The 72,089-nt window shown below is 35.3% G+C and overlaps 1 protein-coding gene across 4 annotated transcripts; it reads left to right on the top strand.

Moving 5' to 3' along the window:
* The first annotated feature begins 46,306 nt into the window (after window positions 1-46,306).
* LOC149564208 (uncharacterized) lies at window positions 46,307-62,615 on the top strand. 4 transcript variants are annotated; one of them, XM_089827281.1, is made up of 6 exons: window positions 46,307-46,321; window positions 46,688-46,899; window positions 60,429-60,546; window positions 60,656-60,761; window positions 61,109-61,252; window positions 61,597-62,615. In XM_089827281.1, exons 2-6 carry the CDS (start codon window positions 46,728-46,730, stop codon window positions 62,017-62,019), a joined length of 963 nt encoding a protein of 320 aa, XP_089683407.1. In that variant the 5' UTR covers window positions 46,307-46,321; window positions 46,688-46,727; the 3' UTR covers window positions 62,020-62,615. The 4 variants fall into 4 exon arrangements, with proteins under 4 accessions (XP_089683407.1, XP_089683406.1, XP_089683408.1 ...); XM_089827280.1 differs by lacking the exon at window positions 46,307-46,321 and adding an exon at window positions 46,345-46,536; XM_089827282.1 differs by lacking the exon at window positions 46,307-46,321 and having other exon boundaries at window positions 46,365-46,899; window positions 61,597-62,042; window positions 62,157-62,615.
* Window positions 62,616-72,089: the final 9,474 nt, after the last annotated feature.

The raw sequence follows: 72,089 nt of genomic DNA, 5'->3' as shown, positions 1-72,089 counted from the left end.
AACAAAATGAATAGAAAGTGAACTTTATGTGAACATAAAGTTATTATTATGAGCATGCAAACTAAAAACTAATGTTGAAGAGCAACAGTTGAAAGGTTGACACCTTCGACTACAAGAAGAGTTGCTTGAGTCGTATTTGAATCTGGTTGTTGGAACCATTGTAGGAAATTATATTTTGTTTGTGGCCTTTTGTATAACTTGATTTGGTGACCATTGACTAACAATTTGGAAGGCACTTGATCAATTGTGGTTAGTTGCATAGCTCCGTTCTCAAAGACATGACTAATTTCATATGGTCCTAACCATCGTGTTTGCAGCTTCCCTGGCATATCCTTGAAGTGGGAGTCATATAATAACACCTAATCACCAACTTGAAATTTTTTACTAATAATATTAGAATCATGCCATTATTTCCTTTATTTTTGTACCAATTCAGTATTTTCCAAAGTGGCTTTACACATCTCATCCAAATAGTTAAGATGCAAAAGGCATTCTCTTTATGCTATAGGAAGGTAAATATCCAATGCCAAGGTTGTCCTTAGAGTTTTATGTTTAAATTCAATTGGAAGTATTGCCACCTTTCCATATAGGAGCTCAAATGGTGTGAATCCTGTAGTAATCTTCTAGGTTGTTCTATAAGCTCAAACAGCTTCTTGTAATTTGCTGGTCCAATCCTGATGATGCAAATGGATTATTTTTTTGTTATAATATTTTCCAACTCATGGTTTGTAACCTCTACTTGTCCATTAGCTTTTGAATGATAGGGACTAGATTTTTGGTGCCTGATGTTATACTATTTCATCAATTTTGAGATTAGGTTGGAAGTAAATTGTGCACCTTCTTCAATAACTAACTCTTTGGGAACACCATAGCGAGTAAAAATCTCTTCATACAAGAACTTAGAAAATTTTTCATCACAAGCATGCTTCATAGCCTTAACTTCAACCCATTTTGTTAGATAGTCAGTGCATACTAGAATATAGGACTTCCTATTGGATGGGGGATCAATTGGACCAATGAAGTCCATTCCCCATTTGTCAAATGGTGTGAATGTCATTTGAGGATTAAGAGGCATTTCATTTGTTCTTGTTGGTCAACCCATTCTTTGACATTGGTCACACTTTCTTGTATAGTTGATTGCATCGTTATGAAGTGTAGGCCAATAATAACCAGTTGTCTGGATTTTGAAAGCTGTCCTTTTGGCTACAAAATGTCCTCCAAATGGTTCATTATGACATGCATGTAGAATGTCATATGTCTCATCTTCTCTCACACATCTTCTTATAACTTGATCAGGTCTAGTATAGAACAAAAGATTGTCTATCCAAGAGAAATGGAAACTTTTCTCTACAAGTAGCTTTCTTTCCTTATAAGAAAAATGTCCTGGTATCTTATTGGCTATAATATAGTTAGCAATATTTGCATACCATGGAATTTGAATAGCAATATAAAACAAATTCTCATCCGAAAATGCAGCATCTACTAGAGTAGTGTCAGTATCATCATGATGGATTCTTGATAAATAATCAGCTACAACATTGGCTTTCCCAAGCTTATCAACTATGGTTATGTCAAATTCTTGTAACAATAGTAACCATCTTGCTAACCTACCTATTATAGCAGGTTTGTTCATGAGATATTTGATTATTGTATGATTAGTAAGAACATAGATGGAATAACCAGTTATGTAATGCCAAAATTTGTTTAGGGCATAAACTATTGCTAGCAATTCTTTTTCAGTCACGGTGTAGTTCAGCTCTGGGCCATGAAGACTCTTACTGATATAATAGATGGCATTTTCAAGATTTTGGGATTTTTGTACTAGGACTACACCTATGGCATAATTAGAGGCATTTGTATATATGAAAAGGTAAATTCCAATCAAGGTCTTGTAAAACTGGGGTTGTGGTCAAATTTTTCTTAAGCTGCAAGAAGGCTTCATCACATTCAAATGTCCAACTAAAGTCAACTTCTTTTGTAAGTAACTTATACAAAGGACTAGCTATTTTACTAAAATATTTTATAAAATGCATGTAATATCTAGCATGTCTTAGAAAGGATCTTACATTTTTTGATTTTGTAGGTATGGGCAATGTTTGAATTACCTCTATCTTAGTTGGGTACATTTGTGTTCCTACAATGGATATGAAATGACCAAGTACCACACCCTCCTGCATGAGCATGAAACACTTTTCACTATTCAATGCCAAATTATGTTCTTGACATCTCACCAAAACCTTTTCAAGATTCATCATTGCTTCTTCAAAAGTAACTCCAAATGTTGTGAAGTCATCCATGTAGATTTCCATACAATCATGTGATATATCAGAAAAGATACTGATAATTGCTCATTGAAATGTTGCAAGAGCATTACATAGACCAAATGGTAAAACAAAATATGCAAAAGTACCCTACGGACATGTAAATGTGGTTTTATCTTAATCTTTAGGAGCAATATTGATTTGATTATAACCACTATATGCATTTAGAAAGGAGAAATACTTTTGTCTAGCTATTGTATCCAAAACTTGGTCTATGAAGGGTAAAGGAAAATGATCCTTTTTAGTAGCCTTATTCAATTCTCTATAATCTACACAAATTCTCCATTTCCCTCCTTTCTTAGGCACTATAACCAAAGGTGATACCCATTTACTATCAGATATAGGATAAATGAAACCAGCATCAAGCAATTTCTACAATTCAATTTTGACCATTTCTCTAAGGCTTGGATTTATCCTTCTCTAGGGTTGACAGAGTGGTAGACAACCTTCATTAATGTATATTCTATGAGTACAATGTAGGGCTCAATCCTTTCATATCACCATAGTCCCATGCAAAAGCCTTCTCATGCCTCTGAAGCAATCCTTTTAACCGTTACATCTATGTGGATGTTAATTTGGGATTAACATGCAGTTTATGGCCTTTACTCAATTCAACAATAGTAATGGATTCTATCATAGCAACTTCAGAGATTGGACTTGCTTCTAATTCACAAGGGAGGAGTGAACAAAGAATTTTAGGTTCTTTGAGCAAAGTACAATTCTTATGACATTCCTCATATGTGATTAATTCTAACACAAAGCTTTCAGATGCATCTTTCTCTACCACACAAGTGTTAGTGAGGATACTTTGGAGTACTGAATCTTCTTCTTGCAATTTTAGAAAATATTGTTTATGCAACATCATGATTTGTACTATAGAATATAACTCTTCTTCTTCACCTCCTAAATCTAGCCAAATAGATGTACTCAAATCTGGTAATGGTTAGGCTAGAGGATATAAATTAAATTGCTTTGTTGCTTAGCCATTTGATATGGTCATGTTTCCTAATCTACAACTTATATTTGCATCAACTGTGGCTAACCATGGTCTACCTAAGATGACAAGATAACCAGATAGATTGACTTTAAGGGACAAAATCATAAAGTCTGCAGTATACTCTAGAGAATCTAAGGTCACAACAATATTCTCTATCATCCCATCAGGAGTGATAGTGGAACTATCTGCAAGTTGTAGAATGGTTGGTGTAGGCCTTAATCCTTCTATTTGCAACTTCTTCATAGTATCCTTGGTCATCACATTTATAGCAGCTCCAAGATCTATTAAAGCATTTCTAACAAACTGACCATTTATACTGACACTCACTATTGGACTTCTTGGATCAGAATATTTTGGTGTAATCACTTTCCCTAGCATGATATCAACCAATTTTCCCACAACATGGACTGTGGTGGGATCCTTTTTCTTCCTTCCAAGTTTCTTCAAGCAGGCTTCCCTGATAGCTTTTCCATAGACTAGAATGTCCTTAATAGCTTGAAATAGTGGTATTTGGACATGTATATTTTTCAACTAATCAACAATGTCAAAAGGTTGTTCCTCGGTTTGTTCAGGTTTCTTTTGTATCAGTTGTTCTAGAAAAGGAGGTTCTAATGCAAGTTGAACTTGCATTGTCAAGGTAATATTAGTTGAGTCAACAGGTTCAGCAATCGAAGGTTTTGATGCTACAGGAGAGTCTGGTATTTTAGTTATAAGTGGTGGTTTAGGCACTGGTAAAGTCACTTCAGATCTCAAATGTATATCTGCAACACCTAAAGCATAAGCAAGATACTGTTGGGTATCAACACTATACATGGGTTGCTCTAGTTGTTGGCTTTTCAGATTTGGCTAAGGTTGTGTAGGTAACTATATTTTCTTTTGAGGTCCAAGATTTGTAGGTGGTGGCATTAAAGCATTTTGTTGAACTGGAGGGGGTAATTGTGGAGCACCAATATTTTGGTTAGGCCATTGTTGAGATCTCTTCCATTGGTTTGTAGATTGTGAATTGCCTTGGGGTGGTTGCCATTGGTTCTATTGGTTTTGCCAATACTTTTGTTGGTTCTATTGGTTTTATGGCTGTTGGTTATTTTGTTGATTAGGCCAGGGTTGTTGGGAATTTTGGGGCCATTAGGATTGTTGTGGGTTATTTTGTCTAGCATTGTTCCAATTGGATTGATTTTGTTGAGGACCTTGGGTATTACTATTTTTCCATTGACTACCACATGAATTTGAACTTTGCAAGGGATCTTGAGGTATACCTTGATGTTGGGCCCATGGTCAGTGTTGAGCAACAAAGAATACTTGCTCATCATCTCCATCTATCTTAACGTATTCAGTTGGAAGATGTTGATTCTTCATGATTGCAACCAATTTACATTGGCAATCCTTCTTTTACTTCTAGCAATGAGGACAATACTCAGCTAGTTATAATTTGACTTCTGCTTGCTTCTTCTTTGCAGTCATTCTATCCAGCTATGTGGTGACATCATTAATAATGTCTTGTTTGAAATATGACAATAGATTGGATATCTCAAGCTTTGAAATGCCTTGATTAGTCCCTTTAGTGACTGTAGAACATGGTCCTCGGCCTTTCTTCATAGTTGACATTGAATAGTTCTAAAAAATCTTTTTGAGGTCATCCCAAGAAGCTTGATATACATCACCACTAGCCATCAAGTCCAATGCTTCCAAACAGTCATCATTCACACCTCTCAAAAAGACTAGCTTTTGTGAGTCTTAAGACAACATGTGCTGAGGATTCTTTTGCAATGTATATAGAAAACATGAAACATAGTCTTCCAATGTCTCCTCCTTCTGTGATATCCTGAAGATATCATCCCCTCTTGTACCAGATGCTTTGCAATATTCTTTATACTTCTCTAGGAATAGAGCTTGCATTTCATCCCAAGTTGTGGCTACATTAGCTCCCAAGCCCATGAACCATCATAGAGCTAATTCTTTCAATGTTGCTAGAAATAATTTAAGCTTATGGGCATCAGTGTTGTAGTCAAAACTACGACAAAGTATGTCAAACTCAAACAAGAAAGTATCAGGGTCTTCGGTTGCAAGGCCATAGAACTTTGGAAGAGCAGTGGGAGATATGTGCTTGAGATTGGCATTGATTACAAGACTTGGAAGTGGAAATGGAAAAGTAGGTTGTGCCATGACTGGTGGTGATGGAATTTGAGGTTGCTGCTGAAAAGGAACATTGGGCACTGGATGATTAAGAACTGGTGGATTCAAGGTAGTGTTATCAAGGAAACTGGCCAATAGTTCAGTAAAAGGTTGGAGACTAGATATATCTATGGGTTTAGCTCTTGATGATGATGTTGTGGGAAAAATAGGACTTGTGTCTTCAAAAGGTAACTCAACTTCTTCTTCTTCAACTTCTTCGTTCAAATTAACAAATCCTCACGGAAGAAATCTGCCATGTTCATCTCGTTGTCTTCCTCTTCGATGCATGCAATTAAGCTTTTCACATGAGTAAAAAGAACTCAAACTAAAAACTATGACTCAAAAATGCTCCTACCTTGACACCATCCCCGACAACGGTGCCAAAAATGAACTGCCTCACAATAAGTGTATCATAGTCATGCACTAGGCCTTGCTTAGGAATAATATATTCAAACTAAGGACTATTTTCCCCATCATGTGGTGCATTTAATCTTATCAACTTAGGGACGTATACTTGAAATGGTCAGCATACTATGTGCACCAGGTCTCTTAATAAGTCACTAAGCTTATGCTGTAGGAAAGTAAAAGTGCAAGGAAAAGAACTTACACTACTTCTGCAGGAAGCTAAAACACTTAACTCTATGAATACTAGAAATACAATGGAAAAGATTACAGATATTCCAACTTGGCTCATCCACTAAAATTGTTCTCACATATATTGCGGGAACATTCACAAAGTGCGATGCTATAGGAAGGAACTTACTGCTTCTACTTAAGATACTACTAGTGCTTGAAAATAAATCTATTCTATCCTAATCTAATCCACCTCCCAAGTGGGCCCCCTTGGTTGGCTTCTCTAAACTATTAACAAAGGATAGAAGCCAAAGAAAACTATTTCATTCCATTTAGATATTGATTACATAACACAAAACTATAAAATACAACTATAAAAGTTAACAATCTGCTCTCAGAACTTTTCTTCTTACTCATTAAAAAAACTTAACACACTGGGGTCAATTCCTACATATATAGTAGATCAACACTTTATTCCATAATAGAAAAGTAAATGTCCTAGCTTTAAATCTACAGGATAGAAACTAGGAAGAACAACTGAAGGCGAGAAGAAGAAATAATGGCTTAAGGTAGGAATAATAAAGTCTTAACATCCACTCACCACAGAGTAAATGTAGAGAAGGAAATGAATCTTCATAGCTCCTCCTTACTCGCTACTGTGTTTTTTGGAACCGTTACAACTTTCTCCACCATGGTTGTTCCTTAGCCCTCGCTTCTCCTTGAATGCAGTTGATGCCTAAGTTTTGAATCCCTCCAATCATCTTTTAGTCTTCATTAATAGGTTAGTTATGACACAAATCATGTTTGAAAATAAATATTTATCAAATTAAATTCAAACATAAGAACACACATTTTGATAACTATATGAAATGTTGCATACTAGATATAATATGAGCAAAAGATGACATAGTTTCTACCCCATAGGTTCATAAAAGGTTTGGTAAAAATAGGTCCATAATTTTTTTAACAAAGACAAACAGAGTATCAACAAAGTATCTTAAACATCACAAAATGAAGGCAAATTTTAGTCTCATCAAGTATCTCTACAATCTTTAAAATTGTGTAGAAGTTCATTGAAATGATTTACATAAGTGTTTGTGCAATTACAAACTCATATGTCAAAAATGGTTTACTTAGCACTTGAATGTTCTAATGCTCATTCATAAAAAAGATTCATGTTGTCACTCAGCTTCTATATACTTGACATATACTGATTCACTCGGCATTAATTAACTTTCTACATGCTTGGTCTCTTCTATTTTACTTAGCTTGTATGTTGGCTTGGTCTCAAGAGGGATGCTTGACAACCTCTGACTTTCTTGGCATGTGAATAAATATAAACAAGTCCTCTATGGCTCAACCTTCTCTAGATGTCTTAGTTGTAGTGGTGATCATCCAATGTTTCCTTGGAAATGACAAAGTGTTAGACACTAATAGGGAACTTGGACTTAGAGATCAACAATTTATTGTGGATGCCTTGAGAATATGAGATAACTTGAGAATGAGATATAAAAATGAAGCCCCCAAGCCTCTTTTTCTGCTTGTTTTTAGGCAGGAAAATAACTCAAGCCAATGGGAGAGTTAATTAAACTAATTGGAAAACTCGAAGACTTTCGGTCCCAAAACCCACAATCACTAGGGACTAGCTTGACTTGGATTGAATTGGTCTAGACCAGGTCAACTTGGTCCCAAAGGATAGCAGAGAAAGGCCATAGAAAGCTCCAAAAGGATGTACAAGTGAGATTGAAAGATAATGAGTTCATCAGAAGATATGACCAAAAAGGTGACAAAATGACAGCTAAAATACCATGTCAAAAAGTGAGAGATGATGAAGAAGCATGAAATGGAAGGGGAGAAGAGAAAAAGAGACCAAAACTATGCTAAGGAGGGCTTAAAGATATCAAGATGAACTGTGTCCATTTTAAGATGGTACAAATAGTAGTTGAGTGTGGGCTTAGAAAATGAGAAGGTTTCTTGGTGGCTTGTGAGAACAAGTTTAGATCTTGTTTTGTGTTTCTACTAGATTGTTGTGTTGTTACAAATTTGGGATAGTTAGGATTTTTTTGGTTCTTGAGAGATCTCGCAAAACTACTATTGTAATTGCTTTTGTATTTGGCTATAACAAGGAAGGTCTTACAACTTAGCACATTGCATGTAATTAGTTGTTTAACAAATAAAATAGTTGGATTTTCTATTAAGTCTTGTACCATGTGTTGTGTTTCTATGATGTGTTTTTTTATTAGGGGCCTAGTAACCCCCATTGAGGGTTTTTTCAGCCTTTCCCTACATCAAGTAGTATTAAAGAGAAATTTTAATCTGGTGGGTGATTTTTTGCTTTGGGTTTTTGAAGATCTTGAAGAATTCGTCTAAGAAGATTGGACTGTAGGGTGATTGTAGATCTCTATGATTTGAGAGAACAATAGATCAGATTTTAGATCTGAGATGGAGTTGATGAAGAATGACATGGTCATTGAGATCATGAGAGCTATAGCTAGTGTACCAAGGAACGTGGGTATGGAAGATGGTTATGGAGAAGCTGCTAAAGACTTTGAGGTTGTTGAATCTAGTGGTGAAGATAAGACTGATCAAATGGAGAGATCTTTGGAAGACAAAACTAGTTGATTGGATAGATCTGACTCTCAATGGAAACTAAGAATACGATGGATATTTCTAATTTCTCGGGTACTTTGAATCCTGAAGACCCAATTGATTAGATTGGTGAATTGGAATACTACTTTGACCTATAAGGTATTCATGATCTACTCAGAGTGAGGTTGGTATAGAGTAAGTTGAAAGGACATGCTACTTTATGGTGGAAATAATTGCAATGAGATAGAGAGGAGGAAGGTGAATTGAAAATCACTAGGTGAAGATTGATGGTGAAAAAATTGAAGACTAAGTTCATTCCTATTGATTATGAACTAGAGTTGTTTAAGAGGTTGCAAAATCTAAAACAAAAGGATATGTCTGTGAAGGATTATACCGAGGAGTTTTACAAGTTAACAATTTTGTTCAAACATTAAGAAATTTCTAAGAAAGAAAGGTAGCTAGGTATATTAATGGTTTGATTAGATTCAATATTCAAGATGAGATTGGAATTTTGAAGATTGATTCAGTTGAGGATGCTTATTAGTACGCTCTGAGACCAGAAGATAAGTTGAAGCAAATACATTAAGGTAATTCCTAAGGCAGGGAGAAGCATGCTCACTTGGTGAAGAATAAAATGATTGATGAGGATGAATCAAAACTTGTTGAACATAGGTGAAGAATAGTTAGTGGTGGATTTATGATGCAGGAGCATCAAGCTTGGATTTTGAGGGCTTTATGGCTTGCACATTTGGGGATGTGTTTGAGGCATATTGGTGGACCTTGTCTTATGTACGCATAATGATTGGATTACTTTTTTAGTGGTTGTATATAGTGTATTCATATTTTATTGACAGACTTTAATTATTGTATTTGTAAGCTTCAAGCTAAGGGAGTTGGCATGTGCGCTCTTGGATTTGGATATTTGGATGGCACGTAGACCTATGTCTAAGTGCACTTATTATTATGTTTTCTTTTGAGTTAGTTATACATTGTAAACTTGGGGCTTATCCTAAGTATTTAATTATTTCATGTATTTAATGTTTGTAGCCAAGTTGACTTGTGGATTGAAGGTGTATGTAATGTGAGGGTTCATTTAATGTCTATTATGCTAGGCTGACTTGTGGCTTGGTTTAATATAACTAGAGGGTCTTGTGGAGTATAGAGTCATTATTCATCCAACATGGACGAAGCAAGGAGTAGCTAATAGAGAGAAAAGTTTGTGAGTAGAGCTAGTAGTTGTGGCTTGGGAAACAAGGAGGTTGCTTGGTGGCTTGTGAGCACAAGTCTAGATTCTTCTTTGAGTTCTCTACTAGATTGTAGATATCTACTAGCTAGGAGTTGGATCTTGTGAGGTTTTGCAAAATTACTATTGTAATTAGTTATGTATTTAGTCATAACCTAGAAGGCCTTATAGCTAGGCATGTTGAATAAAAATCTTATGATTCTATTGTGAGAGTTGACAAATTTGGATCTGAATCTTTGTGTTATTATTTATATTATGTTGTGTGGATATTTTTTGTGGGAAAGGATATCTCCTTTTGGGATTCTCCTACATTATATGGCATTAAATGGTATCAAATCCAGGTTTGATCTTGTGGTAGATTTTTCTTTCTAGAGTCTTAGATATCTTGGTTGTGAGGTGGTAGATTATGGTTTTGACTTGAAATTTTAGAAGACTCATAGATGGATATTGATATGAAGAGATGGTTGTGAAAATGGAAGGTTGATCTTATGTAAAGGTTGGATGTGGTTGGAGATTTGTTTCTTTAGGTTTGCGAAGATCTTAGAAGATGTCTTCAAGAATATTGGACCTTGGAATGATTACATATCTCTATAATGTAATGGAGAAGAATATTTTAGAGACATTTTCTTAGTTGGAAGCTAGTTTGATCGATCGAGTTAAGGAGGAGATAGTTGAGATTCACATAGATTTTTGGAGATGGAGTCTACTAATCTGAAAGAAAGTGGTCTGGCTAGTTAAGAACGTTGTGTAGAGGAGAAGACTCTTTGTTATTGAGGAAGAGGTAAAGGATGACTTCACTCAACATTGTGTGGTTGGTTTTGTTGATTAATTTGAGGAATCTAATGTGAAACCTATAGAGAAGCTTGTGGTTTTTGTTAAGTTACTTGAGCCTACCGAAGAGGTTCCTAACCTTGTTGAGACTAGAAAAGATATTTGTTTTCATGATCAATTGGTTGTGGCTAACATGAAAATTGTAGAGCATCTTGTTGTGAGAATTGAGATTGTTGAGGATTTACATATGGATGAGGATTTGCCTATTATTTTTTATATGGAACTAAATTCATATGTTGTTACTGACATGATTAAGGATATGGATATTTCTACTAATGTGGAGTTTGATGTTTCTAGTGTGGATTCACTAGTTGCTAATGTGATTGAGGATCTACATGATACTATAGATCTCTATGTTCTTGATCTACTTTTGGTCGACATGGTTGAGGATTTACATATTGCTCTGATTATGGATTTGGGCTTATATGTTGTTGACTTGGTTTTGGAGTTACATGATGTTGATGACATGGATTGTTGGTTGTAGTCAATTGCAAATATTGTTGGTAAAACATTATATTCAATTTTTTTCAGAGAGTGAGCATGTTGATTTGGTTGTTGATGTTCATTTGATTCTGAGTTTGAATGGATGAAGCAAAGATAGTCGATGTTCGTATTGGTTTTATTGTCCTTGATGGATTGGAAGCCTTTGGTGAAGATGAAGTTAGTTGTGGAAATTTCTTTGGGCATCAAAGTATTGGACATACTTTTCTATTTACATAGGGAGTCTGATGCAGGAGCATCGAGCTTGGATTTTGTGAACCTTATGGTTTGTGCAATTGGGGATGTGTTCAAGGCGTGTTGGTGGACCTTTTCCTAGGTGCACATGATGATTGGATTAATTTCTTTGAAATTAGAGTTATTTTGGTGATTTCTAATAACCTGTTCCTATTTCAATAGTAGACTTTGGAGATTGTCTTTACAAGCTTCAATTCAAGGGAGTTGGTGTGTGTGCTTTTAGAATTAGATAGTTGGATGGCACATAGACCTATGTCTAAGTGCATGTATTCTTATGTGGTCCTTTGAGTTAGTTATGCATTGTAAACTTGGGTCTTGTCTTAAGTATTGAATTATTTCATGTATTTAATGTTTGTAGCAAAGCAGACTTGTGGCTTGAGGGTGTATTTAGTGTGAGTGTTTATTTAATATCTATTATGATAGGCCAACTTGTAGCTTGATTTAGTATAATTAGAGGGAATTGTGGAGTCTAGAGTCATTATTCATTTGGTATGGAAGAAGTAAGGAGTAGCTAATAGAGAGAGTGAAGTTTGTGAGTAGAGCTAGTAGTTACAACTTGGGAAACAAGGAGGTTGTTTGGTGGCTTACAAGCACAAGTTTAGACTCTTCTTGGAGTTCTCTACCATATTTTAGATATGGACTATCCAAGAGTTGGATCTACTGAGGTCTTGTAGAATTACTATTGTAATTGCTTATGTACTTGGTCATAACACAAGAGGCCTTACAATCAGGCATATTTGGATCTAAATCTCTATGATATTATTTATATTATGTCGTTTGGTTTTTTTTTGGGGGCTAGGACATCTCATTTGGGGATTCTCCTACCTTATACTACATCAATTTAAGGGTACTTTCCATAGATGTCGTCAAGAAGGACATAGACCATTTGAGTGTCCCGATATTAATAGGAAGGTCAGTAACGAGATATTTATTTAGGTAAATAAGAGTGAAGACTTGGTGAATGAGCTTTAGGTAGAAGATAACTTGTTAACTTAGAGGGTATTGTTTGGTAAGAACATGTTGGAATGTGACTGTGGATAGTGATGGTACTAATAACCTAATTGTTGAGGAGATGGTTCAAAAACTTGGTTTGAAGAAAGTGATACATCCTTATCCTCATAGGATTAGTTGGTTGCAAGATGAACATGCTTTGAAAGTGAGCGAGCAATGTCTTATTAATTTTTAGATTAGATAGTATGTTAATCAAGTGTTTTTTGATTCTATGGATACAAGTAGTTATCATATATTACTTGGTAGACATTAACAGTATGATTGGAGGAAAGTTCATGATTGTGTCGAGAATGTATTTATTGTTGAGAATGATAGTAGGAATTTTTCCCTATTTCCTTTGTAGAATGCAAAACTTGGTAGGAACCTAAGTTTTGATACATGAATTGAGTTGAAGGTGTTGATCTCTAAGCCTTGTTGCCCATTAGTGTCCAAAACTTACTCATTTTCTAGGAAGCATTGGTCAATCATCACTACAAATGAGTCATCTTAGGAAGGAAAAGCAACATGGACTCGTTTATATTGCACTACATGTTGAACAAGTCAAAGGTTGCCAAGCACCCCAGTAGAGACTGAGCTACTATATATGTCAAGTGAAACTTAGGGAGAATGAGCAATATGAAGTTAACTTATGCCAAGTAAGTTAGTACATGTTGAGCCTATAGGATTCAAGGATAGCATGAATGTTAGTTATGACCGAGCATGAGAACATTCACTTGCTGAGTAAAACAATTTTTGCATATATTTTTGTAATGGAATAAATACTTATGCAAATCATTTTAGCCAACTTGTATGCAACATTTATGGATTGTAGAGATAGCTAAGGAGAAATTTATGCATTTTGTGAGAAGGTATTAATCCCAAGAAAGGTAGATTAACCAATCAAAAAATTAGAAGGGTTAAAAGTCAATAGCAAGAATTTTGGATCATTGATTATGATCTAGAACCTTCCACAATTGTTTGTTTAAGAGAGGATCAAACCCTAAATCAATATCAAGTGAAAAGGAGTGTTAAGGGATATGAAGGAAGTTCATGAATGTGTAGAAGAGACTAAGGATTAGAGTGAGGAAGGATAAGTTTGGTAGAGAGATCACATAAAGCAATCTAGCTATGAAGGATAGGACAGAGAAAATCAGATAAGGAGACCAGATTTAGACATTGAAGAGAGGAAATTTGTACTAAGCTTCATAGAGAAAATTGAAGGATGAAGTACTAAGATGATTTTTTTATAAGGGAAAATCTCTTAACAAAGTGGTTCTTACAAACATTGTTAAATCTCCTAATAGAGTCCTTACTTCATTGTAAGTTTAAATCCTTTAATCAAGGTAGACTTAATAGTCTTGTAATTTTTTTAACCAAGCAAAACCCTTATAGGGTAGATCACCAAAAATGATCACATTATAGCCCTAACAGGTGAACTTTTTTGTTGTATTAGTAAAGCTTTGTGGGTGTCATCCCCACCCCAGTTTTACCTTCACCTTGGAGGGTTTATGGGTTACCCAAATCTTTGTGTTATGAGTTTACATTTTAATGTTGATGGATGTTATGCATAGTTAGTTTTATTTTAGTTTTATAGTACATGGTTGTATGGTATGAGATCTAGATATGAAATGGATTAGGAATGAATGTAGTTAATCTGTTCTTTTGTTTAAGAAGGGAAAAGTTCTATAGATCTTGATTCACCCCTCCCCCCTCTTAGTATCTTGTTTCCTAATAAGACTTCCAACAATTGGTATCAAAGACAAGTTATCTTGAAAGAAGTCTAATATCTTGACAGTTTAGATCTTGGAAATGGAGGCTTACAAATTGGGAAATATTACTGAGAAATAGATGATTGACATCTAGATCATACTATAATAACTTGAAACAACAAAAGAAGATTTAAGGAAATCCTTAAAGAAAAGGAAAGATATGACCATTTAGCAAAATGATTCTCTGTACAAGGAAGTTGTTACCAAAGGATTGCTAAACAGTGGGAATTCTAGTGAAAGTGATGCAATAATAACAAACTTATTGGAGAAGAACAACATTCTGAGTGAAGAAGTCAGAGGATTGAAGAGAGAGCATGAAATCCAATCAGTAAGATTATGTGAAGTTATTAAACAAAAGAAGAAAATTGAAAAAGACAAGATCATGGTTGAAGAAGACCAAAGACAAATGGCTATCAAACTTAAAGAAAGGTCATCTAATGTGCAAAATCTTACAAACACTCACCTAGACATGATGAATCAATTGTTACTTGCAAATCAAGAATTGAACATAAAGGACATGGAGATTACAAAAAGTAACCTACTAAGAAATGAGTTAAGATCTAAGAAAGAAATTCTAGAAAGGATGAATAAATCAAGTGAAGCTATAAGGTACTTTGAAGAATTGATGATGTTACCAAGGTCATCCAGTGATAATTCTAGTCTATGACATATCAAGCACTCTTCATCTACTTAAAAAAGAGAGTCATCCAAGAGTGCAGAGAAAAGAAGTACAAAACCTAAAGGTAAACCTACATGTCATCATTGTGGAAAAGTGGGACACATAACAAAAAATTGTAGAAGTAAGAATGGTAAGCAATATCCTAAACCTAAGTTTACTAGGAACTATTTTGACTACAAAAAACAAGGGCATCAAGTACATGACTATAGATTAATGACAAGTGATACACCTAATACACCTAGATTTGATGGATATTGCTATATTTGTTTAAAATATGGACATAAAGCTCAAGAATGTAGATCCAAAGAAAAATTCAACTAGACATCTGAAAGGAAAACACATGCACCTAAGAAAGGTAACTCTTACAACTTGGATTATAACACATGGTATAGTTGTCATTATTGTGGAGTATGGTCACATCCCAAAAAAATGGATTAGGACACATTACAGGGGAAATTATAAGAAATGGTGAAATAGAAGTTTAGTTTGCTTTAGTTGTCACAAGGTTGGACATGTGAGTAAGAATTGTAGGACCTGAATGCAAACATCAACCAATGAACACATCAAAGGAAAAGACAAAATTGGCATGGAACAAACAAAGAAGGAGATGAATCTTACTTGGAAAAAGATAGTATAAGTTGGAGGTAGTGGATCAAGAGAAAGAGAGATCACCTCATCCAATGGGTCTAGTGATCACACCATGTCCAACTAAGCAAAGGAAGCATGTAAGGAACTATACACTTGAATGATATATTTCACATTAGTTCCTAACAAGAAATGTGATTAAAAGTCCATATCAACATGAATCAAGATGCACTAGGATATTTGGGCAATGGAATCAATTACACTATCAAGTGTTGATCATCAGCAATAATGTCTATATTGACCAAGCATTGCAAAATAGACCAAAATTTTACAATGACCAAGTTAATGTATTGGCCGGACTAAATGGTATTGGCTAAGCTAAGTAATAACAATTGAGTATTGAAAGGAGAGAAGTGTGACCACAATGGTATGTGAAGACTAAGATAATTGTTATTGTAGACCTAAATCAACCAATTGAAGGTAATTGTTAACTTTTGAAATTCATTTTAATTTACCAAGTGATTTCAGTGCATAAAGGCGATCAAGGTGATTTTAGGGAAAGAACAAGAAAATCACAATGTGTCATCAGCAAGATTTGAGGAATTAAGTAAGATTTAGTACATTGCCTTTATTGTAGACCTAAATTGACCAATTGAAGGTATATGTTAACTTTTGAAATTCATTTTCATTTACCAAGTGATTTCAGTGCATAAAGGCGATCAAGGTGATTTTAGGGAAAGAACAAGAAAATCACAATGTGTCATCAGCAAGATTTGAGGAATTAAGTAATATTTAAGGTGTCAAGTTAAGTTGATTTCAAAATTATTGAAATGAAGTTGTTTAAAAACCCTAGTTTTAAAATGGCATCCATTGTATTTGGGAAATAGATGTTGAAGGAATGTAACACACAAATTGTGAGGAATGATCTATGTCCTCCACCAAAATTCATGGTGTATCCTAACATTGCAATGACTGGTGATGCATTTGGCACCCTTTTGTCAATTCCACCAAGAGTATTGATGGTTTACAATGTCCGATCATGTTGTATGTGCAAAATTGTAGAAATTGGAGACTATGAATTGCAAGCAACTTATGATAAGTTGTGTGATAATAAAGTTCTAAAAGATGAGTATAAGATTATTGTTGAGAAAGGGCTTACTCATGCCCTAGCAATTCTGAAGGTATTCAAAGTTGAATGGATCAAGATTGTACTAAGGTGAGTATACAACATGGAATATTGGTTGGAAGGTTGATCAGTAAAGATAAATAAAGCAATCATTTAGAGAGTTACTCATTATCCTACCCTAGACAGAGTGAAGATGATGAGATGAGTCACAAAGAATGTTGTAGAAGAACAATTGAAGTCCAAGTGTAATGGTTAAGTAATGTCCACAGATGGAATTTAAGATCTAGTTATTGAGTTTTTTGTTTGTATAACTGCCCAAACATGCAATCATGCAATATAGTTCTTTATACAAAGAGATAGATACAAAAACCTCTTTACTGATGATATCTTCAATATCTAATCTTTCATTTTCTGCTCTTTTCATACCTCTAATCATACATCAAAATTTGCATCAATATAGTTTGCATATGATTCTGCATAATACATACAACTTACTTTGGACTTCACATAATACAATATTTCCTTTATACCTATACATTTTACAAAATCTATCCAATTGGCCTTCAAGCTTTCACATGCTTGGAAAAATAAAAAAATTAATTCTTTCTCTCTTAGGGTTAACATCTAGGAAGTCATCCCTAATTAGTTAAGTAATTACTTCATAATCAAAATAATTCCTTACCCTATAATTCGCCATTTACTATTATCCTCTACTATGCTATGTTCAGTGCCTTTACTGGTGTTTATTGCATAACTCCTTCTATACTATCTATACAGATTTGCACATTAAACATGTCATCCTAACATACTTTACTATCTATCCTTAACTATGCACATACCAATAATTACTCTGTCATCTATACATATAAAAAATTGTCCTTGTTCGGTTGGATAACTATCTAATACTTAGACAATTTTCATGTCTAACTTTAGAATCTTCATCAAGACATAGTGCCTTCTTTACACAAGGTATATCTTGGCATAAATGACAACTCCAATAATAGACCAACTTATCATACTTAGCCATATTTCCAACAATATTTCCCTTTGGTATTGATGGCAACATATGAGAAAATTGGCTAAGTCCCAAAATGTTGTACAAAAGCTTTCTTCAAAATTCAAAATTTGTGGATTATTACATTTATAACCATCTCTCATTATAAATCCTATTAAAATACTTCACATATTTACTACTCTTTCTTTCTACATTTACCATATACAATTTCCCTTATACTTCTCCCCTTTGACATCAATGATAAAGGTGTTAGAATTTATGTACAAGTCAAAAACTTGTTACCTATCCTCAAGTTGAATTTGAGATTTTAGACATACTATCTACAAAATTTGTCTTTATCACCTCAAATTCCTTCTATTATGTGTCTCTTACTACCTTCATTGCATTGAGTATTGCACAATATCCAGAGGAGGCTACTTCAACTGCATTTAAATTTGCATATGCAAATTTCTCATAGGATGCCTTAGTTCCAAGGCATTCTTCTAGCTTCTTTTGCACATTGCTAACCTTTAATGTTAGGTGTTCTCTTGGTAGAGAGAACTATATGATTACCCTTTCTTTCCTAAGTTTAATGATCCTAATGTTATCATGAACCTTTGTTATTGCAGCCTCAAGATCTATAATAATTGTGTTCAATTGTTGCAATTTTGATGTCAATATCTGAAGTTCATTTACCTTTGAACTAATTTCATCATTCATATCTTTTAGATAACTCTACGACACAGTGCATTGTCCATACAATCTCCTTCCTTCTTCTAGACATCTTCTCAGTTCCTTGATGCTAGTATCAAGGGTCTGCAAATCATTTCTCACATTGTTGCATATAGTAGAAAATAATTGTACATCATGATTGATCTGGGCTTGAACTAATGGAATGTTCGACAGGCTTCTATATTCCTTATCAAATACTTTCACTAACTATTTTTCTTTTATTTGTAGGTCTTGCTCTATCACCTTGGTCGTGGCAATTCTTTGTAGTTCCTTAACAACCTTTTCCACGGTCTTCTCAAGTTTTGTAACCTTTTTGTTCTTCTCCAAAAATTTCCTTAGTGATGATATAACTCCTTTCTAATCATCATCATTAGATGCAATGGATAGTGTTGTTATCATAGAAGGCTTTCCTTTCTCAAGTGTAGGTAGTAGAGTCTCAAGCTCATGTTGGAACTCTACTTTATCAAATTATGTAATAACATTCTTGAGCTCAGGTTGGAATGTTGATTCATGCATCAGAACCTTCCAGTTGTTCTTTACTCTTTCATCTTTTTCTTTCTCTTCTTTCCTCCTTATTTCCTCTTCCTTTCTTTTCTCTTCTTCATCTTCTTCTTTCTTTTTCTTTTCTTCTTCTTCCTTCTTCTTTTTCTCTTCATCTTCCTTATTTTTCTTTTCTTCTTCTTTTCATTGTCTACCTTTCTCTTCCTTTCTTCTTCCTTCTTCCTTTTCTCCTCTTCCTTCTTCTTTTTATCGTCTTCATTCTTTTTTTTATTTTCTTCCTTTCTCTTTCTTTTCTCTTCTTCTTCATCTGCTTCCTCTTTAGAACTAGAGTAGCTAGTGACATTGCCAACAATGCTTGTGCCATAATTCTTAAAATGATATTTCCTTATCATCATTTTTTATCTGTGTACTGTCCACTTGCATGGTATTAGTACCGATTCTAATATGCAATGATGATCCTGACGTCTCACTATCTTTGGCTATCTTTGCTACTAATTTATGTACATTTTTCTCATCTAACATAGGGATCGCTCCCCTAAATCATTTCTCCATGTAGCAATGGTGGGTGTAGAGTTCATGAGTTTAACTATTGTTTTCTTAGTTTCTTCATTCACTTGCTAATAACCCATCAAAAAAAATGTTCTTCTCTTGTTTGTCAACAAGAGGTCAATAGCCTTCATTATCCTTTTCATATCCTCATCATTTTTAACTTTGGAGAGTTTTCTTATCTAATTTTCCCTTATTTCATTATCCTCTTCTACTACTCTTCTTTTTCTATTAATTAACCTATGTCTTGAGGAACATCTTTCTAAATATCCTCAAATCTTTTCTTTTACAAAATCATGTATCTAATAACTGCATTCTCTAATTGAATTCTATCCATGTTATTATACATATGATAATATTTTTTCAACTAAACAAAGCTCTTATTATCAATAATCTAAGTGTAGACACCTAAATTTGATTACACCGCTTTGGTAATCTAATTTAGCCATCTCTAAAGGCATCATTAATTAAATTCCTATTTAATTAATCCTTTGCCATCCCCTAGCTGGTTAATTTAATTAATCATCTATAGTCCTAATTGATAAATCAAATAACCTATTATTTATCAATTAAATCCTATTCTTCTATCTAATTCCAAAATTCCCCATTTATTAAATAAATCTATTTGATAAATAAAATCCTCAAATTCAAAAACCCCTAACCTATCTCTAATCCTCCATTTAGCCTAATCCACCCCATCCACCCATACTAACCAAGCTTAGCCACTAACTCACCCACCCTCATTAATGCCATCCACTTGCACATCTCTAACATTCCTAATCTAATCCTAAACCCAAGCCTAATCCACTCCCTAATGTTGTCACATTCCCTAAACAAGTTTAAGACTTTCCTAAACCAAATCAAAGTCTCCCCTCAAAAATCCCAACCACCAAGTCATGAGTGCTCTTACAAACCATAAAAGACTCTTACAAGCCCACTCATGACTCTTACATCCATCTTCCACACTCTTCCCTCTTCCACACTCATTCCTCTTACATCTCTCTTACATACTCAACCCCACTCATCATGCCTTTAACCAACCCTTTACCCTACCCTCTCACACTCATCCTCCTTGTGACAAGTGTCACCTTCCCATTGGTGCTAAACAAGCACAATCCATGTGCTCCCCTTTGAGTGCATCTTAGCCCTCCTTAACCATCTCCCCATCCTTGCATCTAAGCCCTCCATCCCTCAAGCCCTTAGCCTATAAATTGAATCCCATCCCAAGCCATTTCAATCAACAATCTTTGAGCTAAAGTTACCATGCTATTTTGAGAACCAAAGCCATCAATCTTACCCTTATAATGCCAAATTGAGAGCTCACAAAGCTACCAATTTGCCATTACCCACCTCCATTGAAGCAGCTTTTGAGCATCTTGAGCATACATCCACATCAAAGGACACATCTACAAAATCAAGGAAGCATGGAGTGTTTTCTCTTTTGAGGTTTGCATTTCTTGTTTGCTTTCTTTGTCTGAGCTTATATATGAATTTAGTTTTAGTTTGTGAATGTTTCTCTTATTGCTAATGTTATTTGCACACTAAAATCTTGTTCTACACTAAGCATTTAGATTCTCTATCTTTAGTTTTCAAGGTTTCTTACTCAAGGTTGTCTTAGCTTCAATCACAACCTTCTCAATAGGTCTATCCTCTAATACTTCTGAATCTTCATAAGGTCCATCTAACTCAATCATCTACAAAATTTTCCTTCTCTTGCCTAGTTCTTTGGATAGTTGCTTGGTTGTTTTCTTGGAAGGTGACTCTACTTCTTGTTTTACCTTAGCGAGTCTCTCTAATTTCCTTGTGCTTAGAGGAGTGGTTGATTTTTCACCAATTATCTTTACCTCCTATTTATCCTTCTTCTTTTGAACTAGTTGAACAATAATAGATTGTACCTTTGGTACTACGACATAAGGTGCACTTGGTATTTGTGTTGAGGGTCCTGCTACAGTAACTCCTTTTGTTGGTCCTACTACTACTAGAGGTGTAGCTACCAAAACTTTTGTTTTCCCACTTGCTCTCATCTCCATAGCGATTCCCATTGCCTCTTTATATTTTTCTCTTGACATACAAGTCTCCTTGAGAATAGTTTCAATCTTCTTTGCTACTTTCCTTTTGATATCTTTTTTGTAGAGTTCACTATGAACTGCCTTTATTTTTTCATCATGTGTCCCCCATCTAGGACATTCCTTTATCTTCCTAACTCTGAGATAATCTTTGAATAGCCTTCTCAATTTCTTTGCTCATCTCATAGCCCATGGGGTGTATGAACTTCACTTTGGGCTCTATTAGAGTAAATAATTAATTATTTATTCTATTACTTAAGCTTACTTAGGTAAATGCATGTAGTTAATAGTTGTAGAGATAAGTTGTTGACAACATAGGAGTTTGTTCCCTTCTAGCATGTTTCACCTTTTTGTGGAAAGTGCGCTTAGTTGTCAAACTTATCTTCTACCACCTTCCAAGATTGTTCTACAAGCTTCCTTGAGGTCTTTATAAGCAACCTCTCTCTCATTGTAAATTCATTCCATTCACATAGCAATTCTAATTTCCTATTATGAAATATTTTCTTATGCGGTATTTGCTTCAAGCTATTTGCATTACAGGTGATCTTGGTGCATTTCCAGAGTTGGATTCTCAACTCCTACATGGTATCAAAGCCTCCCTATTGCTTCTTGTTCAAAAATTTTTTGAAGCCGTAATTTGGAGTCACAAACCCTAGTTTGTTTGTGCATTTTTCTTCAAATCGGGGGTAGAGCAATTTTTTGAAGCACTTTAGGGTCAAACGGACACTGTCATTGGATCTGGAAGGCTGTTTACAGTCAGGTTTCATATAAAACTTTTTATTTTTGGCTACAAGCATTTTTAAAAAAAAATTTAAGCCCCCCTGGTTGCAGTCATACAGCCATACAGACACGCAGTTTTTAATAAAAAAGCACCGCAACCACAGCAGTGCTCGTGTGCCACCGCGGGGTAGCCTACATGTCACCAGTGCGCTGTCAATCCACCAGCGCACCATCAGGGACACACCCCACCTCCTCCATAGCCAGCACGCCACCAAGCTCCACCACCACTCTACTTGCTCCAGCAGCGCCACCGAGTTCTCCTCCCAGGCACCACTGCCACCAATGATCCTCATTCAGTCACCACCACCGGCATGCTAACATCACTTTTAGATAGTGTGACATCATCTTTTCGGTGTTGACATCATTCTGGCCTACATTCCTACTGACATCATCTTCTCGGCATCTAATGTCATCTTTTTGGCAGGCAGATTTTTTTGGAAATGACCTTCTGATGGCCGTACAGGCGTCAAATTTAACATAGTGTCTATAATTTTCTAGCAAGGTGCATTTTTGGAGCAGCAGTCAATTTTTTGGCCATAACTTGAGCATACAGAGGTCTTTTTCTGATCCAAAAGAAGTATCAAAAAGATGACTCAGAGACAGAGACATTGGTGCTACTTTCATAAGATTTCAAGTTTGTTTGAGCTCCCATTTTTAGCATCAAAGTAGAGGCTTGTGTTTCCTCCTATTCTGCATCAACAAATCTAGGTTCTTTTCCAAAAAAAATTTGCTTTCCATAGTTGTTTTTGTGGTATTTGAGGGATACTTTTGTATGTTTGTGGGGAGGTGTCTTTCTTTTCTGTAATTTACTTCAGTTAAGACCCTTCTACTTCCATCTTCTTCTTTCTCTCAATGGCAGATCTATCTGTGAATCGTCTCACACCACACAACTACCACACCGGGTAGGCACAAATGACTAGGCTTCTCATGTCAAGAGGTCTATGGTCTTGTCTAGATGTGAATCAGCCTATTCTTACACAACCTTTTGAGTTTCTATAGCATAGGAACAAAATGGATGAAGCCATGGGATTGATTGCACTCAACATTTCAGATAGTCTACTATTTCATTTGGATGGTTTAACTACTCCACGGGCTTATTGGCATAAATTTCAGACTTTGTTTGGTCAAGTGAATGAGTTTTAGGCACTTCAATTGGATGTAGAGTTGACTTCTTTATCACCAAGAAACTTTCCCACCATTAAGGACTTTCTGATGAAGTTCAAATCCCTACGTGAAGTTTTACAAGGATGTGGGAAGAACAAAACTAATGATGAGTGCATATTCTTGATACTCTCAAAGCTAAAGGGGAAGTATCAGATTTTTTCTTCTACTTTCTACTCCACCATGGATGCCCTTGGAGATAGACATAGGATGCCTACATTCGAGACATTTTGTGACAAGTTGACTAGGGAACAGGCAAAGATCCAATAGGTGGATGCCTCTGGCTCTTCCAGCCAAGCATTGGTTGCTCAAAATTCTAAGAAGAAATTAAAGAAGAAAGGAAAATCAAAGAAAGATACATCATAATCTAATCCTAAGCCTCCAACTAATCCTCCAGCAAACCCTCCCAAGGGAAAAGATTCTTCAAAGTCAAGTGAGTCTACCTACAAGACCAAGAAGAAATCAAGTGAGAACTGTAGTTTTTATGGGAAAGATGAACATTCAATTTCTACGTGTTGGAAATGATTGGAAGCTTTAGAGGAAGCCATGAAGGAGCATCACATTTATGCTCCTCAGTCTTCATCTCCAACTACAAGGAAAGGTCATGCTCTTTTTGCGTGAGCTACGACTTTAGTGCCTTCATAGATTATTGATTTTGCGGCTTCTCACCACATCACAAACACTCCTAAGTTGCTTACTTCACTTGCTCCTTGTGCCACCACATAGATTGCAATTGGGAACTCTTTACAACTTTCAATTTTAGGTTCTAGTATTGTTGCTTTGGCGAGGGGCTCTCTACAGGATGTACTTTGTGTTCTTGATATTTCAATGAACCTTTTGTCTATCTATCAAATTTGCCACTCTGGCTCTGGGAAGACAGTCGAGTTCTCACCGCATGATGTGGTTATTCGGGACTTGCATAATCTAGAGATGATCGTGGCCGCCGGGAGTGTTGACTCTACATCTCGCCTCTACATATTTGATGGATTTGAGTCTTCTAATGACACAGGTTCATGCTTAGTTGCACATGCAGATTCAGTAAGCAGAATTTGGCATGAATATTTTGGGCATGTCAATTACAGATATCTTTAGCAGATGAGCACACAGGCACTTGTTCTTGGGCTTCCCTAGATTTCCTGTCCAAATGGTGTTTGTCAGGGATGTGCACTTGGCAAGCAACATAGGGAATCTTTTCCACATGGATGAGCCACTTGTGCTTTAGCACCTTTGGAGTTGATTCATAGTGACCTCATGCCATTTCCTACTCCTTCTTTTTCAAGTGCTAGATATGTGCTTACATTCATTGATGACTTCTCCAGACGCACATGGGTGTACTTTCTTAAGTACAAGTCTAATGTCTTTGACTCATTTTGAGTTTTCAAGGCATTTGTAGAGAAGTAGTCTGGGCTTTCTATTCAGCACATACACACGGATAATGGGGGGAAGTATGTGAACCAGGCTTTCAAAGATTTCTATTCTGAGCATGGTCTTCAGCATCAGCTTTCAATGCCCTACACTGCTCAGCAAAATGGTGTGGCCGAGAGGAAGAACAGAACCCTTTGGGAGATGGCAAATTGCATGATTCAATCTAGGTCCATGGATTCATGTTTTTGGGCAAAGGCAGTCAATTGTGCCTACTACATTTAGAATCAGATGCCTCACAAGGAACTTCGACATATGACTCTTAAGGAGGCTTGATCCCATGTCAAGCCTGATGTGTCGTCATTCAGAGTGTTTGGGAGTACAACATATGCTTTTGTGCCAGATGATCAGAGGAAAGCTATGGAATGGAAGAGCCGACCACTAATTTTTGTTGGCTACTATGAGGATGTCAAGGCTTATAGGTTATTTGATCCTAATTCTAGAGAAGTCTTGTTTCAACAGGATGTCCAGTTTGATGAAAGCTCTCCTACAGTTCATTCCTCATCTCTAGCTCCTCCTTCAGCTCCCACTACTCCCTCTTCATCTCTAGTTTGTTCCATGGATGATGAGGATGATGATCGTGGTGATCCCCATTCACTTCTGCCATAGGATCCTCCCTAGATGCCTAAATGGGCTCGAGCTACAGTTGAGGTTGTAGGATCTCTTGCTGGTGACCCATCCACTTCCTGTCGCACCTATTCTCACACTATAGGTTCCAGTCTTCTCAGTCATGCTATTAGTGCTAATCCTTAGACATTTATGGAAGTGACGAGACAATCTGAATGGGACAGTGCAATGGAGGAGGAATATTCTTCTTTGGTGAAGAATCACACATGGGATCTTTGTCCTCTTCCCAAGGGGAGAAAACTAGTGCATTGTAAGTGGATTTATCGCACTAAGTATGATGTTGATGTCTCTATTGATAAGAATAAGGCTCATCTTGTTATGAAGGGTTTTTCATAGGTTGAGGGTGTTGATTATTCTAAGACATTTGCCCTTGTCACCAAGATGAATTCCATACGCATTATCTTATCCCTTGTAGCTTCACAGGGATGGCTAGTTTATCTGATGGATGTGAAAAGTGCCTTCCTGCATAGTGATATCATAGAGGAAATTTATATGGAGCAGCCTCTAGGTTTTGTGCAGGATCCCACCTTGGTTTGCAGGCTTCAACATTCATTATATGGTCTCAAGCAAGCCCCCAAGGCTTGGTATGAGAAGATGGACTCATTTCTGCTGTCTACAGGCTTCACTCATTGCCATTTTGATCCCATAATGTACATTCAACATATTGGTGATGACATTCTAATTCTTGTTTTGTATGTTGATGATCTTATCCTTACAGGTAGTTCATCATCCATGCTCTAGGATGTTAAACGTGCATTGATGGACCAGTTTGAGATGACTGATCTTGGTTTGCTCCACTACTTTCTTGGTCTTTAGATTCATCAGTCTCCTACTGGCATTTTTGTGTATCAGCAGAAGTATGCTCTTGACATGTTTCATCACTTTCACATGCTTGATTGTAACGCTACTCCTACACCATTTCAGTTGAGTGTTACTTTGTCTACCTCTTGTTCCTCACCTATAGTGGATGCTACTTTGTATCAATAGTTGGTTGGCAACCTTTTGTACCTGACACATATATGCCCTAATCTTTCTTTTGTGGTTGGCCTAGTCTCTCGGTTCTCTCAAGACCCTCATGAGAGTCATTGGCAAGCTGCCAGGCGTATTCTATGCTACATTTAGGGCACACTCATGTATGGCATTCACTACACTTTGGGGACTCCACACATTGTTGGCTACACTAACTCAGATTGGGCCGGTGATGTTGATGATCAGAAGTCTACTTCTGGCTTTGTGTTTTGCCTTAGCTCAGGTCCTATCACATGATCATGCAAGAAGCAGCATGCTCGAGCACTTTCCTCTACAGAGGCTGAGTACAAGGCCGTAATTCTTGCTAGTTAGGAGGCTTTATGGCTTCGTTAGTTGATGACTAAGTTTGGCTTTCCTCCTGATTGTCCCACTATTTTGTGGTGCGATAATCAGAGTGCCACCCATATTTCTCGCAACTCGGTGGAGCATCAACGTACCAAACACATTGAGTTGCATATGTATTTCATCCGTCAGCTGATCTAGGATGGGGTTATTGCATTGGAGTACATTCCTACTATTGGACAGGTTGCAAAAATCTTCACTAAGCCTTTTGCATTGCCCTGCTTTCTTTAGCTACGGTCAATGCTTGGGGTTATGGAAGTTGTCCTTGGGGGGCACTTCATGTTTTTTTTAGCATGTTTTTTTTCACCTCTTTTTGCGGGAGAGTTTTTCCCATGTGGTTTTCTCTCTTTCCCCATTTTACAAAGGTTGCATTTAGTTGCATTGTACTTGGGTACCTAAAATGGCCTTGTTGCCAGGACGCATCCTACAGTTCATCTTAGTTTTTGTGAGTTTAAGGTATTCCCCTAAGTTTCACTTAAGGGGGGGTGTTAGAGTAAATAATTATTTATTTATTTATTAATTATTTATTCTATTACTTAAGCTTACTTAGGTAAATGCATGTAGTTAATAGTTGTAGAGATAAGTTGTTGACAACACAGGAGTTTTTTCCCTTCTAGCATGTTCCACCTTTTTGTGGAAAGTGCACTTAGTTGTCAAACTTATCTTCTACCACCTTCCAAGCTTGTTCTACAAGTTTCCTTGAGGTCTTTATAAGCGACCTTTCTCTCATTGTAAATTCATTCTATTCACATAGCAATTCTAATTTCCTATTGTGAAATATTCTCTTGTACAATATTTTCTTCAAGCTCTTTGCTCCCTAGGTTTCTCTTCAGCAAGCTATTTCCATTGTAGGTGATCTTGGCACATTTTGGAGTTGGATTCTCAACTCCTATAGGCTCTATTGCCTCCATACATGTGACATATGTCATCCTTATATTATTTCACTAGACTAGATGAAATTCTAAATCTCTGCTTCATTATATATTGGAAACTCTTCATCATCCTTGATATGTCTACTATTATCTTCTCCTCTGATTTTTTCCTGTAAAATTGAGTTATCAATCTCATAGTACACTGATCACCATCCCATTCCTAGTCTGACACACTAGGAAATTGTTTGATCACTTGGAAGAATAGGTGTGTTAGTAGGGATTCAAATCTAAAAAATTCATTCTTTTTCTTGTAATTTCTCAATGTTATCCAATAGTTGTCACTTCACCATTCCACGCATATTAACTCTTTTATTCTTCTTTGTCATAAAATATGCTACATGGATGAATCCAATAGGTATAGAGTTCATTCTAGAACTCTGATTCATTTTGTACCCAATGATCTTATTGATAAACCTAACATCTATTTTATTTATCAGATCAATCCTCATGTTTCTTCCATCTAATTTCATATTTAGGTTAGTTTCAACTAATTTCTTCATATTTTTCTCATTAACTAGTTTGTTGCCTTCATTTCTCAAACCAATGAGCTTATGGACCATATTATTCTCAATGATCATAGGGACGTCTCCTCCCCAAAACATTCCTTTTTGAATTCTTCTTAAAATGATTCTACTCCACTCATGACTATCAAAGTTTGTGAAGAACATATGCTCAACAATGTTCAAACATTTAGGTGTGTGAACTCTTGCTTCAATGATAAATCACCATTACACACTAGGTCTAGGTCTTATGAACGTAATTATCCCCAATACTCTCAAACTTACAATGTATGTACACCTTGGTGCCTTCTACATATAATAGATTGTGTGAAACTTGCAAAAATGATCCCAAAGGGTCATCTTTCTTTGACACATAAGGGTGTTTCTTGAGCTTATATCTTGGCCTTTCACTTGCATCACAAGCTATAGGGTTCTCCATTTTATTGATTCAAAAGCTTTGAAACTTGACTATAAATTTAGAAAATACCTAAACTTTGTGTAACTAGGGTTGCTTCCAATTCACACTTGAGATCACTTAACTCTCCTTCATTTCATTGTAAAATCACTCTTGACTACTCCTTAACTCTTCATAGGGTTGAATGATACACACAAGATTTCTTGTATGACTTATATCTCATCAGAACAAACTTTATATTAATTGTGCAACTGCTCAATCTGTAAAAAGATGTTTCTATTTACTAGTTAACTTGTTTTCATTTGTATAACTTTATGCAATCTCCAAATCATCTGTGCATTTAACTGTAGCTTCTACACATCATCTTCTACCTCACATTAACTTCACAGCTCTTAACTCGATCTCTAACCTTAGTTTTGTCTTTCTAATACTCGATCTTCAATAAAAGGTTCTTAATTCAAATAGGATGAATCACATGCAATAGTTGACCTTAATATTTCATCAGGTGCATCAAATTACTGCTCTACTAAAACTACATGTGAACTTGATGGATCTTTTGCTTTAACAAATACTTCTTTGAATTCTTCCACATGTTCTTTCAACTCATTTTTATGATGTTGTTTTTGTTATCATTCCTTTTTTGTTCCTTATTGTTTCTTCTAAAATTTTGATTCCTGTTGATGTTCCTCATTTCCATTCTATTAAAAAAATCTATATGACCAAAATTGATGCACAGTTGACATACTGGCGTACTTCTTCTCTGATTAGGTCCATTCTAATTAACTGGTGCTCTACAATTTATAGTAGTGTGTCCAAAGTTGTTACATTTGTAATACATAACACTACTTCTTGTTCCATTAGATCTTTCTCCTTCATTGGATCTTCTTCTTTCATTACCTATAGGATTAGTATTTGTAAACATTCTATTATTGCTATTATTACTATCAAACCTAGGTTTCCTACAATCAACTACTTTATGACGAAAACCATGACAATTATAAAAATAGAAATTTATAATAGGTTTGAATGACTTACATGTGCAATCTCTCTTCATATGAAAAACTTCATTACAAAGAAATAATCTACCTTTGAATTCATACCTTACTTCTTTAGTGATTCAACTTTCTTTGTTAGCTTAGGTTCATCATGTTTCTTAGGTTGACTTACATGTTCAACTTCTTTAGGTGCATCTTTTGATTGACTTGGTTCAATCTCATTTTGATCATTATTTTTAGGTTCATGTGTTTCAACAACTAGATCTAGTTCCTTTCTTGCTTCAAATTTATTTTTTGATTTTTCTCCAATGAAATATCCAAGACCCATATTATCATACGAAGGTCTCTGATAATATAGTTGCTCATCAATTTTCTCACTACTAGAATATAAATTTTCTAATTGTTTCTTAACCTAGGTTGACTCTCCTTTCAAAATATCATTATACTTATCAAATTTTGCATGCTTTATCTTGATGGATTCAAGTTCAAATGTCATTTTTGTTAGATGGGATCTTGGATCTACCTTCTCATATTTCAAATCTGACTCAACCTTGTTATCATCTTTCTTCAAACTTAGCTTTAGTTCAACAATCTTTAACTCATGTTTCAAAATCTCATTTTCTTTCTTTAATATTGATACCTCATCATTATCTTTTGTCTACTCTCTAGATTCCTTTTTGCATTTAAGACAACCAATTTATCTTTCAATTTCCCAATGTAGTCTTTTGCATCTTCATATTTTTCTTTTAGGTTGTCTCTTTCTTTAGTAAGAAGATCAATCTACTCAAGGGATTATTCAAGATTCCTCTGTAATTGTTCCATATTCATAGGGATCCTACTCAAGTTGTTAAGCCTCTTTAGAGTAATTGGGCTCTGATACAAATTATTAGAAATAGGGAATACTGAGAAGGGGGTGAATTAGTATTCTACAAACTTTTGCCCAAAACTAAATATTATTAATTACTTTACAACATGTCTATGAAAGTAAACTAACAATGTTGAACAATAATTATAACCATACACAAAGAGAACTCATAACACCATGTTTTGTTAACTAGGGAAACCTTGGCAAAGGAAAAACCCTGGTGGGGATGGTACCCACAAAATGATCAACTAAACAAAAGTATCATGTTAAGGATATTGACCCTGTTAGGAATCTATTAAGTACATATAGTGTCCTGGTCCTTGTTAGAGGACTAGGCCCTGTTAAAATCCTTAACCTTGTTAGGAGTTATCATATACAATTACAAAATGTATGCAAGATGAGTCCACTACCCAAACATGCAATTATGCAATACAAATCTTTATACAAGGAGATAGATACAAAAACCTCTTTACTCCTGATATCTTCAATAGTTGATATTTCCTTTGTTTCTCTTTGCATACCTATGATCATACATCAAAATTGACATCAATATAGTTCGCATATTACATACAACTTACTCTATACTTTGCATAATACAATCTTTCCTTTATACCTTTACATCTTGCAAAATTTGTCTAATTGGCCTTCAAGCTTTCACACACTTTGAAAAATACAAAATTAATTATTTTTCTCTTACGTTTAACATCTAGGATGTTGTCTCTAATTAGTTAAGTAATTATTTCCTAACCAAAAAAATTCCTTAACCTATAATTCACCATTTACTATTATGCTCTATTAAGCTCTATTCACTACCTTTACTAGTGTTTATTCCATAACTCCTTCTGATACTATCCATACCTACTTGCGCACTTACATACATCATCTTGATAAACTGTACTATCTATCCTTAACCATGCACAAGCCAATAAATACTTTGTCATGCTTACATATTAAAAATTGTCCCTGTTTTGTTAGATAATTGTCTAATACTTAGACAATTTTCATGTCTAACTATGGAATCTTCATTAGGACCTAGTGCCTTCTTTGCATAAGGTATATGTTTCCATAAATGACAACTCCAATAATATACCAACTTATCTTACTTAGCCATATTGCCAATAGTTATGACTTGGCAGATTTGCAACTTCAGCAACTTTCAAAAAATCTTGGAGCAATTTGGAAGGCAAAGAATACTTCATGTAAGTTTGGATCATTGTTAGTTTATATATTTTTCAATGTATGTAATTAATTTCCTACTATTGGTATAGTTGTATGGGATAGGACAACACCTGTTATAGAACAAATCAACGTTCTCATTTAATAGTTGGGATAAAATTTTGAGGCTATTATGGACAACTAATTTAGTGAGTTTAAGAACAAGATGAAGAACACGACAAGGATTCCAAATTAGTGGTAGATCACTATTTTGATGATAAATGTTTCATGGTAGATACAAATTTTACCTATGTCTAGGCAGTATTATCAAAGGTTGCATGGTTAAGGCCAATGCAATATGAATTTAATGTAGATGAAGTCACTGCAACAGTCATTGTACTATTATTTGAGGAAATTGATAAGAATGTTGAACCCTTTAGTAATTATGAGTCAGCCAAGTAAAATGTTAATGCAAACCAAGGTGCCCAAAATGGTTAGGAAGTGAAAGAAGAAGATAGAAGATCTTGAGGGAAAGCTTGGCAGATGACAAATCTAGATAACTGAGGGCGAAGGAAAGGATGAAGAATCTAGTGAAGAAGAAGAAGCCAAAGAAGATAAAGAAGTTAAAGGTAAAGAGTTAATTTATCGTCGATCCCAAGGCAACCAAAAAAAATTAAAAATTGTGATTGTTGATCCCAAAGTGAAGGGGATCTAAAGGGAAATGTGAAGAAGGAAATCACACCTCCTAAACCTAAGCCAAAGAGGAGTATAGTAACCAAATCAAAGGAAGCTTAGTCTTTGATTGTAAAGACAAAAAGAAGCCCAACAAAGGGGAAACACAACAAAGGAGCCGAGTAGAGCCTACCAAAGATGCTAAGAAGAAAACTAGTTGTGACACCCGATGAGGAGGAAGATGAAGAGGAAACTAAGTTTGATGATTTGAGAAAGCTTCAAATTGTACCCAGACTGCCTCCCATGACCATTGATTAGGTATGTGAAAATATCAAAAATTCAACTAGCATAGAAAGCTTTAAATAGATTAAGTACGATTCTTTAAATAAAGATGATCAAGAAAATATTGAAAAAGAAATGATAGATATGATGATAAAATTTATATATACACCTATAGAATTAGGTGAAGGCATTCCTAAGGATTTGTATAACAAATTAAATGCAAAATGGAAGTGGGAATTATCCACTAAAAAAAAAGAAGGGAGACAACATTAGCCCAAACAATGCTTGATTTAGGGAAGACGTGTCTATTATCCTAAAATATTTTGCAAAGAAATTTGGGCCGAAAGAGAGGGCATACAAAATTTTGAAAAATAAAGCTAATGAAGTTGAGGAGAGCATTGTAATATGGAAGAAAGCATTTGGATTGTTGGTTCCATCGGTTGAAGAAGAAAAAAAGGAAGATTACAGAGATGCTATAGAGTTGGAAAGTCAAGATGATGAACTTGACAAACTAGAAGAAGAAGTGAGGAAGTTATAAGAGAGTGAAAAATAAGATGTTATCACTATAGATGTGTTAGTGAACAGATTGTCTTTCTAATTACACAATGATAATTTTCTTTATGCCCAAGACTTGGAAAGTACAAAAATGTTCACAACAGTTGAGAAAACTTCATGCTATTTGTTTTCTCTCTGTATTCATAGTTACAACTTCCTTTAAAATATTTTTCAATCAATCAAAAATCTATTTAACACTTTTTCCAGAAAGTGCATAAGGACTCTCACATACTCCTAGTAGTGAGGTGATAATTCATTCATGCAATAAAGAGAAAATAATTCACAATCTTTCCTCCAAAACCACCCATTCAAAGAAAAGAATGATACAACAACTTCATAATAATCATTCAAGAAATTTAACCAACGTGAACTACATAAGAAACAACAACAGATATCTTCAAACAATAAATCAAATGCTCACAAAAAAACAATGATTTAAACACTTCAAACACCAAGTTTCAAAGTGGGATCCAAGATGATATATATATATAAACTTCCTTCATGCAAGCAGTCATTCAAAAAGCAAACATATAAATGCTATATGTCTATCACTGTAAAAGTATCTACTTATCAAAGTATTTTCTAGCTTTTTATTCTAAACCCTAATTAGTTCAATGACCCAACATTTATAGTTTCATTACAAATCTGAAAGGACTCCATTAAAGCCCAACCATTTCAATTTAAATAGTTACGATATGAACAAAAAAGGATTTTTAAAACGGTTGCCTAAAACATGATCGAAAGTAACTATCCCAATCAAACTTTATCGCTAGTCTTTTCCTCTTCGCCCACAGTTTGCCTTACTAATTTCTAGTTTCTAAAGCTATTCATGAATTCTTGCATCGCATGGGAATGGGGGTTCTTCAAACTCAATAGCTTAGTCCTACAAGCATCTTTTTACCATTTGAATTCCTTGATTTTTAGGCTCTAACGTGGTCTAAGATTCCTATTTAGACATAACATGGATTCAATATTTGCTAGTGTGGTGAAATCACTAGCACTAGGTGATTCAATATTTTTAATCTTTGTAATAGCATCATTGAAGCTCTTTGTTAATGCTTCAGAATCCATGTTGTAATCATTAAATTGTAGAATTCTCGTAGGGTTTACTATATTCATGTCTTTAAGAAGCTCTACATACATTCCAGCAATTTTGTTTTCAAATGATTGCATTTGTTTAATAGCTTCTTTGTAGATCAATTCTTTCTAGCCCATGTTATTTTTCATGATGAAAAACATACAGGAATCCACAGTTTTCATAGGATTCTCACCTAGAAACTTAAGCACTCCAAAATTTTCAACTTCAGTCACCTAAAACACAATAGCCTGGCACCAACTTCGCTCAGTTTCCCATCCAAGAATAAGAGTTTGAATTTCTCCCAAGAGTGTTTCTCCTTCAATGTACATAGTGGTGAAATTGAGTATAGACTTATTACCTTCCTTGATAATGGAATTCACCCAATCCTAAATTACATCTAAGAGTAGGTTCCCTTTTTGCATTTTTTTTAACTAGTTGTTGGTTATCTGCAGAATTAGGATAGAAAGATTGAGGGGTTTGAACAACTGGTAAGGCTCTGAGATTCATCAATGAATCAATATAAGAAGCCATGGTCACGACTAAGGCCTTGAGTTTCATTCTCTCTTTGCGATCCTTTTCTCACTAGGTTAACATATGGTCAAAAGAAAACTTAAAGAAGTTATTGCCTGTATTTCTGTTGATGGTCCCAAGTTCAACTGAAGTATTTTTGAAACTTTCATTGTCTATTTCTTTAGATTTAGATTTTTGCTTATATGTGACCAGTTCTACTATGATTTTCCCAGTCACTGGGTCTTTAATTAAATGGACATCAGTTTTTAACTTTTAACTTTGGAACCACGTGTTACATATTTTGTTACGATGTCCTTTACAGGCATACATAATGGCTGCAAATTTCTTTTCTTGTTGACTAAGCTAGATAACTAATATGGGACAATGAGATTTGTAGAGATTGCTTGGGTATCTCAGGTAGGAGTCATGAATTTAGGTTGGTCTACCCTAGGAGCTTCAATAAATTGCACATCACCATCAGGATTGTCTGAAAAACCAAAACCATCACCCAAATCCTACCCTTGGGTCAACATCTTTTCCTTCTGAACTTCTTGTTGCATGATGGCTTCAGACTTAGTTTTAGATCTGGTTCGAGGAGTCGTGTTCTGTGTGGGTGTGGGTGTTGGTGTCTTTTTTTTCTTATTGAGAGTCGACACACTTGTAATAGGAGATGAAACTTGGATGTCAAAGGTCAATGGTTCAAAAAAAGAAACTATTTTTGGAGACGATTCATTGACTACTTTCATGCTTTGCCTCCTTAGTCAATTGTCTGCATGACTGAGAATGGATCTAGTTCTCTGATTTATATCATCTTCTTCTTCTTGATTCTAATCCATTTCTAATTGTCTTGACTCACTGGCTTTCTCCCACCCAGGTTCAACAATGTCTTAACCATCTTCAACTACTCCTTCAAGTTGAAACTTCAATTTGGGGGAATTGATTTGTTGAAGTGTTAATCTTGAGTGGTCTCTTTTTAACACTTCTTCCTAATTTTTATAGTCCTGTCATAAATCCTCCAAGTGTGGGATTGTGGATAACTGACCCTTCAGACCAAGAACTTGAGCCGCAAATCCTTTACTATCAAAATCCCTTCTTCCATGGTAAGACCCAAAACCAAAGCCAAAAAAATTGCTTCTTATGACTGAAGTGTTGATCGTGCTACTACAAGTCAAAGGGCCAAGCTTGATAGGAAATACCAACTTCCAACTTTCTTGTGGGAGATTATTCTTAATGATAGAGAATAACTACCTATAGACCTCAGCTAAAACAAAACAATCAAGTGCATAACATGGTAACCTTATTGGCTCATCCTCGAACCCACCTATTCTTAGATAAGTGAACTTTGAGAACTATATGTAATAGCTCCCATAATTTTGAATTATTCTTTGGGCTTCTGAGGAAAATCTGGGCATGGATGTCTTTTTTAGAGATAAATGTACACTTTCTACCAATACGCCGTGCACCTTTCCAAATTTCTCTAACACTTTATCTCTTTGCAGCAGGGGACAATACTAATAGACTGTTATTTCCTCACTCCAAATCTCATGGGGTAGGGAAGTGAGATTACTAACACAAGCAATGCAGTTTGTAAGATAAGAGGCCATGCGAAAATTCTCCTTGGATTCTTTAGCATGTCGAAGTTGTGTTCTTAATGAGCTAGAAATTATTTCTGCCCAATCCATCCATTGATCTCCCTTTAAAATAATTTCAACATAATTTCAACATCCATTCTTCAAAAAGGAGGACATCAACCGAACCCTTAACTCGATGTAACAACACTACAAGATCATGAATATGGGGTTTTAGGTGGTCTTTTGTGACTATCTTGGGTAATCTTGAACCTCCACCATAATTAGTCATTGTCCACTTCCTGGCTAGGATGTTACGGTATTCTCTCGAGTTTTTTGGTATTCAACTAGGGATTAGATGGGGGAACATGCAACAAATGTACTTTTTGGTAGTCGCAACACTGAGGTGATAGTTTCCCTGGATATTGATAGCACGAGTTCTCCATCTTTATTCAGGGTATTTTTACTCCACATCATAATGATCAATACAAAGTTGGAGTAATTTAGGGCTTAATAGGGCAAGAGGGAAAGTTGTGGCTTCAATTAGACCACTAGTCAAAAATTTCCATACAACCATTTAATTCATCGGCTCACTCAAGGAAATTTGATTGTAATTTTTTCAGCCTAACACCTTCTAAATTAGTATCACAAATAATGGATCTTTTGCAGTCCAAACTTGACACATTACCATAGAAATGTAACACAGATTTCATCTTAAACAAGGAAAACAAGGCTCAAATTTATTCTATTTTGAAATGCACACAGATGGTAGAACAAAAGGAAGGCTTTTCTGTGTTCTCACCCACAACTCGTCGAGAAAAATAACCTCTTTTCTTATCCCTTAGCATCTCCTTCAAATTTCCCTTTCACATGATAAAAGAAAAGAAAAGCTATGCTCTTTTTAAGGGAAAGACAACATACATGCGAAAGTACAACCTCATAATGAGGCATTCATGACAGATCAACTGCAGCTAAGATCACATGTTTGAAATCTTTCGATGTGACCTTTTATTAAATACCTCCCTTTGCAGCTGTACTGACAATGATTAGCTTTGTCTAACACCCGATCCTTCCTTTGGTGAAAAGATCTTCCACTTTAAGTCAGGATGGCATTTTCCCATGCTTGAAATTAAGGCACCTCTTTTGAATTATTACCTCTTGATGTGGTAATTTATGCCACGTGAAAATTGAAGCTTCACCAACCCACAATCAATTTTGCTAGAGAACCTTAGTTATAGAACCACTTTGAACTGCTTCGAACCAAGCTTTAAAGGGGTTCTAAGTAGTTCAAAGGAACACTTTGAAGTCTTGTACGAATTACCTACAAAAAACAAAGGTTAGCATAAAAACCTTTGATTGAACTACTTTGAACTAATTTGAACCAAGGTTCAAAGTGGTTCAAAGAGGTTCAAACAAAGATGAGGAAAGATATGAACCTTCAGGTGACTTTATACAATGTTTTTAATGATTGGGAGAGCATGAAATGACAATAAGAAGCTTCAATGACCAGATGGGCAATTTAGAAAAAGTTTAAAATATGGTGACTCATAATATGGCTAAAAAGATGATATTTCTAATTCAACACCACATAATCAAAATATGTTGATTGAGGAAGACTTGTAATTTTCGAATCAAATACCTTAGACACTTCTCTTCTATGCACCAATCTAGTTTTGTTACAGATACATGACTATCCTAGGATTGATAGAGAAACAATTGATGGTTTTCAAGTTACATCAGTATAGTCATTCCTGACATGAGTGTCGAGCAGTAGAGCAAGGCAATCATTGTGCTACCACATTTTACTCATGTCATTGATAGACAAGCAGATGAGAAAGGTGAAGCAGATTAATTTGCACAAGGTATCAAAGAGGGAGAAATGAAGATAGAATTAATAGAGATTGACAATACTAAGGAGCAAGAGGCTATCCAAGCTCTTATTCTACTGCTGAGTGTTATTTCTTCTAATGCATTAATTGTTACACTTGTTAGTAGGTGACATCACCTAAGCATGCACCAAGTACAAAGGGGAAACAATTGCAGATATCACCACCTAGTGATAACACCCCTCAGTCACACTTATTGGCACACAAAGTTGATACACCAGAAATAACATTCAATTTAGACAAGGTCATCACATTGCCAAAATATGACCTTGACAACATGACCCTAGAATAAATGTGAGATTTACAAGCTTTATTGAGTCGCAAGGAAAAGCAAGAGCAACTAAGGTAGGAGTCAAACAAAAATAGGTACCACATGACATTAAGGAGATTTTTGCAGATTATTTTGATATTCATGATGTAAATGAGAAGCATCCAAATTTTGACCAATGAGAAGCATCCAAATTTTGACCAATTAGTGTATATAGTTGAGAAAGTGAATAATGAAGATATAGAGATCAATGATAAGATGATGAGATGGTTTAAGAAGAAGTTTGAGCAATTTTTTTTGGAGAAAGTCTCAACTGAACTTGCAATTAGGTAGGTTGAACTTTCTACACTTATAACTAGTTTGGAAGGGATTTTGACAATAATTCATTCATTATGTATGAAACTTTGTGATGTTGATTTCTTCACTATGGAAAATCAACACTCCATTGATCAACTACAAGCAGATATGAAGGATTCTATTAATTCTTTGAGGAAGAATGCAAATTCAAGCTCATATATATATATATATATATATATATATATATATATATATATATATATATATATATATATATATATATATATAAAATAAATTGACATTTCATCATGGGAGATTAGCCAAGATAATAGATAAATACATCAACATTAGATATAAACTAATTTCAATACAAACCATGTTGCTACCTCCTATGGAGGTCATACAAAAGGAACTATCAGTTATACAAGATTTGGTCAAGAGAGATCCTTATCTCTCGATAGCATATAGTTCAGTTGATCTAGCTGCTCAACTGGAAATCCAGATTTAGGTCTTGGAATCAGCCAAATCTAGATGGAATCAAGGATTAGAGGTGATTTTATCAAATCACACAACATTTGTGGACAAATACAAGTTGACCCCTGCAAACCCCAAGTTGTAGAGTGACAAAAACAAGGGGAAAACATTCATGACATCACTCACAGGGAAATCATATCAAAATGATAAAAATCACAGAAAGGAAACTCAGATGAGTCAACATCATAGATCACAGACATGTATATATTATGTATGACTAAATAATCAAGTTTTTGAAGACCGAATCAGAGTCTCAGGAGGAGTGCTATTTTGAAATTTTACTGAATTGCTAAGTCATGACAAAGTGTTTGTCCACTAATGTCAATGGGGGAGATTGTTGATCTTTAAGCCTTGGTTCCTATTAGTGTCCAACACTTAATCATTTTCTAGGAAATGGTGGTCAGTCATCATTGCAACCGAGCCATCATAGGAAGGCCAAGCTACATGGACTTGTTTATATTTCACTACATACTGAATGAGTCAAAGGTTTCTAAGCACCCTAGTAGAGACTAGGCTACTATATATGCCAAGTGAAACTTATGAAGACTGAACGATGTGAAGTTTTATTATGTTGAGTTAGTCAGTACATGTTGAGCCTATAGGCGATGAGGGACAACATGAATGTTAGTTATGACCGAGCGTCAGAATGTTTAATTGTTGAGTAAAATAATTTTTGCATATATGTTTGTAATGGTGCAAACACTTATGTAAATCATTTTAACCGACTTCTATGTGGCATTTATGGATTGTAGAGAGAACTAAGGAGCAATTTATGCATTTTTCATAAGGCCTTAATCCCAAGAAAGGCATATTAACCAATTAGAAAATTAGAAGGGTTAAACTACAAAAGAATTAATTCTAGATCATTGATTATGATCTAGAACCTTCCACGATTGTCTATTTAAGAAAGGATCAAACCCTAAATCAATATGAAGTGAAAAGGAGTGTGAATGGATATGAATGAATTTCTTGAATGTGCAGAAGAGACTAAGGATCCAAGTGAGGAAGGCTAAGTTTGATAGAGAGATTAGATAAGTTTCATATAGCAATCTAGTAGTGAAGGAAAGAAAATAGCAAATCAGATAAGGAGATCAGATATAGACATTGAAGAGAGGTGATCTATAATAAGCTTCATAGAGAAACCAAAGGATCAAGTAATGAGACAATTTTTATATCAGGGAAAATCTCTTAACAGAGTGGTTCTAACAGACCTTGTTAAATCTTCTAATAGAGTGCTTACTTCATTGTAAGTTTAAATCCTTTAATTAAGGTAGACTTACCAGTCTTGTAATGCTTTTAACCAAGTAGACCCCTCAATGGGTAGATCGACAAAAGTGATCAATTTGCAGCCCTAACAAGCGAACTTTGTTGCTACAATAGTAAAGATTTGTGGGTGTCATCCCCATCCCAGTTTTACCTTCACATTGGAGGGTTTATCGGTTATCAAATTATTTGTATTATGAGTTTACATTTTTATAGTGATGAATGTTATGTATAGTTAGTTTTATTTAAGTTTGATAGGTCATTGTTATATGATATGAGACCTAGATATGAGATGGAATAAGAGTGAATGTAGTTAATCTATTATTTTGTTTAAGAAGAGAAAAGTTCTATAAATCCTGATTTAACCCCGCACCCCCCCCCCCAATATCTTGTGTCCTAATAAGACTTCCAACACAAGGATTCTTAAGGGGTTAGAGATTAGTGTGAGGAAAAAACTAGTAGTACTCTAAGGAAAGATGTGAAGAAGTGAACTAAACAGTTGTATGTTGCCGAAAAATATTGGTAGAATTGAAACAAAGGAAATATTGTACAAGTTGAAGACTTGGAGGACATGTATGTGAAAAAATAGTTTAGGGTTTATATACTAAATCCTGGAAGATGTTCTTCCATATATTGAGAACATCTTTTTGCACCTAGGATGTCTGATGTGGGAGCATCTTGGGGTAGTTGGCAATATTGTATGTTGGGGTGGCTTTTGGCCTTGGATGTGGTGGACTCAATTGAGAGAAGGTGTCACTCGATGACCATTGGGGTAGTCTTGGGTAATAGTTTTACCCGAGGAGCTCGATGACTAAAGGAACTGGATGATTCTTGTGGCACTCATTTGATAATATGCTAGGTAGAACTAGTGCTCAGTGATTATGTGGAAGCTTGGTGGATTTGCTTTCTCAGTATGCTTAGTGTATACTTGGCTTGATCAGTAGTTGATGCTGACAATCAGTGGTTTGGCTCACTAACTGAATGTTGTTGGGAGATTTGTTCAATTGACTTGGTGTATTTAATATGCATAGCATGTGATCATGATGTGGATCAATTGTGGGATGTGTTTTGGGGTCTTGGTTATTTATCCTATGTGCATTTAATGATTGTTGTAAGCTTATTAAGGCATGTTATGTTTATTTGGGTTCTAGATGATTCTATTTGTAACAGGCTAACTTGTAGTTGTGCAAGTATAAAAGAGGGGGCTTGGGTAGTGTTTAGGAAGTGAAGTCAGTAGGCAGTAGTAGAGATTCAGGAAATAATCTGGAGTTATGAATTGTGAGCAAAGCTAGTAGCTGAGTGTGGTCTTAGAAAACAAGAAGGTTGCTTAGTGGCTTGCAAGCACAAGTTGAGGTCTTGCTTGGTGTTTTTACTAGATTATTGTGTTGTTATGGTTTTGGGCTAGCTAGGAGTTATTTGGATCTTGAGAGATCTTATAGAACTGTTACTATAATTGCTTTTATATTTGGCCATAACTAGGAAGGCCTTACACCCTAACACATTACATGTAATCAATTTTTTGATGAATAAAAGAGTTGAAATTTCTACTAGATCTTGTATCTTTTTGTGTTTCCATTATGTGGTTGTTTGTTGGGGGTTGGGTCACCGCTATTGACGGTTTACTTAGCCTTGCACTATGTCAACCTTGATCTAAGTAATTAAATGCAATAGGAGGTCCTAAAATACCAAACCACACTAAGAAGGTTTGAAAGGTCTTAGAAAGAAAGTGCATAGACTATATATATAAAAAGACACACACGAATACATACATACATACATATGTGCATGGTATGTATGTATTTATGTATGTTTATTATATATCACATAGACATACATGAACCCTTGTGTGGGAACCTTTTGAGGGAAGCAAAACATGATAAAATTGGGAAAAATACCCAAAATAATAATTAAAAAAAACTTTGAGGGCTCAATAAAAAAGAACATTAACAAATAAACCTATATTATTAATTAGAAGTGAAAAGATAAAATATGGGTAAAGGTTTCATGATATGTGGATAACATGTATGATGACTAATCTTAAAACTAGTAAAATAATTGGCACATTATTGTATACCCATTACATTTCATGAATTCATGATGTATCTATAATGCGATTGAAGAAATATTAATATTTTTTTTCTATGAAATTGGATCATTTATAATGATTAACAACTAACTAAAAAACTACACCAAACTCAATTTCTCAGTGACATGCAAATAAATGATTAAAAAACATTTCAAACAATAACACAAATACATTAAATTTTTACATTCTATGACAAGAGAAACCCTCGATGATATATAGATAAATGGTGGAAAAATAAATCAAATTGCAAGTACAAATGAGTTGAAGCAATTTTTACAATAAAATGGAAAGGTTAAATTTGAGAAAAACACTATCTAGAAATGTTGCTTCTAAAATTGGATTGCTATGATGATTATTCGCATTCAACTAATGCATATACTAATATAACATATGCAATATAATTCAAGATTTATGAAAACATGAATTAAATAGTACACAAATGCTGCATTGACAAAATGACAATGTTATTGTTTTTAAATTTGGAGTGCTGATATTATTAATAGTTTATTGAAGCACCCCTCCAACAACTCCACCAAAATGATGGAGGGGATAGAGGGGAGGATAGTGATGAGGAGACAAATAGAAACACTGAGTTGAGTAGTGATGCCTATGTAGATGGAGGAGGATAAAGAGGTTCCACTAGATGATGAGGATACATAGGCTCTCAAGGATATTTAGATGCAAAAAGTTACAACTAGAGGGTATGATGAGCTAGAAAAATAAAGGAGATAATGTATTACCGATCTAATGAGGCAAATAAAGGTTCACTAGGAAGAGAGAGAATCTTGGGATGTAGAGTGTGAAGGGGTGGTACAGAGAGCGATACATGCTTAAACAAAGATAAATTGTTTGACAACTTAGTTGAAATAATTGATCATACAGATGGATACAATGATAGCCTATTGAGACACAATTTTCTTTAGGGCACAAAGCGTAGAAAAGGAGTCATATGCTTTATCAGCAACATCAAATATGTAGGTGTGTGTGAGATAGAAGGGATACTAGGGGATGCACGAGCATATGATGACATGTAAGATGGGCTTCATCCATGAGGTCGAGTAGAGACTAAGAGGAAAGAGAGAGCATAGGCTAACAAGAGACTCTCTCATACGTGGAGGGGCATATTTGACAAGTTTATGATGTACATTAAGTCTATTAGTCGTTAGCGTATACACACAACTTGATTTTGCACTCTGATACTTTTTAAGATATATGACATAGTAGTATGTACTTGTATTTTCTTATTAGAAGCTATTCAAGAAATCATTGGCTACAAGATGTGCATATTGATCTTAGAAGACTTTCTGGGACACTCTTATTTCAATTTAACTCCTAACATGGTAAAGCTCCTAATAGGGCTAGAGGTAAATCCCTTAATTATGTGACTCCTAATAGAGTTTTCTCTTAACCAACCATCATTATTAGCCCCTAATAGGGCCAAGCCTTCAATGGGGAGCATTTGAGAATAGTACAAATAATTGTGGGTATTGAATCCTGTTGTGATTTTTCCCTCTAACCAAAGCTTTCCACAATAAAAATATCATTGTTATGGTGTTACTTGTGTGGATGCTTTTATTAGTTATCTTATTGTTAGTTTCACAAGTTAACCTAGAATTAATGAATGGATGGTTAATTAAGTGTTAGAACTGATATTGGTTAATCCATTTTGTGGATTGGTGGTTAAAGTTTGAATTTAGTTGATTACTCATTCCCCCCAAGTAATCTTGGACCTTAAGTATATTGATGACCAAGATAGATAACTGGAGCAACAACTTACCAATGTGGTGCTTGTTTGCCAGGATTTCACTATGGTACTTGCCCAAAGCGCCTGTTTGTCAAGTTTTCACTTTTGAATGATTTTTTTCTCTTTATTCCTTTTTCATGTGAAGACACCATTTGCCAAATTTTCATCATGGCATCCATTTTTCTATGTTGATTTTATTTTATCTTTCTCATTTTTCTATTTTTATTGTTTCTTTTGTAATTTTCTTAGGATGATATATTATACTTGCAAAGATGCATGCTATTCATTGATTTTGGTAATGATTCTCCCTTTGGTGTTGCAAGTTGAAAGACTCTAGACCCATATGTTGTAGTGAATATATATGATCCTTCTCACTTTGGTTCAAATTTGCCAGGCTTATCCCTTTATTTCTAATACTTATAATTCATCTTTAGAATCAAATCACTAATCTCAAAATGACGACCTCAAACTTTCTTATTATAGCTTATTTTGAGTAAGTTCTAATATGCTTGCAAACAAACTAAGGTAGCTTATCTTCACTTGTGTAAGCCGTGACACTCTATAATTTTCATCATCAACGATATATTATAGAGATACTCTTAGTAGTGGAATTTCAACCTCAAGAGGCAAGCTAGTCTCAATGCCATAGAATAGAGAGTATGGTGTAGCACCAGTGAGAATGCAAACACTCATTCTATAGGCCCAAAGAGATGGATTTAGTAGCACGTGCTAGTCTCACCTAGAGTAATTAACAATCTTTTGTAAAATCTTCACTATTATTTTATTGGATGCTTCAGATTGACCATTTCTCTATGGATAGTAGATACTATAAAATCCATGCTAGATTTTGAATTTCCCACTGAGTTGTTTAACATTCTTATCTTGAAATTGGCTACCATGATTTGTGATCATAGCCAAAGGGACTCTATAACGACATATGATATAATTCAAAATGTGCTTGCCAATAGTATAAGTAATAGGGATGGCCTCAATCCATTTGGTGAAATAATCAATGGCAGTGAGAATAGTGGGCCAATAAGTTGTTTTTCTCTGTGAGCCTCGACGAGTGCTTCTCAAGAGAAGATATGAATTCTTGAGCTTGTGTCTAGGATCTTGCCATCATGTTCTTTTTCTAACAGTGAAGAGTCTATGGTGTTTTGTGCTCATTTTAGGGGTATAACATTCTCAATATCAGTAATGAAAGCTCCAAGGGTTTCAAAATATCTAACCCATTGCCTCGATTTTGTTTGGATTTCCTTCTCCTTTCCCAAATTTACCAAGAGAAGAGCCAACTTCTATAAAGCCTTGAAAGTTGCTTTGTAGGACACATCTCTGTCTCACTCTTGTAAAACTTCCAAACAACCCTCATTTAGGTAGGAGCTTATTTTTGGGATCAACACCAACCTTAATTAGATTGAGCCTTATCGATGATTTGTTGTATCATTTGATATCAATGGTTAATGATACATTTCTTATATAGATAATAATTTTTTTCATTCCTCCCTGCTTAACTGCATCTATATATACAACTATTATATTCCTATTACAACATGACATTAAAATCGAACATCAGTTATGCATATGATAAAATACAACTCACACTTTATAAAACACAACTTACACTTGATATCTACTATGTATTCACATTTTCATTATTATTTCTTAAACAATCTCTTCTCTAATTAATTTTAGAGACATTTACAATATTGAATAAATTGAGTTTAAGAGAAGAAAATGATTCTAAATTCACCATTACAATCATAGAGGTAAGTTTAAATGTGAGTGTAATGTAAGGGACAAGTTGAAATTGGAATGTAATATGTTTGTTATCCACACTTTTGATATGAAGTCCAATATATAAATTCTACCATGATCATGACGTCGTTATGCGTTTACAGTGTTTTAGGTCGGTTATGAAAATACCCCGCGATTCGACATCTTTTTGAATTATATTTAGAACTGTTTTCCTTTCGCTCCAAACTTGAAAAGAGTGAAGAAACACAAATAAAGGATTCCTGCAAACCAATTTTAGAGCACCCTCTTTACAGCATTGAATTTCAGCAAATTTCTGTGAATGTTTAGACACCAATTACTTAAACCCTAGGGTTTTACCTCACCCGTGTAAAGTCCCCGTTTAAGCTTATGTTTGATATATCGACGAACCCTAGTAGCTTAAATCCTAGTTGTTGAAGCTTGCATGCAATGAATCTCTCTTCTAAATTTTGTAAATTTTTTCATTGAGACTTAATATGATTTGTTTGGATCTATACAGCTTTTTGTCTGAATAATCGACTTGTCGTTTTTAAGCGGACATGGATAGAGAAAACGTGCTAGAGGCAATTTACGAAGATGACCATTTGGAAAATGAAGATTTTATGTCAGACAATGAAACTTTAATGTCAGAAGTGGATATGATGGATGTTTCTGAAGGTGCGGCCTCAGAGGATGGCGAGCTTAAGAAGGACGCTGCTCCTGATGCACCAGGTGCTCGTTATTTACATGTATCTAATCAGAAGTTCTTTTTTCGTTTCGAATTTTAGCTTTAATCTTATTAAATTTTGGGCGAGACAATCAAATGTAAGGAGCTGGAAGCTTTTGACTACATTTTAAAGAATTGTGAATTCTGGGCATTGCTCATATGTACCTTAAGGTTATTACACCTCGACTTCGCCACATTTCTTTTGAAAAGCAATATGGATTTCTTTAACTGCATGCTGCTATAAAAGAATTCTTGATAGATTAAACAACAAATAAATCTATCCAGTGATAAACAGGTTGCATGAGATTGGATATACACTAATACATTTGTTGTTCTAGATTATATGCTTAAAAATCTAAATATATCACAAAGTTGCCACTTATCCATTAATTATCAAGCAGATTGTCATCCTTTACTATTATGCTGCTTAGAAAGGATTTAAGAATGACTATAATTTTAAAAGTCAAGCTAGTCATATTGAGTGTTAGCCAGAATTGCCTGGAAATGGATTTATGGGAAAACAAGACCATGGAGGAAAAGAAACAAGTGAAAAGGAGCTGCCATATCAGCGTTCCAGTCATCGTTAATGGCAGTGGGAAAGGAGAAGCTAGGGCCAGGATGCCAGCCTTTTGAGGAACACACAGATGCCCGACTAGCATGGCCATGTCAGTCCAGAAGGCAAGTGTTGCCACAGGCTGATCCAATATGTAAAAACCTGAACTAAATGTAAAAACAATTGAACTTGAATTTCTCCAGCAATTTTTTTCTGTATTCTTTATATTTACTTAAAATAACACGATTCACATTAAAACTTATCAGTCCGATACAAATTACTACATACTGTTTACGTGCGAATCTGATAACACCTCTGATGAATCCTGATGATACTCTGAAAGTCAATTTGCTTCTCGAGGGTTTCTGCCCCCAGGATAGTCTGGTTGCCACACTTGAATGATTCCATTTCAAAATACCACAGGCTGCTGTGCACAGCCATTGCCCTTTCGAGGGTAAACGAGTTTTTGTTTTAATCTGGGATGCCTTTTTCTCTTACCTCAATGCTATTTATTGCCCATGCTTTGCTTTGTCTATCCTTTAATTTACTTATGACCTAAACTTAATATTCCACTACAATGTACCTCAGCCAACAGTATAGAAAAACAAGCCTAGAACTATTCTAAACAACATGCAGACAAATTTATATTCCGAGCATACAACCTTATACTAACTGATACAAAACTGACTGCCCTTGATGAGTCTGAGCAATCTGCTATCTGCAAGTCTGGGTACACTGGTGATGTTGAGAGCCGTCCATATGAGTCTGTGTCAGGATGCAAAATATTGTGAATCCAGCTATTTTCTGGAAAATCCCTCTCATAAGCCCCTTCACCACTCCTTTTCAATATTTTGTGAGGCTCATAAAAGCGAGATTTGAGCTTTTCAGCCCCCTTCCTCTTGATGGAGCTCTCTCTATCAGTTTGCAAATGTAAGAAGACCATGTCCCCAACCTCAAATATCGTCTCTGGTCTCCATAAAGCTTTTGTTCATTCTAAGTCCATTGCAAGTGATCTTTGAGTTCTCTCAAATATGAATGTTATGCTAAATTTAGTTGCTTCTGGTACCTTAATATTGGGAAACACCAAGTTTCAAGTTTGTAAAAAAATTGCAAATCATATCCCTATAAAGCCATAAAAGGTATCACATCAATGGACATGTGGTGCATGGTTTATAATCTCCATTTGATCCTTGTTTCTTTCTGGTTTGTGATATGGTTTGTTTAGTACCCTTTTATTCACATATTTACTATATCAGCATTCCCGTTTGTTTTTGGGTGGGAATTGGTACTGGGGGTGAGCTGAGCAGTTGCCATATGAAATTTTCCCTGGAAAAGTGACTAGAGGAATCAGCCATTTAGTTTAGATACTTTGTCCAAAAATAGATCAAATATCTGCTATTCTCTGAACCTTGCATAAATGGTGACTAAGTGTGCTTCCAGTTCTTGTCATTTACTTTTGAAAGGTCTGTGATGAAGTCTGTGGATATGCTCTTCTACTTTTGATTGGGAATAGGTAATGACTATAAAACATGCTTTGCTTATTTGTATTGATATGTTCTATACTGCTTGACTTATTTGATTGGATCACCCATATGGATTTTCAAGAGAACACTTCCTTGACTTGCTTGTAGGCTTTACAGATTCCTAGGTGTCTCGGATTTGTGCATCACGCAAGGTCTTCAATCTTTACTCTCCTATCTTACACTCCAGCATTCAAAAAGCTTTTCTCTTATACTTAATAAAACGATTTGCTAATGCATACCTGTTATCTGCCATGCTCCCATCTAAGATGGTTGTCGAAAATATGGTTTTAGGACATTTGGCCATGATAGAAATTACTTGAAGTAGAAAAAATAGAATTGAGAGTAGGCATTGTAGAAAGATCATCAACGACACATTCTTTTTACTCTTCATATATTCATTCTCAAAACCTTAAGATTGAAGTTTGCTTACCCTTTTTTTGCTACTTGTGTTTCAACTTTTGGCTTGTTATGTCCTGCAAATCGCCTAGGATTTTATGTGAGATCATCTAAGGTTTATCCAAGGTCTTAAAATGTTGAACCTCCGGTTCGTGTTTGTATGCCCTAAGGTTCTATTTGGAATGTGATTGGTTGAGCTTGTTGGATTCACTTAAGTTGTCAATTTATTTTGCAGTCTTCATTGTTCACAGGTCCTTTGCTTTGCCTTACAGATTGAGCCCATTTATTCATATGATTAAAATCTATTCTTATTGATTTGTGAATGAAAGCTCCTCTGTCCTTGCTCATGTGTAAATGTTAATTGCTGATTGCAACATGCTAGCTCTTCTTAGTGCATTTAGGCTATGGACTTATAATGACATACACCTTCTTGTCTTGTCTTTAGCTAATGCAGATAAGCATGTGGGGCCACTGTTTGACAAGTGTTAGCTTCTTATTATAGCATTCTCATTCTTTGCTGTGTGGCATATCATGAAATTGTGAGAGTGGGGTTGCCGTTGCACCAAAAGACCGATCTATTAATGCCCGATACAACCACTCAACTTATAGTACACAGGAGGTGATTAAGCCCTTGTCATGAATCCCGAGGGGAGCGTTGAACAGATTTCCAACAATCTACCCCTTAGTGTTACCCGAGGATTTGAGGATTCGAACTTGTGACTAAGCTCTGATACCACTTGTTAGAAAAAGGAATTACTGGGGCGGGGGTGGGGGGTGAATTAGTAATCTACAAACTTTAGTCGCGAACTGGATATTATTTATTATTTTAAACCATACGTAACAAATTAATAAAGTAATGCTGAACAGTAACGGTAACCATGCACAAAGATAATTCATAACACCATATTTTGTTAACTAGGGAAACCTTGGCCAAGGGAGATCCCCAGTGGGGATGATATCCACTAGATAATATACTGATATATAAGCTCTTCGTTAAAGGATGGACCCTGTTAGGAGTCAATGAGCAAATTCAGTATAGAGAGTCCCTATTAGGAGTCAATCAGACTTTTGGAATATAGGTTGTGTAACTTCTTTTTTGGCTGATCTTTGATCTTCAACATGATTTCGGATCACAAAATAGCTTTACAAAACTTTGCATATATCACTTTTACAAAAGTTCGCATACAATTGCTCAACACAACTTCTACCAAAAGAACACTTGAATTCGCAAGATGTGTTTTGCAAAAATACCATGTCTTTACACAAATTGCTGCTAGGTCGGCTAAGACCATAATATACTTTTCCAACTTAGAGTAAACATCTAGGATGTCGGCCCTAATTGGTCAAGTAAATATTTTGTAAACAAAATAATTCCTTTTCTTTAATTCCACTGTCTTGTTTCATTGGTAAAACACAAATATCTCTTTTCTGTACAGTCCGAACTGACTTCCGAGGTTGTACACATCATCATCAACATGTATACAATCTCCATCTAACTCCGCTAGTCATAGTATGACGTCAGTAACAAGTTACATACAAAACAATACACTGTTGTAAACCAAATTCATACTTAGACAATTTTCTGAGTACCAAAAGCTAAGTATTTTTATTTCTGAGGTTTCTTGTAAGCATGTACAACATGTGTTGCCATAAATGACAACAATTACATATCTTCATTAGCCAATTGTCAACAATCTCCCCCTTTGGCATTGATGGCAACAAAATAGGGAAAATTGGCTAAGTATCAAAAACTTGTTAAAAGCAATAAAATAACACTACATTAACCAACTATTACACCAAAAGACTAATCTATCAATGCCCGATACAACCACTCAACTTATAGTACACAAGAGGCGATTAAGCCCTTGTCACAAATTCCGAGGGGAGTGCTGAACAAATTTCTAACAATCTCCCCCTCAGCATTACACGAGGGTTTGAGGATTCGAACTTGTGACCAAGCTCTGATACCACTTGTTAGAGTGGGGTTGCCGTTGCACCAAAAGACCGATTTATCAATGCCCAATACAACCACTCAACTTATAGTACAGGAGGCGATTAAGCCCTTGTCACGAATCCCGAGGGGAGTGCTGAACAAATTTGCAGTATGAACTTATGCTAATGTGCTGTGATCACATGCTTCCCTTTTTTGTTATGGCTTGCTTGTCTCTTTGCAATGTAGCTTTGAGAATGTCTTTTTGTGGTCATGTTTGTGCTACTACACTTTGATGACATGCTGTCATGCACGAAAGTTGGGCTCAGGTTATGTCTTAATCCTTATTGGGCATGTGATTGATTATAAGAGAACCAGCAACCTTGTGATAGTAGTTGTCCTATCTTTGCAGTGCACCACCCTTCCATAGCATGACTTTGCATGGGTGATCCCTTTTCAAGTTTCCATTGGTGCACTAATGTGATACATGTCTTCATGACTTTTGAATGGACATATGTCCTCTCCTCATTGGATCTGAAATAAATTCTATGTTCCTATGACAAAATAGTTTTTGATACATGTGTCAACATTTTATTACAGTGCTCCATTCCTTCACAGTGTAGCTTGGCCTGCACATTTCTTTCTCAAGTTTGTGCTGTTGCATTCTCATGAAATGTGTCTTCTTTGGCATTGAAGCAAGATGATGTGGTTTCCCTTTATTTGGATTGAGCAGGACAAGTGTGGATATGCCATTGCAGTGTGCTCTTTCTTCACAACACAACTTTGCTAGTGACTTTTTCAAATCATCTTGCAGTGAGGTATGAAAGTGTGCCAACTGTTGATTTAGGTCCTCTTGACAGATCAAAGACCCATGTTCGACTTGTAAACAATTCACGAGAGGTTCTGCAGTTTCACTCATATGGACATTAATGACAATAATTGATGATTTTTTGCCATCTCTTTAAGGGCTTTGATTTACAATGGCTTGAATTATTTTTATCAATCTATTAGGAGAAGAATTGTGAAGCAGAGAAGAGTTGTGGTGTGGGTTCTACTAAATATGATTGTCTAATGAACTTTGAAATTTAATGAAATTATCTGCTACGACTATTTTTTGGTTGGTGCCATAAACAGCAAATAATGGACAAGATAAGATATAGCAATGACTGATAGTTTGACATATATTGTCTTCGTTGAAGTAGAAACTATTTTTTATGAAAACAAATTCTAGAATTGTGCCTGTTTAAAGGCATATCCTTAAGAAAGGTTTTGGCTTGTGTATGTGTTAGTTGGGTTTGATCTTCAGCTTTTCCTGGAATGGGACCTTCTTTTTCCATCTCAAACAGTTTCTCCTTGAACACTGATCAACGCTATAGTGCTGTCTGGGCCCCACCCTCCTTAATAAACAATCTTAATATTGAAATTGAGCCTACATGGAGACCCCTTTGTATTTTATTTTTCAGTGAAGTTTGACATTCCAGCTAGCCTTGATTGTGGATAAGAAGCATAACTATTGTCTGTTAGGTCATCATCTCATGTATAGGGCATATGTGCGTTTATGTCCATTATTCTATGTGCAAGGGTTATGAAATGTTTGGTTTGCATGTTGCATGGAGCATGCAAAAAGTGATAGTTAAATACATCTTTAGGTGGGTGCACAGGCTCAAAATTATTTTTATTCTATATTTTGACTTTTTTATATACCATGGTAACAAAAATCTTTTGTGGGATTTGTTGGGACTCAAAATTGAAGCCCCGATTTTGAGTACCAGTGAAAAAATCAAACCTTATAAGCACTTTTAATGCATACGTACCCGGTTGTCTGTTCGAGGCCTAAGAGGTGTTTTATGTTTCTAACACCTTGCATTCAATATGTCTATGTGTTCCACGATGGAAAATTGCCATTCTGAGCCATTCTATGAAGTCCCGTTTTGAGCAATTTCTAATTCTACATTTTTGCCTAAGTGTCAAACAGTGACAGGAGGCTGTATTTGCAATTGAATATCTCGCACCCAATAACGTTTCATGACTCGCCGCTTTGGGAGTGTTTAGTGTCCATACCAGAGAACCTATGTTTCAGATTTTTAGTCGTTTCGAATCCCTTTGACTAGGTTCTGAATCCCTCAAAGTTGGTCATTTATTGTTGTCATGCTGATGTAAATTGTTCATAATTCTGGAAGGCCTTATTTGACTTGTCCTAACTTTGATCCAGTTGACCGAAACGCTAAAATTCCTTTTGCATCATATTATAGAGGGCAGTGACTTACTATGTTTAAATTTTGAGCTTATGATGAATCCGTTTGATTAGTTTTCGAACGCGATTCCAAATGCAATTTCTAACTTTTTACTAGTGTCAAGAAAGACAGATTTGTCGGTACCCCTATTCGTGATGTCATATCTCGAAATCCGTGATAGGTGAGATCGAATGGACTGTACCATTGTGTTGTACTCTGAAAATGCTATAAGTGTGCCAATTTCCAAATCTTGACGAATTTGTATGCACACTTTCCCAGGTCCATTCCGTTCGCAAAAAATGCTTTTCTGCCAGTGCTTCCAGTTTCCAAATTCTGAGTAACCCACTTTGACCATTTACCAAATGCTTCCTGTTATTTGTCACAAGTCTTAATCACAGATTTATACTCTCCTCGTGACAGTGAACCAACACCCCAGTTTTCGTGCCCCCAATTATCAGTTTGCCTTGTTTTCAGAGCCAAATCTGAACGCAATTTATTGTTTTCTTGCAGGCAGTTTTGAAAGGGTAACTTCAACAGTCAATATCTTTTGACTGAGAATGAGATGAGATTTGACAGGGTAAGAGATTACGGAACAAAGAATCAGTTTGTATGATTTGAGAGCCCGTTCAGATGTTTTGGTCAGTTTTTAAGGCTATTCAAAGGACCTCTTGACACGAAGTTAACAGTTTGCAAGAAAGGTTGAAAATCAGTTTTAAGTGATGCAACAGTGATTGAACTCCGATCTTAGTTATTCCCAGATGCTTAATGGATTGATTTAATAGTTCAGTCACTTGAAAACAAATTTTTTTATAGCTAGATCCACTATGGGGCCCGACTATTTTGCCAGACTGATAAGGTGTTTTGAAGAATGAAATATTGAAAGGGATTTCTAGAAGTATTCGATGCAATTGTTTATGACTGAGTAGGAATTGTTGACTATCGGCTTCTGAGCAAAGATAAGATGGAGTTTTACTTTTAGGAGATGTCGTTATGAGGGAATGAAAGGAGAAACATTTCTAAAGGAAATAAAAGATTATATGTAAGTCAATGACACCTCAAAACCCTCAGACTGACTTACTCTTGGAAAAGTGTCCTTTTGTGCCAAGATCATTTTGAAAGGTATATTTGTAGATCAATAGGGTTGGGAAGAGGGGTTTATGGAGGGCTTTACTAGGTTGTACATTAATGGTTCCTTCATTAAAGGAAGGAATTGTAGTGTTCAATTTATAGTCATTACTGTAGCTAGACCACCATAAGAAAAGTGCCACGACCTGTATTACTCTATTGTGGGTGAGAAGGGTTTTGGGCATAATGGACAAGTCTAAGAGGGCGAAGAAAGAAGTGGATGAACACATGGACCAAGAACTTGTTCTCTCTATTGAGAAGCTACAGAAAATCTAGGATGAACTTGAGAAAGTTAATGAGGAAGTAAGTGATAAAGTGCTAGAGGTGGAACAAAAAATATAATGAAGTATGGTGGCCTTTTATGCCAAACACAATGAAGGCATTGCAGACTATGTGATATTGTTATGGGGTTGGCTCCCTCTAACTACGTTCAGCCAGGTAGTGGTTGTAGATGAATGCCCAGGTTGCTCGTCAAACCATTTCGATTTTAGCAGTACTGCTTTCTTAGGGATAGCAGTTGTTCTTGCCAAGGCTTCTGATCTTTGTAATATAGGAGTGTTTCCCATCTTATTTAAAGGGTACTTTCAATATAATTTCCTTACTCTACACCCCCAAAAAGTACAAGTCACATCATGAACAGGAGACAGGACAAACATTTTAGGGGACAGAAGTGCAGGCAGAGTAGTTTATGGTACTCCAATTACGCCTCTACTAAATCATTTGCAAACTTTAGCACTCAATTTCAATTCCAAGTCAATTAGACTCGCAAAAATGATACAGATCTTGGTGGCGATGGACTTGCTTTCTTCATGGCATCCCAGAGATCTGGTTTTCAAGTTTTTTACAGAGGAGTTGGAGGATGCTCAGACTTTTCAATCCACAGAATAATTAGAAGTCATCCAACATGATCATAGCTGTTGAATTCGACACATGGAAGTATCGTGCAGACATAAATGACAATCACATGGGAATTGATATCAATAGTATAGATTCCCAGGTCTTTGTTCCTCTAGCTTAATGATTGAATAATGGCAAGACGAGGCATTAACAAAGCAGCCAACAAGATTGCTTTGTTACAAACCCTCATAGCTAGTAAGGACTACACAAAGGGATGCAAAAGAAGAGATTTTCAAATTAGCTAGATTGTAAGGGTGTTCTTTTATTTCCCTCCATTTCAAACCCACGCCAAGTGAAGAAAGGGGTGACTTGATTGAGGCGTTTCATTGAAGATCCATGACCGTTGGATATAAGGGCACATAAGATACAACTTCGTGTGAATTTCCACAAATCAGGTTTGCTCTTTCCTTTAAATAAGAGATGGAATTCTGATACAAAAGGACACATCAACAGATCTTGTTTGGGGCAGCAGTGAAGCTGTAGGTAAAGAGATCCTCTTCTGCATGCAAAATATACAATTGATAGAAAGGGCGTCTTTGGATGATGTTAATTGGCATCCCACAGCCGTCAAAGGAGCATGCAAGTGGTTATGCTTGAGAGAAAAGAACAAATATATGAAGGTGGCCATCAGTGGTGCAATTGGTGTCAATACTAGTGAACAAGAGGAAAGCTGTGTCTGGTGCCATGAAAAGGTTTTACCCCACATTGTTTGTACAATGAGTATTGAAGTGTTTAAATAGAAAAACACACACATTGCATGGTGTCTATAAGACACCGCCTTTTAAAAGACAAGGCTCATGTTGTGGGGCTCGTGGTCGATCGGATGGAGAAGAATAAATTTTGACCAAGTGTCCCGAGGAGAAATGTCACTGGAAAAGTTGAAGAATCCGGTGGTCGCCATGTCGCCATCGGAAAACGGGAGGTTTTCCAACAAGCGACTTGGCGACCTCTTGGAAAACTCGAAAACTGGTGAGATTGTGGAGCCCGCTTGGCAGGATGACTCAATGATGATGTGGATCGGAGAGCCAGCTGTGCGATGACGTGTGGCAAGAGGTGGACCAAGCATAACGGCCAGCAAACAGTGATGTGGCACAAATCTCAAAGAGGCACAGGATGGTGACACGTGGCAGATTTGATAGTGATCGTTATGTCGCCAAAGGGAAGTTGCTTGACCATTAAGTGACATGGCGACCAAACCAACAAATGACACGTCGTGTTGATGTGGTGAAGCTGAGATGGATAGGTGACTGGAGGCTGAGGTGGCAGAAGGTGACACGTGTCACGTGGTCGCTATGTCGTGATGCTGACTCATCATGCGACATGGTGACTAGTGACGTGGCAGACATGTGGTGAATGTCAGACAACTGTGCAAGAAAAGAGCGTATCAAGGCTTGACACGTGGCAGGTTGGTCAAACCAAGTTTGACCCAGATTGGAAAGTGAGAGAAAACTCATGCAGGTTTTAAAAAAAATTATTATTTTTTATTCCTTCTCAGAAATCACAAATCATGTGCAGGTTCCTTTTTAAATAAAGTTTGAATTACCCTATAGTTTAAACTTTATAAAAAGATCAAATATTTGCAATAATCCAATTATGAAGCCTTGCAGGAGCCCGATTTTCAAATCAAGATTTTGGAAGTTCCCGATAAGCGAACATAAGCATGTTATATATCGTTGGAACCGGAAGAAGACAAATTTTTCAATTATTGAGTTTGTTTTTGCATAGGAAGTCACTGGTTCAAGTTATAGGCAAAAATGTAAAATTTGGGCGTTCTCAGTGAAATTGGCGAAAATTGAAAATGCAGTTATAGGCATGGTAAAAACACATGGTAAAAGGTCTGTTGGGTTAATTTTGAGAATGTTATGCCATTCTGGTATAATTTGGCTCCAGTTTTCAATTATGATGGATATTTGTTTTTCTAGTTGGGCTGAATTTCGGGATTGAAGTTGGAGTCATGATTGAAGAATCATATTTCTTTTGTGGAAGGAAAGAGAAAATGAAAATATCTCTAGGTTAGGATTGAATTCTTTTCATCCTATATATGTAATTTTCTCTCTTTCATAAAGGGGTTCCAGTTTTTCATTGTGAGACCATTGTCGGTTGGAAAGTATTGGAAAGGTTCCTTGGAATTCAAAACTGAAGTAGAAATGATTTCTTTGGAATTGATGAAGTCTGAGTGGAAAGATCTGGGATGTGCTAGTTCCAAACCATGAAGCTATGCTTTCGCTATGATACCCCCTTCCCATCCCATCAGTTTCTCATTCCCACCATATTCTCTCTTGTATGACAGCATATGTTTAGCGTACAGTCTGGTTTATTAGGTATCTCGCGAGTCAATTTTATGCATTTTCATGTATTATTTCAAGGAAATCAATACAAAGAACAGCAGGTGTTGAGTTTCATTTTAGATCTCGTCTCCTTTATCAGTGATTTGCAATATTTTATGATCTTTGAATAAAGAGTATAGATCATAGTTGCAGTCCCTTAAGGCTGTATGTTGTTTCATTGTTGCTTATAATTCAATGAGTTATGAAAATGCTTAGGGAATTCAATAGGGTTGCAAGTTTATTGAGGAGGATATCAAATAAGAATGAGATTTAGATTGAACATTGATATCCAATTTACAAGGTAAATGGATAGATCTGGAGTCTTAGCATAGCATATGTGTTTTAGATATCGAAAATGCATGAGAAAGATTTATGAATTTGCCCAATGGATGAGGCACTGATCAGCTACAGGATCATTAGCATGTTGTCTATACTTGGTTTTCATCCACTTTCCCCACCCACATAAAATCAAATCAAATTCAAATCATCTTTATATTTTATGTTGAAGAGCTAAAATAGAATGCCCTCACTTAGCTTATGAATTGCATTGTCTTGCACTTAGCTATTGCAGCTCTATGTTATTGCATGAGTCAATAGGAGAAATAAGGGTTTCATCTGCTGTTAATAGATTCAAGAATATGTTTAGCATTGATACCATATAAATTGAATCCGAGGTCCACCCACCTAGGTTTTGCAGAGCTTGAAGTAGAAGAAGGGTCTAGCCTTATAGTTGGCCTGGTGTCTGAAATGGTATGTTGAAGATGGGAGTTAGCTGCCCCTAGATGTATCTTGTTCTCATCGGGGTAGTTTGAAACCTGTAGCGTTTTAAAACACCAACAGGATTGACTCAGCAGACCAAAGGACAATTTTTCAGTAATTGGGGACCATTTAGCTAAATTGCTGAAGAATCTGTAAAAATAGAGAAAAAATGTTTTCATGTCAGACAACATTTATAGAAACAAAAAAGGAAAACAAATGTAGTAGGGGTTAGAATTTGGGTTTTTTGAGGCCCAGTATGGTGCACTTTCATCATACTTTGGGTTTCCTATTCTTATTCCTTATCATTCCTTTCCACCTTTTTCAATCTATTTTGTCCCAAAAATAATTGGCTACTATAATTGAACTTCTGTAGATATTGATAGGATTAGCAGCTTTTGAATAGAATTTGACAAGGAATAGAATTTATTGCTGAAGGGTTCCATGAATAGCTTATTGGTTTCCTGCAGCATCATCGTCCCTGTTCTGTAGCTTGCTGCAGGTGGCATCTCTATGGCTGATAATATGTAAAAGCTCACTAATACTGTTATTGTCTGGAAGGGATCGAAAAAGGTGGATTCAAGCATCCAAAATAAGGATGAAACCCATTTTGAGCTTTGCCAGGTGTGCTTGTTCTGTTCTATAGCTTGCTTCAGGATTGCTGGACAAAAAGCGTAACACAAAAATTGGTAATACATGGCTAGAATAGGTGTAGGGTTTCCATTTAAGTTTAATCTTAGGGTTTGATTTTAAATAATAAGATATTAATAAAATTAAAGGCAAATCTTATTAGCAAATAAGTGCAAAGTTTTGGTGATTTCATGCTCCTTAGGTTATCATGCTCATTTTCACAAAAATATGGGTGTTTCACTCTGAATAGGATTGCTTAGCTCTGTGAGTCTTGAATATTCATGATAATCAAAACTGGTTGGTGATTATTGCTACTATGGCATATACTTTATGGTGAGTTTATGTGTTTGTTTACCAAGGGCAAGGATTTGCCCTTCCTACCATAAACAATCTCAGTTTGTCTCCCCCGAGCACTACATATGCATGATAAAGCAGATGGTATATTTCCATACTACACTACTCCAAATAGAGGAAGATTGATCTTCCTTTATACCAATCAAATAGGATCCAAGGAGGGACACAACTCTTACAAAGCTCGGACCCCCAATATAATTATTATATTATAATAATATAATAATAATGATATACTGTAATAACACTGGCCCATAATAATATAATAAAGTTGGGTTGTCCCAAAACATATAAGAATTATTATATTATTTTATAAAAGATAATAATTATATTATAAAGTAATTATCACATAATATAACTACATCATCTCAAAATAATAATTATATTATCGATATAATATTATCATTAATCAATAATAATAATTGCAATGATATTATCACATAATATAATTATGCTGTCTTGCAATATAATAATTATATTAACACTTAGCACAACCAATATTATATCTGGGTATGATAAGAAGGGATCTGATCTAGCTACACAAATCAACACTTTACACTAACTTCGCTGGAGTCTACAGGTTGAATTTGAACTCCTTTTGGAATTACTGTTTTGTTGGTTTAGTTTTAGATACTCTTTAGTTTTGAGTTCAAATTCAAATTTAAGTTTATCCAATCAACTGCTTTGAATTAGGCCCTGCCAATCAATGCTTTAAAATTTGTCCATTATAATCAGAATAGTTGAATTTTATTGTTGTTTTTGAATATTTATTCTTTGACATCTTATTAAATTTCCTGGGTTATTATCTGCAGATAATGATTTAGAAAGAGTCATAAGTAATTCAAAGCGTGGTCCTCAAAGCACAAATTTCAAGAAGAAAAAAAAGAGGAGAAAGAAGAAAAATAACAATAGTGTTGGCAATGTTAACAGGTGTTCACACTTTTTTAAATAATGATATTTTTTGGTGATATCATAGTAATGATAGTAGTTTGTGCACTGAACCGTCTGAAATAATTTAATAGGTGGTTTTTTTTTACAGGTTTGTTATTAATACATGTAGGCAGTTACGAGAGCCAAAGTCTTATCTTGTTTGGGAAACAATTGGAAAATTTGGTGTTTTGGCTGTAAGAAATTTAGTGGACGAGGTAATACATTCACTATTAACTCCATCTTGATAAGTCCCTTTAATGTCTGCATCCAATGTTCATTTTAAACTTTCATATAGGATTTGATTATTATTTATTAGGATTTTTCTATGAAAAAATTGACTGATGTTTTTGCATTGCTATTGACTGTCATTGATGTTGGATGTTAATACTTCAATAATTTATTTGACATGATTTCCTGACTTTTTGACATTCTGTATCCATCATCTCCTGATTTGTATGGTATGACTTTTCTTTTGTTTGAGATTCTTGAGGTAACAAAAGATTCTTGAGGTGGAACCTTCTCCCTCTTTGTCATCTTCCTAATTGAAAGGATTTTTTTTCAGGTTTTTGCTATTGAGAGTCATGGAGGACAAATGACAGCTGACGGTAAGCGTCGCCGTACTCCTGGAGGCATCCTCTGGAGCATCTTGAAATCACGGGAGCCAGAAGCATATAAGGAAATAATGCTAAAAGGAAAGGATATTGAGGTACTCTTTTGGTTCAATTCCTTGAGCTCTTGCAAAGCTTTGTTGTACCTTTGTTGCTTTGAAAGGATATATTTTGTTGGTCCCTAAAACAAGAAATTTTCCTTTCTTTATTTTGTGCATGAAAGTCTGATTACTTTTTATAGTACATGCAGGTCCTTTTAATTTTCTCTTTTTATATTGCACGGTGTTTAATTTTTTACCCTGTCTTTGGCATTGCACATTCTACCGGAGTTTAAATTATCTGGTTACTCATCAAACATGGAAATGATTTTATGGATTTTGTGCATGAGTATTGTGTTGGAAATTATTTGAAATACTCAAATACTTTTTGTCTTATGTTGCAGAAGCAACTCAAAAACAATAATAGCAAAGGGCATGCCACTGAGTATGGTGGGCAGCCAAATACCAAACGAACTAGATTGAGTTCAGCCGACTCAAATGATGGAGATCAAATGACTGAGGTCATGTTAAAAAATTTCTCTGAGCCATTCAGAGATGGGCAAACTGAAACTAATCTCGTGCATGAAAACTCATGGCAAGGTCCTTTGGTTAAGGCATGGGTAGATGGTATAAGGACAAAGGATCCATTTTCAGAAAACAGTTGCAGAGTTCATAATGTTCAGGGGGATGTTCTTCCAGAGAAGGTGAAGGTTCCTGTTAGAGATAGGATCCGTGTGCCTGTTGGCTATGATGATTTAATTGTTGAAGATGCAACAGGGATTGAAGGAAAGAGAGAGGAAAATGGGCATCTGGAGGACTCTGTCTAAGGGTGTTACTATGCAAGCTACATGTGAGCTTTTGCTTTGGATTTTGTTAAGGCTCTCTGCATGCCATTTAATTTTTGGATTTTATGCTGAATATTATGGAATATGAACTTTCAGAAACTGAGATTTTTTCATGGCAGACTTTGAGAAAAGAAGCAGATTGCTTCAGGAATATTTTGGTTCAAGTGGTGGAGGGTGTCTTAGTTTACCTGTTAAGCTGATCATGTTTGATTAACCCCATGGATTATTTCAAGGAAATGCTTAAATGCATTATTGGATGATTGGCAGGGTCTAATTCAAAGGTCTACTGGTGCAGTTGATGTAATTAGAGATCAGAGAGTATGTAAAGATGGCATAATTGACAACAAGAAATAAAAGACCAGAAAATGTTGATTGCCATGGAAATTTTGTAAGCAAGTAGAATATTAATATTTTTGGCAAGCTGGATATAGACAGCAAGACAAAGCATAGATTTTGTCCATGAATTAAGCCAAGAGCCATTTTTAAACAGCAAATGAATTATTTGTATTTGGAAATTAATTTGGTATTATGGATGCTAATAAGCTGAACAAAATAAAATATCACAATCATTCAATGTACAGCTCTTAGCATAACTGATTTCATTTGGTTTTTATAATGACAAAAGCTAGCTATAAAGTATAATGTTACTCTTGCATAAGGAGATTAGAGGAATCCAATGCAAGATTCACTAGATTTTGTTTACTTACAAGCAGATACTACATGACTAACTGCAGGCTTTTTAATTTTTGGAAAATATCCAGTGTTTGTGTAAACTTGGTGCACCATAACTAGTTTCCATACACACACTTGTGGTCATGAACCTTTGCTGTTACGCATACTTGTACACATTTTACCTGGCCCATATCGAGCATATCTACATCATCTTGATGCTCGTCTATATCTACATCGTCCTGATGCTCTCCTAGGATTATTTAACATGTAACGCTTCACCTGTCCCAAGTTGGGCTCTGATGACAAATGTCATAGCATACTTTTCCTTGGTAGGTGAGTTTTTTCATTTCTTTGAAAAACACGGTAGGGCTTAATTCTTGTTGTTTCCAAGATTATGGTTCTAAATCTTTTGCCCAAGCAAGATTATCAAGTACAAAAATAATTTTGTTGCCAGTCATGGCAGGTACCTAAAACTTCACAACTAATGGCAACACTATTTTTCATCATGTTGGCCGGTCCCTTTTGCAAATTGAGGGTTTCAGGTTGGGTTTGAGGCGTGATGCATGCTCTAGGTGTGGCCAACACATTTGTTGTAGCACGTGACCTTAAATTTTTTCCTTAGTGTCATCTCGAGTCTTCACATAATAATTTAATCTTTGAATGAATAGTATATACTATTAGGAAACCATTCCAATTGTAATAATAGATTTATAATATTGTATCCTCCATGCTTGTTTTTAGTGATTTTTTGTCAGCTGAAAGGCACTGGAGACTGATTAGCAAATGATGCCTCGTACATTTTTAGAATTAGAGGATGAAAACCTTTTGGTTTTGGGAAGGCATTATCACTTGGATAGTGTATAGGAACTTCAAGGAGTTATAGGAAAGTTCAATGAGTCATTGCGAGCATTACTGTATACAAAGCAGGTTTTGGGGAGACTTGAAACCCACATCTAAAGATATTCAAGACTCTCCATAAAATGAAACATAACAAAGATGAAACAAGATAGAGTAAAAAAGGAGAGGAAAACCAGAAAACTCCCCACCAAAAAGAGAAGTTGCATGGCAAATAAAAACATACCCATGAAAAGCCTGACTGCAGCCCAACACAACCAAAACCTATTAGGCCCCGTTTGGTTGCTGGCATAGGAATAGAAAATTAGAATAGAAATATGGAATGAGAATGAAAATGAGGAATGAGAATAGAAATAGGCAATTCCAATCATGTTTGGTGCACTTGGAATTCGACTGGGAATATATTAATCTATTGTTTGGTTGTACAAAAAGAGAATAGGAATAAGGTTAAGTTTTGTATTTTTAAAAACATTTTTCTTAAATTTTTTTTTAATTTATTATTTTTTTAGTTAATTCATTTTCATTTTCATTTTAAAAAAAAAATAGATATAATTAAAAAAAATGTTATTAAAATTTTAAAAAAAAAAATTTAACAAAACAAATTCAAAAATTAAAAGTAAAAAAAAAAAATTTAAAAAAAAAAAAAATCGAAAAAAAATTTTTAAAAAATAAATTTAAAAATAAAATAAAATATTTTTAATGGAAAATCGGAATGGGAATGGAAATGGCTTATTCCAATAATAGATATTTTTTGGCATAGACATATGCTCATTTTAGGAGCAAAATTGGAATGTCTTCCTATTCCCAATTTCGATTGAGCTTACCAAACAACGAATATAAAACATATTCTAATTTTATTTTCCTATTCCACTCATATTTCAGCAACCAAACGGGGCCTTAGGGATTACAACCTACAATCTAGAAAGAGTAGGCAAACAAAGATCCAATTGCCCTTAAGGGTTTTAATTGTAGGCTCTTTGAACTTGGAACAACCATCCATCATTAGGATTTCCCTGTGGTTCCCTTATGTGATTGAAGGGTCATGTCAAATGAAGGTGAAGACTGCATAAAAAGCTTTGACCGAAACCCAACTTTCTTCCACCTAAGCAGCCTCAGCATGCCGATCCAGCAAATCCACTGCAAAAGACCCAATACTTATGGAGAGGCCAACAAAACAAGCAGAGCCAGTAGAGCTAGGGCCAAACACATCCCTAGAAACAAAATCAATCATAGGGACAACACCAGTAGACACACCAACAAGAAACCTATCACACCCAACAATAGGGACATATCCAATAGAATGGTCAGGTTAATATCATAACTGCCAACTGACTCAGGAGGATCCAAAACAAGAAATCATCTAAAACATCAGTGGAAGGGGCAACACCATCATCTATGGCTTTATGAGATATTATTATGTTCCTCGGGGATGTGTCCCCCCCAAAAAAACCAATGGTTTGGGGACGGGGATGTCTTCGTCCTGGGGACTTCATTGGGGACTTGCATCCGTCCCCAATTTTTTAACACAAAATTGAAAAAAAAAAAAACAAAATGCCACGTTTGCCATCCCCCCACCTCGCCTGTCCCCAAAATTGGTAAAACTTTTTGCCGTCTCGAAAACCTGTCGCGTTGTACCTTGCCATCTTCGTCTCAAAATCTCGGGGGAGCATAGGAGATATATCAAAACCATCCCAAGAACTATGTGAACAAAACCAACATAACTTCAAGCTTTATTGTTATAGTCGTATGTTGTTTTATTTGCTCTAGACAATACCATTAATATTGATGATATCAATATAAGCATTGTGATTTAATTGTGCAAGTTTGTGTGACGAGTTTAATTAATTATCTATTTTGGGATATAGGCTATCTATGTTAGTTGATGAACATTGTTGCTTGTGCTTCAAACTATTATTTCACAAAAAGATTCAAACAACAAACATTTAGTTATATTGTTATTGAATAATGTTGCTTGTGCAAATAGTCTTGCTAGCCTGTTGGATTTTTCTATTGTATGCAGTAGAGTGAAAAATATTATTAAGCTTTGGAAAGAGAGATGAAAAGGTTAGAGACAATCATACAAAAAGGTATTGGTGGAATTGGGGACCAAGGTTAGAAGAAAATGGTTGATCAAGATGACCTCAAGGTTTTCTTGGTCATTCAATAACAAATCAATCAAATGCTTTTGTAACTAAAGAATAACTTAACCGACTTAGCTACATTCAATTCACATCACGTAATGGAGCATAAGGAAGTAATTCAACACATGAGAAAGTTTGATTCAAATTGCCCCAAAAGTTAATTAGAGCTAAATTTCTAAAAAGGCAAGACAATCACTTGAGAAGGAAGATCTTGGACCCATCTACCCATTTGGACATCACATTTACATATATGTATGAGTGTCAAAGAAATTGTGAGGAGATATGAAGAGCTACTTTGCAAGGACATTCAACATCTCTTTGCAAATATAAATATGCCTATCAATTATTCAAGACTTTTGGTAATTGAATACCTGATAAGATTTATTGCCCAAGAGCCCATGTTATGTAGACTAGTCCAGTTGCATGTTTATTTTCTTAGGGTAAAGAAACCTTGTGTGTTGTGTTTGTGAGGAGATTAGGTGTGGACACTCTCTCTTCACACCTAAAGGGAATCTTGGAGGTCAAAAGCACCAGTTCATCCTCTTTTAGTCAATAGGCTTTTACTTGGGTGAGACCTTGCTAGATGTTCCTTATGCTGGTGCTTCTAATTGAAAACTTTGTCGCCAGTGGGGCCCCTATTATTGGTGAGATCCACATACAAATTTCCTCATGAAACAACTGGGAGATTGGCAAACATGTATGTATCTTGAGCACAAGTCAATTCAATGAATGTGTATGATCTTAATAAAACAAATTTACATTGTGCCTCAGGTTTTGAATTAAAAAGATGCAAATCATACTATCGAATGGGGTAAAGAAGACGACAAAATAAAAACATAATGAAATGAAATGAAAGGTTTAGTGATGTCCATGAGACCATTGGTGTAAGGGACCAAAAGGACAACTAAGTAGCCTAACTTTCTCCAAGTTGTTCCTTTTGTTGTGGATCTTTATTAGAAAAATAGATATCTTGTGTAACCTTGCCTCCTTGAAAAGTTCATGCTGCCCACCTCTAAGCTGTTCTTGTACTTGCTGCAAACATCTTTGTAAGCAACACACTCCTTGACAAAGTGCCATTTTGTTTCCACCACTCCCTTGTTGCAAAAGGTATATATGCTTTCTTCCCACCCCTCTTTAGGCTCCTTCCATCTATCAATTTCACATCACAAATGATGCTTTTGGCCTTGCCTTTAATTGTGGATCCTAGATAGTCTTTGTCTCCATGTTCTCATGTGTGATTAAATTCTTTAATGTAATGGGCTTTTTTCCTACCTAACATATTAGTCTACATGGCAATTATGAATTTCTCTAACACCAATTTTTTTTAAATCTCTATATTGGTGTTTGGACACTCATGAGGGGTTAATGTTCCATTTGTTCAACAACTTACTTTGTTTCCTCCACGTTTTTTTTTTGTACATTCTAGCTCCTCCTCAACCAATAATTTTAGCCAACGATGATTATCCATATTTGCCACTTTGTTTAAATAGCTATGCAATCATATAATTGTTGAGGCCTCAAGTGGAAACATACTCGCCTCTACCAAAAGGATCTCATAAGGCACCATTGACTTGACCTTCAGATTAGAAGTAATTAGATGTTTTTAGATTCTTTCTATTTTCTGCCATTTATCTTTGATACATTGCTCCCCCAAACTTCACAACCATAAAGAATAACTATAACCACCAAAAGACGAAAGGGGGTCTTCCTAGTTTTCCAATCCCATTATTTCACTTTCCTGCATCTATTTTGAAGGAGATAAGAGGCCTTCCAGCCCCCTATATTCTTTTGGATCTGCATGTCTCCCAACTTAGTCTATAATGGAAGTCAATTTCTAGATATTTGTACTCCCCCACAATTTCTAACATGTTGCCCTTGAATGTGAATGTATGTAGTTTTTTCTATTTTCAAAGAAAAGATCATGAATGTATGTTGTTTTTTCTTTTTTCAAAGAAAAGATCATGCCTTAAGTCTTAGCAATATTGACTTCCATTCCAATTTTTAAGCAAAAGTTCTCTAGATTTTTCAGATGCTCTCTTAATTCTTGTCCAAATTTTGCTACAAGGATAAGGTCATCAGCATAAAGGAGCAAATTATCAGATAATTTTCCAGTTGCATGCCTTCTCCATTAGCCTTGTTTAGCCACTCTTCTAACTTCACAATGTATATGCCGAATAGTGTATGGACGAAAAATACCCTTGCGTGACCCCAATGTCACTCCACCAAAACATTCAAACATGTCCTCTTTAAATCTGATTTTTTCTTGAACCCATTCATACAACTTATAAACGGCAATCCTTTAGTCTTTTGGTACTTCCAACTCTTCCATTTTATGGTAAAGCTTATCCCTAGGAACAATGTCAAAATATTTCTTAAAATCCACAAAGCAGCAAAAAGCCTCCGTCCCCTATTTTTCCACATTCAATGAGGTACCTTAGAGTGATGCAATGGTTAATGGTGGAGTATTTAGGTCTCAAACCAGTCCGACCCTTCACTCTTTCTCCTCTTTTTCAGCCCAATCATTGATTCTACACTCTAACATACTCCTATTTTTTAGTCTAATGAATTGTGACAATTATGAATAGCATGCAACCTTTTTAATCCCTTTTTTTTTATGCTTCCCTCTTGTCAAACCAAAGTCCTCCATACCTATTTGGAGGTAATTTGTGATTCTAAGCATTTTTGTTTTAGTTGTAAATATACCAATATTATAATTTGATAACTCTTATTTTATGTTAGTTAATAAGATGAATTAGTTAATTCAATTTAATCCTCCATTAAATCTGGAAGAGACACAGGGAAGACAGATCAATAGTTGTACATCTGAATTTGCAGGTAGTCACTTTATCTATTTTTTATAAAACACTTTATTTAGTGTTAATGTATAGATTAGTTGAAGATACACACACACACACACACACACACACACACACACACACACACACACACACACACACACACACACATACATTGTGTGTGTGTGTGTGTGCGCATGTAGATATACTACAAAACATATATGAGTAAATTAATGAAGTTATTGACTACCTTATTAATCATATTGCTTCTGTCAATATTGAAAAGATTATTGATATTGAAAAGGTTGATATGTGGTAAGTTTGACTATTGAGTCATGTCCGATAGACGTGACCCAAGTATGAGTCATGGCTATCAGTCGTGACTCATAGTCAAACCTCCCACATATTAATACATCATCTTCACTGATTATATTATACATAGAACACATAAGTTATTCAGTGTTCTAGCAAATATATCAACGAATATAACATAAATGTTTTTCTACTTTCCCCGATCATCATACAATCTTATATTAAATTCTTATCTTGGAGAACAATTCAGAATAGTATTACACATATAGTTTGATACACCAACATGTTATCAGAGCAGATTTAAAGAAGCGATCTAAAATCAAACTTTAGTCAAATATTATTCTAAAATGGTGAACGACATAAGGGTAGAAGACATTAGAAAGTGATTTAGATTTTGTAGGCTGGAAACTACAACTAAAACTCATATTGAAAGAACATGGCCTAAATAAGTTAGTTGAAAAATCTGATCCACCACCCAAAGGAAATGATGAACTGGAAAAATTGGAGAATGACAACAATAAAGCCATGAAGCTTATTATGGATGATGTTAAAACTCATCTACTTCCTATAATCTCAGAACTAGACACTGCACATGAGATGTACAATGCTCTTGGAAATATGTTTGAGATAAATAATGTTTTTCAGATTATCACATTAAAGGACAAAATGTCAAATATTAAAATGAATAAGGGAGAGAAAATTTCCTCATACTTTATGAAAATAATTGAGCTTTGAAATCAAATCTCTTCAATAGGACACATCTGTGATGGAAAGGAGTTAACAATAATGGCTCTAAAAGGCCTTCAATCATCATGGGATACCTTCAGACAAGGGATATGCTCTCGGTCTAAACTTCCTAAATTTGAAAGACTTAAAGCTAACTGTATACAGGAAGAGTGTATGCAAGTAGCCCAAGGCCAAAATGTCTCCTCCTCAAAAGAAGATTTACAAGTTCTCTCTACTCAAGTGAATAAGAAGAAAAGAAAATTCAAAGGGAAGAGAAAGCAACCCAACTTCTCCAAAATGCAATGTTTTAAATGTGATAAAATTGGACATCCGACATCTAGATGTCCTGATAGAATTAAGCAACAAGCTTAATTTGCAACCACTCAAAACTCAAATGGAAATTCTAAACATAATTCTTTCTATTCAGCTCTTTCCAGTGAAGCATCAACCAGATCAAGTACTTGGGTAATTGATAGCGGAGCCTCTCGACATATTACAAGTTTTAAAGAACAATTGGACTCTATCAAGGAACACTATGTTGATGAAGTAACCATTGGAGATGATACAAACTATCCCATAATGGGAATAAGAACTTGTACTATTCATCTGAAATCAGGGGAATCAATTGAACTTACTAAGGTACTATATGTACCTGGTATGAAAAGAAACTTGCTTTCCATCTTTGCTCTTGAAGAAGAAGGATCTAGAGTTACATTTATGGAAGGAAAGGTCTTAGCTTGGCCTACGATCTAACATAAGAAATGCATACAAGATTTTCTCGATACATGGATGTCTTTATCAAATTAACTCTCACACTCATTCATCTCTACTTCATGATTCTTTCAAAGAAAATGAAATTTGGCACATGAGACTAGGTCATCTTCATTTTCGAGGATTACCTTCTCTAGGAAAAATGGTAACGAGCCTACCTAAACTTCATCTGTACCATGAAGGAACCTATAAAGGTTGTGCTCTCGAGAAGAATATTAAAACTACATTTCAAAATAGTCAAAGCAAATGCAAAGAAGTTCTAGAACTTATTCACTTAGATTTATGTGGTCCTATGGCAGTTCCTTCACTAGGAGGTTTTCTATGCTATATCATATTTGTGGATGATTTCTCTAGGAAGACTTGGATCTATTTTCTTAAAAGTAAAGAGTTTGAAGAAATCCTGACAAAATTTAAAGATTTTAAAGCCCTTGTAGAAAATCTATCTGGAAAGAAAATAAATGTTTTGAGAATAGACAATGGTAAATAATACATTTATGAGATCTTTATAAATTACTTGAAAATCATTGGGATCAAGAGGGAGTGTTCTATTCCCTATAATCCTCAACTAAACATAATACTTGAGAGAAAAATAGAACCATAGTTGAAGCTGTTAAAGCAATGCTTCATCATCAAAATCTTGAAACTTTTATTTGGTGAGAAGCTACAAATACTATTGTTTTCCTTCACAATAGATGTCCACACTCTCATCTTGAATACAAGACTCCTAAAGAGGCATTTTCCAGGAAGAAACCTAATCTTAAATATCTAAGAATTTTTGGCTGCCCTATCTATGTACACATTCCTAAGGAGAAGAGGACAAAACTAGATCCCTCAGGAAATAAATGAATCTTTGTAGGATACAGTGAAACTTCAAAAGCTTATCATATCTATATCTCTGGAAAAAGAAACATTGAACTAAGTTGAGATGTAATATTTGATGAACATTTAGATTTCAAAAGATCTAAGGATGAAACTAAATCAAATTCAGAAGAAACACTAGAAGAGAAAAACTTTGATAATGAGAGGGAGTTTCTAATGGAGGAAGATAACTCCATTGAACCTATGGACATTTCTTACACTTTTGAGGAAAAGAAAAGACCTCTATGGGCTAGAAAACTAATTGAAGAATTCCATTCCCTCAGATTTTATTAGAGAAAGAAAACATCCTAACATATACTCTAGTTACATTGTATTAATGAGTGAAATCTCCAAATCTAAATCATCTAATGTAAAAGAAGCAATAAAACATCAAAATTGGAAAGATTCCATGATAGAAGAATATAATTCCATACTTAAAAATGATGTTAGGGATATTGTTCCTAGACCCAAAAATACATTAGTTGTCTCCTCAAAATGGCTATTTAAAATTAAACATGCTGCAGATGGAAGTATCAACAAGTACAAAGCAAGGTTTGTAGGAAGAGGATTTTCTCAAAAGGAAGGAATAGACAATGAGGAAACTTTTGCTTCAGTAGCCAGATATACCTCTATCATAACTGTTTTAGCCATTGCTATATCCAAGGGATGGAAAATTCATCAAATGGATGTAAAGACTGCATTTTTAAATGGTGTTATAGAAGAGGAAGTTTATCTTGAACAACCTGAAGGATTTGAAGTACACAATAAACAATCTCATGTATGCAAATTAAAAAAGGCTTTATATGGATTGAAATAGCCCCCCCAAGCTTGGTATGAATGAATAGATCATCATCTAACTAAACTTGATTTCTCTAAAAACATTGGAGATCCAAATTTATATTACGAGGTAATATAGGAGGAT

Source organism: Cupressus sempervirens, chromosome 4 (assembly GCF_028749045.1).
Source record: "Cupressus sempervirens isolate cs-2001-9-10 chromosome 4, ASM2874904v1, whole genome shotgun sequence".
Taxonomy (NCBI): domain Eukaryota; kingdom Viridiplantae; phylum Streptophyta; class Pinopsida; order Cupressales; family Cupressaceae; genus Cupressus; species Cupressus sempervirens.
Note: the sequence above shows the minus strand (reverse complement) of the source record. Positions and strands in the feature narration are given on the sequence as shown.

What these genes read in the sequence shown, in the direction of transcription:
- LOC149564208 (XM_089827281.1), top strand. Translation starts at nt 46,728, where the DNA reads ATGGATAGAGAAAACGTGCTAGAGGCAATTTACGAAGATGACCATTTG. An exon ending in CGCTGCTCCTGATGCACCAG is followed by an intron (nt 46,900 to 60,428) that starts GTGCTCGTTATT and finishes TATTATCTGCAG; the next exon opens with ATAATGATTTAGAAAGAGTC. An exon ending in AGTGTTGGCAATGTTAACAG is followed by an intron (nt 60,547 to 60,655) that starts GTGTTCACACTT and finishes TTTTTTTTACAG; the next exon opens with GTTTGTTATTAATACATGTA.